Source organism: Anoplopoma fimbria, chromosome 6 (assembly GCF_027596085.1).
Source record: "Anoplopoma fimbria isolate UVic2021 breed Golden Eagle Sablefish chromosome 6, Afim_UVic_2022, whole genome shotgun sequence".
Classification (NCBI taxonomy): domain Eukaryota; kingdom Metazoa; phylum Chordata; class Actinopteri; order Perciformes; family Anoplopomatidae; genus Anoplopoma; species Anoplopoma fimbria.
In genome coordinates, this window is record NC_072454.1 from 20,945,022 (window position 1) to 21,017,110 (window position 72,089).

At 42.1% G+C, this 72,089-nt stretch overlaps 2 protein-coding genes across 3 annotated transcripts; one reads left to right on the forward strand and one right to left on the reverse strand.

Moving 5' to 3' along the window:
- The first annotated feature begins 8,381 nt into the window (after positions 1–8,381).
- Positions 8,382–33,001, forward strand: fancl (FA complementation group L). 2 transcript variants are annotated; one of them, XM_054600035.1, is made up of 14 exons: positions 8,382–8,650; positions 9,544–9,602; positions 9,689–9,749; positions 10,281–10,337; positions 10,650–10,747; positions 17,590–17,686; positions 20,167–20,235; positions 25,460–25,610; positions 25,761–25,844; positions 27,653–27,698; positions 29,156–29,237; positions 30,116–30,232; positions 32,516–32,587; positions 32,915–33,001. In XM_054600035.1, exons 1-14 carry the CDS (start codon positions 8,564–8,566, stop codon positions 32,948–32,950), a joined length of 1,116 nt encoding a protein of 371 aa, XP_054456010.1. In that variant the 5' UTR covers positions 8,382–8,563; the 3' UTR covers positions 32,951–33,001. The 2 variants fall into 2 exon arrangements, with proteins under 2 accessions (XP_054456010.1, XP_054456011.1); XM_054600036.1 differs by lacking the exon at positions 32,516–32,587 and having other exon boundaries at positions 32,915–32,974.
- On the reverse strand, positions 32,594–53,389 carry vrk2 (VRK serine/threonine kinase 2). Its single transcript, XM_054600033.1, is given in 15 exon segments — positions 32,594–33,360; positions 33,619–33,813; positions 35,262–35,426; positions 36,410–36,426; positions 36,429–36,587; positions 38,973–39,031; positions 39,627–39,747; positions 47,138–47,270; positions 47,995–48,087; positions 48,284–48,392; positions 48,498–48,585; positions 49,317–49,386; positions 51,497–51,552; positions 51,994–52,128; positions 53,238–53,389. Coding segments are annotated over 14 exon segments (1,578 nt in total). The 5' UTR covers positions 52,124–52,128; positions 53,238–53,389; the 3' UTR covers positions 32,594–33,177.
- Between the last annotated feature and the right edge of the window lie 18,700 nt (positions 53,390–72,089).

Sequence of the window (72,089 nt, forward strand, 5' to 3'; positions counted from 1 at the left end):
GTATGCCTAACAAGCACACTTCACACACTAATCAGCTCGAGTGGACTTTTGCGTCCGCGTCCCACAATCCTCGTGCTCGGTTTCCCTTCTGTACGAAGAGAAAAGACGAGCCCCCGGATTAGATTATGAAATTATCTGAGTAATCGATAGATAAGGCTATCGGCGACTTGCCACAGGTAATGAGCGTGTGGAAGTGTAGCGGGGAGAGGGTGGTTTGACGTGTTTTTCATGATAAAATGAAGTGCTGAATACAAAGTGTGGGGGGGTCAGAGGTAATCAGGGAGGAAGTACGCATTATGTGCTTTTTTCTCAGTAAACTCCAGTGTATTGATCTCCTCACGTAGGCCTCTAAAGGCTTTGAGTTGCCAAAAAGAACATTTTAAACACGATGATACTCACAAGTCAGGCCGAGACGGAGAAACTGTACAGAGCTATAAATAATCATTCTCACGAGCAGGGCTGCGGCTCACTATTACTCTCCTTATCCGTGAGTCTGCACCGTGAATATTTGACTGTAATTTTACAGTAAATTACCGGCTCCCAGATGCATTGCTTTCACAGAAAGTTACTGTGTCATTTCATTTTGCAGTGAATTAAAGTCAAATGACAGCTATACACCGTGACTTTCACAGTCAGTCATGGCATCAAATTACTGTGATATGAAGCAGTGTGTTTTGCTGTAGTTTTACTGCATGGAACTGTGATTTTACAGAAAAATACCCTATCAGACTATTACTATTAGAATTACGGTATGGTAATCCCACAATGCTTTGCAAAATTGTCAATGTGTAATAGCCCCCCCCTCCCACTCATTTCACAAAACAATTTTGTGCACAGTATTGTGAAACTTCACAGTTAGAGCCTGCAAAGAGATAAAAGTATAATTTATGATGACATGTTAGGTTTAAATCTTCTTCTGGAAATCATTTCTGGTGTGTTTTAGTTCAATTCATCGTAAAATCAATTAAATGTCAAAGAATTAAAGAATGCCCCTCACAAGATCCGAGAGCACCAGGCGATGTCTTTAAGTATGCGTAATGGTCCTGACAAACAGTCCAGAGCCTCAAAGTTTGCAATGTAACATAAGCCACTGGTGCAGTAAATTTCCATATCAAAGCAAATACTGCCATTTTTTTCGAAACAACTTTTCAATTAATCAAATTAAACAAATTTCTGTTGATCAACATAATCAATGAATTGAGTAATTGTTTCTACTTTAATCAAGTTTGGATTTTTGTGTCAAAATTCTGATGCAGAAGCTGCAAAAAAACTGTCAAATGTGCTAATTGTTGCACATAAAGTTGCATAAAATATCACTTATTTGCAGCCTAAATAACAAAAAATACAAGTGCAGGCCTGTAGCGGTCTTATGCTAAAATAAACACACACACACACACACACACAATGACCCCGAGTTCCACAGTTTCCCCTCCACTGGTGGAGGGATGGGGTGGTGGTGGCAGGACAGACAACAGACACCGCCTCCTGTAATCCCATCAACTCATGTCATGACAGCAGTCTGGATACAAGCCTATCTGTGAGGGCCTGTAATCCACGGCTAAGACTTCACACACCGCACGCTCCCACTTATCTGGAAACACACACACACACACACACACACACACACACACACACACACACACACACACACACACACACACACTCGTAAACACACAACTAACATACATTTTTACTGTAATGTATGTAAGGGACGAATCGGTGTGTGTGTGTATGTGTGTGCCAGGTTCAAGCATGCGTCATGGATTTCAGCTCAAGCCAAACATACCAACACGGATGCATAAATTAGTTATGCTTTAAAAAAAAAAAAAAAAAAAGTTGAAAAGGATCCTAAAAATAGACACTTCTAATGTGGATCATATGTACATCAAAGGGTGAAAAGGAAAGGGGATCTGATTTTTTTTTTCTTTGTTAATATATCAGTAAATGTTGAAAGAGATGAAGACGCATTACTATTTGTGTTCAGTATCAAAGACATTGATAGGAGAGAACACATAATCAAACGTGTATTAAACATATCAAACGTGTATTACATTACATTACAGTCATTTAGCAGACGCTTTTATCCAAAGCGACTTACAGGAAGTGTATTCAACATAGGTATTCAAGAGAACTACTAGTCACCAGAAGTCATAAGTGCATCTCCTTTCTTAAACAAGCATCTCAAAGCATAAGCCAGAGCAAAAGTATAGTGCAGAGGCAAATTACTACAAATTACTGTGTATCAAATATTACACATTACACCCTCATCAAAATTGATAGAAAAGACACTTCGTCTATGTGTCCACTTGTGGAAAATCAAAAAAATCGAGAATAAAACCCAGTGTGGTTTGGAAATCATGCAATACGTTATTCAGATAAACGTTTAAAAAAACACACACACACACACAAAACACACACACACACACACACACACACACACACACACACACACACACACACACATATAAAATATTTAAAATTGTGCTCCAAAAAAACCCACAAAACACATCAGATAATCTAAAAATGGGTAGCACAAATTCTTGCATGTTTTCCAACACATTTCCGCTGTCAAGCCATTCAATAAATCACCAGTCCAGAGGAACAATATGTCCCATTATCATTCAGATACATGCAAAACGCCACAAAGAGAGAGAGAGAGAGAGAGAGAGAGAGAGAGAGAGAGAGGGAGAGAGAGATAATCGGACAAGGCACCCCTGCTCATGTCTTGCTTCAAAGAGAGAGAGAGTGTGAGAGAGAGAGAGAGAGAGAGAGGGAGGGAGAGGCAGGGAGCAGGACCCACACGGTGTAGTTCCAGCCAATTGCATTCCAGAGAAGTGACCATGGGCCGGTGATAAACAAAGCGCCATAGATCACTCCTCTCCCAGACGGAGCCCGGCGCTGGAGGCGAGCGGAAGCCGCAGCGGTCAGAGGCAGAGAGGAGAAGAAGAAGAAGAAGAAGAAGAAGAATAGAAGAGGAAGAAGAGGCAGACAGAAGACGACAGAGAGCTCACCGCCTGTGTGCATCTGCCTCCCTCTCCGCTATCCTCCTCCGACGCTACATTCTGACGCCCTTTTTTTTTTTTAATATTTTGTTTTTGTTTTACAGCCCCGGAACGCCATTAGAGCCGGGGCTGTGTTGCCGCTGAGCCCCGCAGGTTTTTTTTTTTAAGCTCCCTCCGTGAAGAGATTTTTTTAGAAAGAGAGCGATAGAGCCGAAGAGAAAGAAGAGAGAGAGAGAGAGAGAAAGAGGGAGGGAGGGGGGGGGAGTGCTACTGCTGCTTCCTTTCTTTCTCTCACTGCCACTGTGCCGATATTCAAAAAGAATCTACTACAAAAAAAAAAGCCTCAAATTGTTCAACACTTACCCACTCCCAGACTCAGGCTCAGTGTTGGTGTTGAGCCCAGTGTTTTGCGTCACAATAGAAAGAAAAAAAAAACCTCAGATATTCCTCCAAAACAGATGTGCAAAAGAGAGAGCAACATTGTCGTCGTCCCCCCCCCCCTTTCTTTTGTTTGTGAGCCTGTCTGGCTAGGTTTCTCTATTTGCATCAGCCTGCTTTTATTTTTTTTTTACCGCTTTGAAGCAGGTTGGATGACAACAACAAAAAAAAAAAGCATCAATCTCTGCAGGCACATTTGTGTGACACTCACTCAACCTCCTCACCAGCCACCGTACAGTATAATCACCACATTCCTCATTCGCTCCTCGCAGCTTCAGCGAGTGAACACGGGCCTCAAAAGAAAGGAAGAAAAAAAAAAAAAAAACGAAGGACGAGCGTGTGTTGTCGGAGTGCGCTTTTGTCGCAATCGTGTTTTGACTGGATTAGAATGTGGAATTTTGTAGTTATCTCCGGAGTTCCGTTCGCCATATGGTCGAGGCGATTTTATGCCTCGTGGTTAAGGCAGGCATGATGGATGCGTGTTGGCGAGAGACAATGAGCACGAGCCAAGAGTCAGGTGTCCATTCGATTGCGTTTACTGGTTTAAATCACCTTATATCGTTCATTATGCCAAGGTTCTCTCGTGCAGTCTGAGACGTCCCGGAAGTCTAAATGGGGTCAAGACAGAGTCAAAACTGGTTCAAGATCAAAACGCAAAGGAGTTCACATTCAGTATTGTTCATACCATTATCTTAAAGCTGAACAAATCAATATTTTTTTGTCAACAATAAAAAAGGTGACTTTGTGTGATGTTAAGGTGTCACTCCTTGTGACGAACACTTTTCTTTCCAGGTCGTTTTGGGGTCTTTGAACTCATTTCAGCTTTAAATCCTGCAACCTCACTCTTTTAGGTCACTCCCACCTCCTTCATCTACCAGGTTTCTATATAGCGGGCAGCTGCTTTCAGCTAAAAAGGATCAGTTAAACCCACTGTTCACTACCTGCCCGGCACGAAACAGCAGATAAAATAAATGCTGTGAGTCAACTCGACCAAGAGAGGTCCTTGAGCATACAGTCATAAATGTGCAAAAAAAGTTTTAGGCTGATGGATCCAGTAGTATACAAGATCAGCTCTGGACAGACAAACAGATGCACCCGAACACACACGAACACATGATCTCCCCACAGGCTTATGCCCGGCAGAGATAAAATGACAGTGACTTACATTTATCAACCCGCCAGTAACAAGACTTTAAATGTATAGTGTTCTTCCCTGCTTCTACTGGATGTGTAACCATCATTGACTTTATATAAGAGTTGGTTGTGCAACCTGACAGCAGCGGGAAGGAAGGACCTGCGGTACCTCTCCTTCACACACCGGGGGTGAAGCAGCCGGTGGCTGAAGGAGCTGCACAGAGCTGCTAGGGTGTCCTGCATGGGGTGAGAGGTGTTGTCCATCAGGGATGATAGCTTGGCCATCATCTCCCACCACTTCCACCGTATCCAGTGGACACCCCAGCACACTGCTGGCCTTCCTGACAAGCTTGTTGAGTCTCTTCTTGTCGGCTGCTGAGATGCTGCTGCTCCAGCAGACCACTGCATAGAAAATGGCTGATGCCACCACAGAGTTGAAAAAGGTCCTCAGGAGTGCTCCCTGCACTCCAAAGGACCTCAGTCTCCTCAGCAGATACAGTCTGCTCTGACCCTTTTTGTATAGTGCGTTAGTGTGATCAGTCCAGTCCAGTTTATTGTTCAAGTGAACACCCAGGTACTTATAAGATTGCACAATCTCAATGTCCTGTCCCTGGATGTTCACTGGTTCCGGAGGACAGTGTTTACCCCGGCGGAAGTCCACCACCAGCTCTTTGGTTTTACCAGAGTTGATCTGGAGGCGGTTCCGCCGGCACCATCCTATGAAGTCCTGGTTCAGTTCTCTGTATTATCTGTTATGCTGTTCATTCTGTACACATGACATCTATTGCATTCTGTCCATCCTGGGAGAAGGATCCCTCCTCTGTCGTTCTCCCATAGGTTTCTTCCTTTTTTCTCCCTGTTAAAGGGTTTTTTTTTAGGGGAGTTTTTCCTGTGCCGATGTGAGGGAAGGACAGAGGATGTCGCATGTGCACAGATTGTAAAGCCCTCTGAGGCAAATTTGTAATTTGTGATTCTGGGCTATACAAAATAAACTGAATTGAATTGAATTGAATTGTATTCCCTCTCATCGCCGGCGGAGATGAGGCCGACGATTGCAGAGTCGTCATGAATCATGACGTCACCCATTGGTTTTTGGACTGGTGTTTTAAAGCCTCAAATTCGGCGATTTTGCCATCGCCAACTTGGATCACAGCCGTCGCCATGTTGTCTTTTTTGCAGTGACGTAAATACGCTTTATACGGCTCTGGTAGTGCCAGAGACCTGTCAATCACAGTAATCCCCGCCCTAAAGCATACCCTGCTTTTTGGTCTATGTGACTCTAAATGGACCATCATTTACTAAATGAACATCATGCTGTACTGAAGAAGACTTGAAACTAGATATTGAGACCATAAACTCATGTTCACGATGTTTACTTAGGGAATAAATCAAAAGAGAAGTAGAGTCATTTTCTCATAGACATCTATACAATCTGACTTGTTTTTGCAACCAGAGGAGTCGCCCCCTGCTGGTCAGTAGAGATAATGCAAGTTTTAAGACCTTTTGGCTTCACTCAGCAGAACAGGAGGTTGCTGACTGGTAACCACCACATCAGCTTTCAAGTTTAATAATCAGTTTGTGCCAAAAAACAATGTTTGTGATATTAGTTATATAGTCATATTCCCTTTTCTCTACTTTAAGCTACATCCCGCTCCATTACCATTATAAGATTACCATCTAGCTGCTCCCAATCAAAACACAGACGGGCACAGCGGTAGCGTCTTGCTCTCTGAAAGTAGTCAACAGTTGAATTAAGAAAACTCTGATATATGACAGAAACAAGAAAAAAGTAATTTTAAAGTCTATATTGACTGCTAACCTAAAGAGCTGTCAAAAGAGAAACTCTAGCATTTCATGTAAAAAGTATTGTGTCATTTTGGAAAACATGTTGTTGAAGTTTTAAATCAAAATCAACAAACTTTATCAGACTATATAATCCACCAGCGCAGTCCATTGCCCCTCAATCTCCTTAAGCAATTCATTTAATATCATATAAAGATACCTATATTAAAGCAAAGTAAAACTTTCCTCTGTGTCATGACCAGGTCATGTGATGAGACAGTCATACCAGTCAGGATAGCCTCAGTTTCTTTCATTATTTGTATTTATTTGTTTTATTTTATTTCCCTTCATTTATTTAATTCTATTTAACTTTATTTTTATTTTATTATGGCTTATATGTATTGTATATATTATTTAATTCCCCCCTTCTTATTAATATTATTTTATGTGTACATGTGTATATGTGTACATGTAGGGAGGTATATGTATGGGTATGCTGTACGCGTGTGTATGTATGTATGTATGTATATGCAAATATATATTTGTGTATGTATGTATGGGTGCATACATGTTTACATATGTACTCGCTACTAGCTAAAGCTTTTTTGAGGTTGTATGTCAGGGACTGTTTTGTTTAAAATGTAAAAAAATAAATAAAAAATACATATGTTTATCTTTAATGTAAATTCATGAAATGAAAAATTCTGAATTAATAAGGATGGGAATCATTCTCCATGTCTGCTACATAATAAATATGTGGGATGTCAACTTTATTACAACATCATTCAAAAGAGAAAAGTGAAAGTGAGACAAAAGCGAGAAGGGAATCTAATGAGAGACATTTATAAACTGAAGATGACACCTAAAACACCTTTAATTTGAGAATTTAGAACTTGCATAAATCTATACCCTATGTTATGAAAAATTTGAATTTTCTATAGCTTAAGGACACAAATTAGCTCGTTCTGCATTTATCTTATATCAACTTTATGGCATATTTTAGCTGAATAATTTGACTATGCTGTGGATATTCATCTTCCGGACAGCTTTCAGTCACAAAATCTCCTCTCATGAACATCCTGGGTATCGACCCTCGCAGTCAAAAACCTGAGCAGGGGACAGTGAAAGTCCAGTGGATCAAAAGTAAGCCTAGTAAAAGATGGAAGAGTAAAGGGATCTTTATTTTTTTGACGAGCTGTCTGTGTCATAGTTAATGCAACTTTAATGCTCCATTTCAGTATACAGTATTCTTCAGAAGTTTCAAATAAGAGACTGCATTTAAGTGCTTTTGGTTACTACAAATAATGACTAAATGGTCCCCTTGTAATCGTTGAAACTACCAGTAAACAGGTATTATACAACCATTTGTCACAACAAGTATTTACACATGTAAACATTTTTAAACAAACTTGTCAAGAAGGCCAGCAGTGTCCTGGGGTGTCCACTGGATACGGTGGAAGTAGTGGGAGACGGCTAAGCTGTCATCCCTGATGGACAACACCTCCCACCCCATGCAGGACACTCTGGCAGCTCTGTGGCTTCAGCCACCGGCTGCTTCACCCCCGGTGTGTGAAGGAGAGGTACCGCAGGTCCTTCCTTCCTGCTGCTGTCAGGTTGCACAACCAGTAGACCACATGACACATGACACTAAAAACCTGTGCAATACAAATACACTGTGCAATAATAGTTATAATAGTTATTCTGTCTGTATATATAATATTTAAGTTATTGTGGATTCTTTACTGTTTTTATTGCTTATTTGCTATTTATAATACTTATTTTTGATCTTTATATATATATTTTTTTACTATGTATCTTGTTTGCACTATACCCTATGCTGCTTTAATCCTGTACATTTCCCCGCTGCGGGACTAATAAAGGATTATCTTATCTTATCTTATCTTATCTTATTTTATGTATGGTCACATCAACAGGTGTTTGCTTCTGAATTCCGACATTTTTAAGAGTCACTGAAAGCAGCCACGTGACGTCACTGTTTTTGTTTTCATGGCGGGATGTATGGTTTTCAGCCCTCGACTTTATACTTTATACGTGTCGTGGCTAAAAGAGATTTAACAGAGAAACATTTGAAGTACATGAGTTCAAATGTTTGTTTCAGCCCGTGGAGTCATTTACACATCTTATAAGTCTTCGTAGCTAAGCTAGCTAGCTTAACGTTTGACCTAACGTCATCATTAGTTAGTGTAATGGAGAGTGCCTTGGTAAAAGACAACCCACTGCTGTTACCTCTCAACAAGGAGAAAACGCTCTACGACGGATTCATCACAGTCCAGGTAAGTTCAAACAAACATTCTCAAAACTACCTTTAAATGTAATGATTCCTCGCTATGGACCAATCTACATGATTGTTAGAACATATAACTTTAGACACTAAAATAATGTCTACGAACCGCAGATCAATTCGGCACATGTTCTATACATTACATTACATTTACATTACAGTCATTTAGCAGACGCTTTTATCCAAAGCGACTTACAGGAAGTGTATTCAACATAGGTATTCAAGAGAACTACTAGTCACCAGAAGTCATAAGTGCATCTCCTTTCTTAAACAAGCATCTTAAAGCATAAACCAGAGCAAAAGTATAGTGCAGAGGCAGATTACTAGGAAAACAATAATTGCAACAGACTAATACGAATATAATAAGTGCTACAAACTACTACGAATAGGATAAGTGCAGTAAACAAATACAAATTCAATAAGTGCAGCGAACTGATATGAATACAGTAAGTGCAACAACTAATACGAGTGCATTAAGTGCTACGAGGAAGGCTCAGGGTAGTACTTCTTGAAGAGGTGAGTTTTCAGCCTGCGCCTAAAGATGTACTATATACTATACTATAAACTTTTACTATACTATAAACTTTTTTTCAATAACGTCAGTGTTGTACAACCTTTTAAATCGAATACTTGTTACTTTCAATTATTAGTTAATGCTGAATTGAAGAGTTGATATTGTTGATTCGGATGGGGGTGCAACGGTTATGTCATACTCGATGTGCACTTTTGCATTTAAGCACATGGGATTTCATTTTGTACCATTTCTTAGTGGAGCTCGGCAGGCCACATGTTTGCTATTCTTCTGAATCATCGTCCATATACTTAATAATACAGTTGTACTTCCTGCCTGTCATGTTATTAACTGTCATGTTGTGTCTCTTACAGGAACGAGACTTCAGACTGAGAGTGCAGCTTCCACCAGATCGCCAATTGAAACGTGCCAGGTATGAATGCACGACTTCCTCTCTCTCTTTACGGGGCACCTGGCCCGGATACATTCATGTTCTAATCCATGACTCTGTTCTTGCAGGCTGCACTGCTGTTGGCAGCTGAAGCACCTGTTGCAGGGGTATGAACACATAGTGAAGCAGGTAAACTGCTCCGTGCATCCCCAAATACATACAGCTCAGTTGTATTCTGCTGCAAATTGTGTCTGTTTGCAAAGTTTGTTATGTTGTGTCTGCCAGCTGTTAGTTGTTTTTTTTTTTGTCACGTCATTCTGGCCCATTTGTGTTTCCTGTGTTGTGCCCGGCGCTCCGTTCTGGTTCTCCCCGTCACCCATCAGGCCATTGCCTTACTCAGAAACAGAGGAGAGAAAAAAAAAAAACATTTTCCACTGTTTAATTAACATCGCCTGGAAAATGTCCCTATTTGTTATGCTGCCCCTCAGGGTTATTTGGATGAGATTGATATTTCACCCCGGGCTGCAAAGTTCATTATTTTCACAGCCTTTAAGCTATCATTAATTATTAAAGCTGGTGGCAGCCCCCATTAATCACAAACACTGTGTTTGATTTGAATGGCTGGCTAGAGGAAAAAAAAAAAAATAGACACTGTCACTTCATTATCCCCCCCCTCCACCATTCAAGGATGTCTCTTCTCTCTTGTTTGATTCCTCACAGAGGCTGCAGCAGGCGGCTGATCTTGTCACTTTCATTCTGGAGCTGAAGACTGTCTTGGTAAGGAGCAGAATGACACAGTGGTTGGCACGGTCACTTTGACATTGTTGCTTTATGAATGGGAAGTAAATGGGAACCTTCAGGCGCCATCAATAGCCTTGATAATGAGGCACAAATGTATATTTTGTGAGATTAATGAAAGGTGTGACAACCTATGTGCTCGCCACCAAACAAAGGCATTGGCCCTGACTCAGTGTCGCTGTATTTATTTGCTTTTAGTTGAGAGATAATAGTGCACAGGGGGAAAGTATTGATATGATCGTGCATAGTGATCCGGGTGTATAATCAGAAGTGTTCTCTCTCTCGTTGCAGGAAGTGGGTCTGAAAAGCCATCCCCAGTGTCGCTCCATCCCACCTCCACAGTATTACTCCCAGCTCATCTCTGAGATGGAGACCCTCGGGTGGGGCAGGTTAGTGACTACATTACATTACATTACATTACAGTCATTTAGCAGACGCTTTTATCCAAAGCGACTTACAGGAAGTGTATTCAACATAGGTATTCAAGAGAACTACTAGTCACCAGAAGTCATAAGTGCATCTCCTTTCTTAAACAAGCATCTCAAAGCATAAGCCAGAGCAAAAGTATAGTGCAGAGGCAAATTACTACGAAAACAATAATTGCAACAGACTAATCCGAATATAGTAAGTGCTACAAACTACTACGAATAGGATAAGTGCAGTCTACTGCAGACTACTAGGAGCAACAACACTGTAGCTGAAACTAGGTTTTAAAGAAGCCATGAAGAAGTCCCTTTGACAGGTAGCTTAGCTGTGTTGTTTTAGGCTCAAGGCCTTTCCATGCCAGGGCTTTTATTGTGAAAAGAAGGAACGGAAGGAGTGGATCTGGTCTCAAGGTTGAAAGGATTCATAAAGTTTGCCGTCTTGGTTCGGATTACGGATCCTCCTTTTTGTTTTTATAAATGTCGGCGAAACTCAACCACACAACGTGATTGGTTGATGCTTTAATTCCCGTTGTTAAACTCAGAAAAATTGACCTAAAAGAAGCTTTTACGTGTCTTAGCTAAGGTGTTAACAAAGTAGCTAAATGAGACTACTAAACGTCATCACGCCAACAAGTCTGCTTTTACATCCTTGTTTTGTATACTCACGCTCATGTGACTGTGGTGGAGTTCGTTTATAGCCGTTTATATAACGTTAGCTTTTTACTTCTGCCGATTAAATTCATTCCTTTAAAAAAAAAAAAAAAAAAATAGAAGTGTTCATTTGTGAAGATTATCTTGTAAGTAACAAACGGGACATCCGGGACAGAGGATGTCGTATGTGTACAGATTGTAAAGCCCTCTGAGGCAAATTTGAGCTATACAAAATAAATTGTATTGGAAAAAGCTTGTATTTGCAGCAGATCTTGTTTTCTGCAATAATCTGCAGAACTATTTCAGTGCTGATGCTTAAACTCTTAGCGTCACTCACTTACTGCTACAGAGTGCATGGCCTGGCATCGAGGGCCTCCTTAAAGATGAGATGCAGATGTAACACGGATTGATGAAACGGCTGCCGCAATGCCACAGAAGAGACCGTCACTAAATGCAAATAGTTGTTTAACTTGGCTTACAGTGAGAATAAAGTGATAATCCAATACTTATCTTCTAACAATGAACAACATGGTAATGTTCCCATCCCCACTCACGTGTTCCCAGGACACTCTGAAAGTAATTGGCCTGTGGAGTTGCTTGCTGATGGAGCGATGCTCTAGATACCAACTCTGTGCTTTTTCTCCATAGAAGCCACATATGGACCTACTGTATACCTTTAGAGTTTGTGAGCCAAAAATAAGCAACTGTGAGCAACTCACAAGTCAGAGACAAATACAAATTATTATTGAAACCGTAAGTTATTGGTTTATATTCCTTTTAAATGTATGTGTATTTTTCCCCAGAGGTAAGATTAACATACTGAGTTTTACGGCTAGAAACCTTTGGTGCTTTAAACAGCTATATGGAGCAGTCCTTGTTTTGTCCCCCCACCGCCCCCACCCCCCAGCAGTCTAAACTGATTGGAGAGCCTGCAACAACACAGCTCCGCATTAACAAATGGCTCTTAATGACTTCCTTATTTTTAGTTATTGAGTTATCGTTAAATCCAGGTCACATTTAATAACTCAGCCCACGCGTGGCGACAGGCCCAGCTAATGCTGCCGCCGTCTCCACTCGTCAGGAGAGGAGGAGGAGGAGGAGGAGAAGGGGGGGGGGCTGCTGTGGTTAGTGTGAAGATATCTTTTCTCCCCCAGCTCGGATTAAGTCTTGACTACTACACTCATTTTCCACTTTCCTATTAATGACCGCGGCTACAATTATGATATTAGCAAAATGCAAATGGCTCTAATTGAAGACTCTCAGGTTTTAATAGGAGAAGCGGGGGGGTTGAGGTTGGGGGGAGAGTTGAAGGTATGCTTTATGCTGGAAATGGGAGCAACATCACTTTCGGTGTGGCGTTACGGTTAGGAGGCATTATACACAGTGGGCCTCAATCTCCAAAGCACTCGAGATTCGCTTAGCGTCTTAATTGGTATGGGCCTGTGCTAATAGCCACCAGGGGTTTTCAGCTGTAATTCTGTCTGCTGATTGGGCCAGGTAAGTGAGACTTCCTCTCTCTCTCTCTCTCTCTCTCTCTCTCTCTCTCTCTCTCTCTGTGCGCGTCTCTATTCCTTGCATGCGAGTGCCCGGTCATCTTAATTGGCGGGAGATGGCACGCCACGTGTTAATTAATGGAAAAAAACGAGGTCAAGTAGGTCACCCGCCATCACTCCGCGGCCCCCCTCCCCACGAAAAACGTGACCTGTGAGCTTCAGGGGTCTCATTACGGGCATGGCTGGCACTCCCGCGTTCACAGCCTCCATCGGTGTGCGTACCCGGTCTCCTCTTATCGCGGTGTTAGCACGCCGTTGCGCCGCGTTGCCGCTTTTTTTGAGGCCAGGTACGTCAGCTCTCTGACAAGCAGGACTCTGTGTTGGGCCCACCAGGCCCCGGGCTGAGGGATAAGACTGTCGTGGATTTTCTTCTTTTTTTTTTTTAGGCCAGCTAATAAATGACTCCTATTATCATGGGATGTTAATGCAATCACAAATAGGGTTTGGATTTAATGCATTTACATCCAGTAGGTAATGAGAATGTCCTTGTTAGCACAGTTAGACTGCAAACCAAGCTAATTAATTAGCATATAGGTGTATTAGGGCTTTTTTAAGATTAGTGTCTTGTGCACTTGATTCTCACATCAATTTTTGTTGCGTCCACGTGACTTGCGTCGTCTTGTGCACGCCTTCATTTTGCATGGGGATTTCTCACACACGAGCACTACGGCACATACGTTTTAGATCTCACCATTCATAAATCACTTTGTCGACCAAAAAAAATAATTCAGAGACATATGCGCACACACACACACACAAGCACCAATGTGGCGTGCACTGTCTGGAAGATGCTCACTTGGCTGCGGAGTTGCAAATGGGATGCTCTCATCAGTCTTCCCAGCAAGACGCCTCGACTGTCACGCTGTTTCCATCACGGCCAAGTAGGGGCGGCGGCTCGGCCTCGGTATCCCGGGTACGAGACCTCAGAAGAGATGAGATGGAAATGTGTTTGTTTGTTAGTGACGCACCGATTCGATTGCAGATGGTTGATAAGAAGTCGAGAGCCATCCAAGATTTTCCTTTTTTTCACCACTGTCCCAAAAAATAACTTCAACTGACCTGAAGTCAGAGTAAACTAGAGATATATATACCTCTACTAATATGGGCTATTGAGTCCGATACTGACTCAAAAAGCTGGATCTGGGTTTGGTGACAATAGTCCAGGCTGTTAATCGGATGCCCTTATTTAATAAAAAAAACATTCAGTTAAGTTGTACGGCAAGCAATGTTTTAAGTCAAGCCTGATGCCTTTCACATAAAAGAATGATCTCCGTCTCTTCCACACAGTGAGGCATACAGCTCGTTAATTAAACGCTGGTACGGATCGGTGCTCAAAGTCCAGGAAATCAGTATCAGGACTGAAAACCCCTTTGCTCTGTTATAGTCATCTATTGTGGTTATTTTCATAGAAACACAGAACTTAAAGGAAATAAAAGATCGTGTTTTTATTTAAATATTTGTTTTTGATTGGGAAAAAAATATATATTCGATAGCAGATTCAAAACTTTACAAGATTACATTTGAACATATCATAAAAACGTTGTAATCGACTCATCTTTAGTGAATAGAGCAGGCACGCATCAAGCTTCCATGGTTGTGGTGATTCACACATTTTGAAAAGCCCCTTTTACGGACCGTTTTTTTTATACCATATTTATTACAGTTAATTGCATGTGAATGCCAAAACCTTATTCAGTTCATATAAAGTAATTGAATCCAACAAGAAGATTTGTACTTGATTTGGATTGGATGATTTAATTGAATAAAATTGCTACTGAACTCAACTCAATAGAAACTGAATAGACATGGTCACTTTCATTTAACTTTTCATATCTGGATTTACTCCTAGCACCCTGCAGGTAGTAGCAGTGGGTGGTAAAGCATTCATTTAATCCCAGGTGGCGTTAAAATGGTGTCATAATGTCTAATATCTGCCTTTTTTTTTTTTTTTTTTTTTAAACCTGCAAAAAAAAACTTGGACCATGCGTCTGCACATTAGACCAACCAGACTGCAAAAGTACAAAGGAGCACTCTCAAGTGTCACGACTGAAATAGGATTAAAGAGAAACAGATTCTTCCCTCACAGAGAACCTGAATTCTTTATTCACGTCTTTTGCAAACCACCAGCACCTAATTTCAACGATTCAACTTCTTATTTATTGATTTGTTCATTTGGATGCTTGTCACTTCCTCCACTTGCATAGGTGTATTAAACCGTCATGCTTGACAGGCTTGTGTATTTATTGCTGTTAGCGGTAATGGGCTTTTTATGGGCCTGCACTCTTTGTGTACCAGTTTTTTTTTGTCTATTCAAGAAGTTCTAATCTGCAACTCAATTATTTCTGCCTGATAGTTGACACTATTGTTGGGGGGGGGTGTTACAAAGGCGGTGAAATTGAGTAAGTGTGAGAGCAAAAGACGTATCAGGTCAGCGTGCGTGAAAGGGACTCTGGAGTCTGATCGGGGCGATCACGATGTCGTCCGCAGACGTTGGCGTTGCCCTTCGCCAGCGTTTGATAGCGAGCGAGGCAGACGCTTAAATGAACCGGGCCCATCGGAGACCGTCTCCCATCATTCCATCACTTCCCCTAAGTGTGTGCGTGTCATCCCCGCTCACATCACTCCTCGCTAACACACTCCGTAAATCCTGGGCAGATATATATACGGCCCCGTCAGCCTCGGCACAGAGCGTCCATCCTCGTGTACTGTAAATCTGGAGAGGGAGCTAGTCCACATCCTTTGTCTCTGATCGGTCTTTTTGTCTTCGGGTCTCGGTAGGCCAGAGATGGACGCGAGCGGGGGGGAGGATCTGACTCCCAGCAGTAAATCTGACAGCGGTGTTGGTGCGGGGCTCAGGCCTGATGAGTGTTTTTGTCCTCGGCCTCAATAGGTTATAATTAGCTCAGGGAGGAGAGGCTCTGATTTACAGGTTGACTGAGCTGGGAAATGTGAACTTACCAAAAGGGAAATCCTGCCACCTTTAGGGGACTGTCCAATCAGTTCAGATGGTAACTGTAGAGCAATGAAGAAATAAATACCCGACTTTGTGCTTTATTCACCGATTAAAACAGGTCTTTACCGCTGCACACCCGTGTCCAATGTACCTGGATGCTTTGCACAAAAGCGTCAAGATTGCCACTTTGCACAGGCTCTCGTTTTGTTTTTTTCGTGAGATAAATAAACAAAAATAAACTCAAGAAATGTCAATAGAGTTAATATTCTTACTCGCACCTTATCAGAAAATTACAACCATATCCCTTCTAAGTTCAGGTTCCTTTCTTACACTGAACAAAGACATGCCTAATTGCCCTTTAACACACTCACAAATCCAACTTAGTCAGTCTTTCCACTGTTCCATCAATCAGCAACTCTGGTTTGGTCAAAATAAATCCTTAGTTCAACGACTAAGATGTGAAAATATGCCGGCTTTACTGAACATGTCTTCTGACTCTGCGGTCTCTCTTTGCTCCGCTGGCTGCCCGCTGCAGCGACTTGTTGGCAAATGGCAATATCTGCTTTCACGTTTTTTGTCGTTTCTCCTGACAGACAATCTTTTGTGATTTCATGTCTACAAATCCCAGCGTTTTCCTGTAGAAATGTGCTCTCTTGGCTCTGTGGAAAAGTTTATCCAACAGACTTTTAGTGAGTTCTGTTCAGTAGTTGGGAACAATGGGAGAGATTATGTGCAGTGCCTATTTGTAACAAAGTAATTCGGAGCTCCCGCCCGTTAGGAACAGGACGATTGCTTGCAGCGCTGTCGAGAAACGCTCAACGCTCCAGGGAAGTGAAAAAATTGTTTGGCTTCGGAGTTGGTACACCCAGGTTTCAGCAGCGGTCAGTGAGCCACATTCTGTTAAGGCAGGCCAGATACAGATGTGCCGGCCTGAGTCCGCAGAGCCACGAGGCCCCGCCCCCCCCGCTGCTTCACATTGACCTGTCACTTGATTATTCAAAGTTGATTAATATTGACCGCGTCCCAAATGCACCAACGCCATCGTCACTGCTTGTCCTAAGGCTCCCAGCAATACGCCCACAAAGTAAGAAGTAGATCGGATGAGCGGTTCTCAAGATGTGCAAAAGGCCACACAGACACACAAAAGTACAGACAGACAGTAAAGGATTCCTCGCTTTATCGTCAGATTTGAAAGGGTTTTGTGTTGGCACCAGTTTTACTAGGTCTCTTCAATTAACAGCGTTAACATACAGTACGTTTGCTCACAGCTTTATTAGAAAGCATAAAACCCGGGATTGTTCTGTGGTGACTCAGATGAAAATAAAGCCCCCAGCCTTCAGCATGATTGGTTTTGTTATGTTCCTCCATTAGAGCATTAAAAGGCCACTTGATGGAGAAGAATGCAAACGAGTATTTATCGAAGAAAAGCCTGTAGTGAAGTCTTGCCTGTTTTTTGGGGCGTGCGGAGCTGTAGCCTGATGTAATGTCAGCGCGTTGGAACCCGGAGTGATAAATCTAAAGGCAGAGTTGATGTCTCAATATTGCTCTCTGCAGCTGTGATTAATGGGCGATGATGGCCGCTGTCGGTTTACAGTGTACGGTATCATTCTGTGAGAATGCGTGTTGATTTATTGTGTATGTATCCGCAGGCTGCTCTTCATCGACACCGAGTTCCAAACGTTGAGACTGAAGGCGGAGGACTCCTCCGGAAGGCAGCACGTTCTCACTGTTAAACTCAAGTCTAAGGTAAGACACACACACACACACACACACACACACACACACACACACACACACACACACACACACACACACACACTCTCCTGCACGCACAGAAACACCCACACACAGTTTACTGTAAGGAGTGGATAATCTTCTCACAGAAAATGATTCACCATTAAATGGAATACTCCACAGCTCGATGTTGACCCTGCAGCCGATTCCAAATCCAAACAGGCCGACTTCACCGAACGCATATTGGGATGTTCAATTTGCTGATAGCACATCGGTGATTTACATCTGTGCCCCCCTAAATCTGGGTCAAACTGGAGAGGGTGCGGAGAGCCATGAGAACCCGCTGTGACTGAGATGTAGCACAGATAAAACATCTCCACATGATTGAAAACCTTCCTCTATGCAGAGAGGAAAAACCAGTACACCCACACTCATCTGCATAGCCACTGTCTCTGCTCGCTGCTGTCGAGAGAAGTACACAAAACCTCTACCTACTGTAGGCCGAGGGGAAACCGCAGCGTAATACAGAGCGTTTGAAACGTTTGCATGTCAGATAAGAGGTGACGGAGTGTGTTTGATGAAATTTGGCTCCGGGAACACGTAATGTTTCGCTAGAGTTTAGTATTGAATTGTCGATGCATGTAGACTAGACCGGAGTAGTCAAAGACTTGAGGGAAATTCAGCCAAAGGATTGCACGGCTTTGGCAGTCTCTCACTACACATTTGGACCCTTCAACTTCTTATCTAAAACCATCACAAAGAAAACAAAAAGAAACACGTTACTCACCACAAAGGGTCAAATGCTCTGCCTCTCCCAAATCCACACAGCTGCAAAACATTATGTGTGTGTTTGTGCTATGATATCATTGACGCAAAGTCCTTTGTAAATCGGACCTCGGGACGGGGCGGATAGCGGCTACACTCTCTTGTTTGTGAATTTGCCCCACAAGTGTTTTAGAATAGAATTCTAAGTTCTAAAATTCTGATAACTCAGCATGAATTCTGTTATTGTGGCACACAAGTGCTCCTTGTGTGGATTATAGAGCCTTTTCGAGGTGGTTACCAGCAACACGAGTCCCAGGGCCTCATTGTAAGAAGAACAACTGTAGTAGTGCCTAGTGTTGACCCTTAAAGAACGATTAAAGGTTATCACAACTTGGCACTAGTTTTTATCAGTTATATATATTGTACTGAGAATACAGGGACATTGCTGCAACAACGTGTGGGGCGAGAAACACAACCAGTCAGACAGAAATCCAAGTGTCAGTCATCATTTCACAGTTTGTTGTCAACAAAAGCATGGTAGGTCAAAGACGAACCCGGAAGTTACTGTGTGAATTTTTTTTAGATGTGTTTAGAGCTGTAGGCTCCAGTGGCCAACTGAAAAGAAAAGAAAATTGCCCTCAACGTCACAAGCCTTTGTCCTGAAGACTGCATGGGTGTGTCATATGGACAAAAAGATGGCTCCCACTTGACCCTTGAGGGGAAAATTGCTCACTCAGCCTATGAGCCAAAATAAGTTTTAGAGCTTCTCGTTTGCTTCCGGGTTGTGCAATTTTTTATGTTTGTGACATCATCCCAATGTAAGGTTAATGGTCCGAGCAGGAGGGACTGACCATTGTCTGGACGGGTCCATTATTCCGATACCCCCAATAGTCCGTATCTCGGAAAACAAATGCCCATTGTTCCGAAGGCCCATGCAAAAGTCTCCCCGCGTTAAACAGAAGCACATGACTAATTAGAATGCAGAAGTCTTTGGACCTTCCCAATGTTTCCCCCTAGTAGCTGGCAGGATTATTTGTATCTCACAGTGGGGCTGCGTATCCTCGGCATGGTAAGGTGGTGTTTACCTAAGCCCAGATGATATCCGCCAGGGGGACACAAGGGAGGGCGGGGAGACCCCACTCTGCGTCCACCTGCCCACCTGGCCCTCCTCACCCCTCTGGCACCGGGGGAAAAAAATAGCTCGGAGTCCTCCCTGCGCTCCAGCTGCCTCTACCAGTTCCAGCGCCAGGTCATCCCTCACCACGCACAGCTAGGGAGGAGGCAGCACTGGCATGGACACACAGAGGCTCGGATGGCAGGGGGGAGTGAGAGAGGAGGAGCAGAAGAGGGAAAAAAAGGACGGAAAGTTGCTTCACGCTGAAGGTGAACAGAGAGAGGAAGTCTGACTCGTGTCTGCTCACCAAAGCTTTTTAATGAGGGCTTTAAGGAAGTCATATTAAAGATGACCAGCACTACTTGAAAGGGTCTTCTGTAAGTTCTCAAATAAATGATGGTACTAAAGGCCGTTGGCTAACAAAGGCCAGGCGTAAAACAATATGGAGCAGTGGAATAACGTGTATTATAATGGCCCTCGATTTTAGACGGAGGTAAACGGAGGCAGCTTCTCATTTCAAGCCGTGTACAGATGATTTTTGGCGGCTGACATGGCACTTTTAACGTCGGTCTTAATTGAAGCTACATAAGCGTCTTGTCTTCTACACCCACAGCACCCTGCAGAGGCCCCTGAATGCTCAGCTGACCTTCCGGTCCCTCTGGCCGTAACCTGGACGCCACAGGTATGTACATGTTAGGCTTGAGTGATAGGATGCCTGTTATGAGTTTTGTGCCATATTCAGTCCCTCTCGCTCCGTTTTTCTCTTGCGTTCTCTATGCTCCACCGCAGATGTGGGTTGGACACAATGAAATGAAGGGGTCTCCAATTTCGAAAATGAGTGTATGAATAAATAAAAACACCCTAAATATATATGGGCGTACCAAACACTTGTAGGAGAAAATTCAAGCTGACTGATTTCACAGAACTGAAACTCTAGTACAGCCTGACTCTGGACGGTAAAACTGAGATTAAACACTGTGGTTAACCCCCCCCCCCCCCCCCCCCCAGTAGAGGCCGGTACAGCCTGACTCTTACTCTGGACAGTAAAACTAAGATCCCATCAGCACTATGGCTTCACAGCAGAGCGTTCAGGCCCAATCAAAACAATGCAACTGGCATATCCAGCAGCATGTATAAAATATAGCCTTTGTGGACGAGAGGGCAGTTGAATGCTGGAGATCAACAATGTCATATTTAAGTTAGTGTTCTGATCAATTTATATTTTATATTCTCAATTCATATCATTATTTTGCATTGATGATTTGGATGCGGCGTTGGCTAAAACCTCTTTGGGTGGCTTGCCAGAAACCCTGCAAGACAACTACACATCCACCTTTAGGCCTCAGAAAACACCACCAATAAGAAGGTGGTGCAGCCGAGTGGACCGAGGGGTTAAATGTAGGGCGACTATTAATTTGCATTGCTATAAAGCACATGGTAGGCTTACTCAGATGAGCAGATCAACACTTTTTTTTATCAGCTCCTCTTCTCTTTTGGCAGCTGAATAGTCAGAGGTCACTGTAATGTGTAGAGTGTCTTTAGCTCCTCCCCCCCCACAATCCCCAGTGTAAATGATGCCTTCCCACCAGTCCCATAACTGCAATCTGCTTCGTGGATTATTTTTTCAATACTCACACACTGACTTAATTACCAATTTATGTTATGTATGTTTCATGTCAGTAAATAACAAAGCCATTTTCAATCATCATTACATATTGTATTTGTGAAAGGTCATGGCGGATAGACATCTAATAGACATTTCAAGGCCACACATTCCAGGCTGCTACGTCATGAGATTATTATTATTATTATATTATCTGTCAAATATATTTAATATTTTTTGATGTTTCTTTTTCATTGAGCCGTAAATGTGGAGAGGGTTGATGTTCCCTATTTAATGTTTTTGTCTCGTGACGTTTTTGAGGCTCAAACTGCGATTTAAGTGGCTACATTACATTACATTACATTACAGTCATTTAGCAGACGCTTTTATCCAAAGCGACTTACAGGAAGTGTATTCAACATAGGTATTCAAGAGAACTACTAGTCACCAGAAGTCATAAGTGCATCTCCTTTCTTAAACAAGCATCTCAAAGCATAAACCAGAGCAAAAGTATAGTGCAGAGGCAAATTACTACGAAAACAATAATTGCAACAGACTAATCCGAATATAATAAGTGCTACAAACTACTACGAATAGGATAAGTGCAGTAAACAAATACAAATTCAATAAGTGCAGCGAACTGATACGAATACAGTAAGTGCAGCAACTAATACGAGTGCAATAAGTGCTACGAGGAAGGCTCAGGGTAGTACTTCATGAAGAGGTGAGTTTTCAGCCTGCGCCTAAAGATGGGCAGCGACTCTGCTGTCCTGACGTCAGTGGGGAGTTCATTCCACCACTGAGGGGCCAGGACAGAAAAAGCTGTGACCGGGTGGATCGGCCGCAGGGACCTCTGAGCGACGGGGCAACCAGTCGCCCCGAGGCAGCAGAGCGAAGTGGTCGGGCGGGGGTGTAGGGCTTGACCAAGGCCTGGAGATAGGAAGGAGCTGTTCCTTTCACTGCCCTGTAGGCTAGCACCAATACGCTCGACTCATCCCGTGCTAACCCGTCGCTTAATTCGACAAAACACTCCTCCACCTGCCGTATTAAGACATTTCCCTTCAGCCCCTCAAATTGAGTCCACTGTAATTGGCATAAAAACTGTTTTGATGTAAAACCAGCTGTGGACTCTTTGTATCCCTTTGCTTCCTCGTTATTGTTGTTTGCCGTCGTGCTTCTTTCACTCCGGCTCCGCTTTTCATCTCTGTCACAGCCTCGGAGTCTGCGTGTCACTTATTCACTGCGCGCACACACACACACACACACACACACACACACACACACACACACACACACACACACACACACACACACACACACACACACACACACACACACACACACAGACACATGGAGAGATATCTTTTTTTTTTTTTTTTTTTTTTTTTTGCCACACCAACAGTCACTTTGTCCATCATAAAAAGTGCTGCTACGTATCTGAGCATTGCACTGGACCGCTCTATATAACAGAAGGGTGCTGTCAGTCAGTGCGTGTGTGTGTGTGTGTGTGTGTGTTTGTGTATCAGTGTGTTGAATGATGGTGTAGGCAAAAATCGAGGGAGGAGAGAAAAGAGAATTTGAGCAGAGATGCTTGCGTGTGTGTGTGTGTGTGTGTGTGTGTGTGTGTGTGTGTGTGTGTGTGTGTGTGCGTGTGCGCGTGCGCGTGTCGTTGAGCTGATACATGGCAGGCTTACAGTGAGGACCAGCTTAGAACAGCGCTACCGTATGGAGCCTGTCTGCATGCTGGGCCGTTGATGGATCTCTCCCACACTGCAACATGAAGTGTGTGCGTGTGTGTGTGTGTGTGTGTGCCAAGTGTGTGTTTTTGTCTCGTGTGTGTGGCGGGGGAAGGGCCTGTCTGTCGGTGGACCTGACATGTTCATTTGAATGAGTAATTATTGCCTGCTCTGTTGCAGGGCCAAGACATGCCACTCTGTGCATTTGTGTGGAACTAGAATGGGAAGAGAGATAAACCTCTGTGTGTGCGTGTGTGTCCTTTGTGGTAGCAGACTGCACAAAGGTGATTTTTAACAACAAAAAACTGCATGATTAAGAAATCGAGGAGGTTCCAGTGTGAACAGAAAAAGTGAGTGAGGACCACCCATCATAGCTTGGCACAAAATCCTGCTTGTCCATGTATGTGTGTCTATATATATATATATATATATATATATATATATATATATATATATATATATATATATATATATATATATATATATATATCTCTTACATTGCTATCATTAATTTTTCATTCTTAAGAATTTTTTTCCCTTACATTATCAATAGAGACTATCATGGCCATCTCACAAGAAGATTAATAAGTCATACATAACTTTACATTTAATAATGCACATAATGAGAAAACCTTCAAAGTTCTTTTTTGTGTCTACATGACAAACTGAGAGTGAGATAATAAGATAACAGGGGTGCAACGGACCATAAAACCCATCAGAGTCACTCATCCGATCAGCACAATGGGGAGAAAAAGGTAGCAAATATAAACTTAGAGATCCCTGATCACCTTTTTTTTTGCCGCTGATACTAATTGATGATCATTGATGATCCATATTAGCAGATTCAGAAAACTTTTCTTGTTTGACTACAGCAGCTGGTCTCCGAGGCTCCAGCCAATTATTTTTTTTATTTTTTTTTGCCACTGTCCCAAAAATCGTTTCAACTGCTCTGAAGTCAGTATACCATCAAACGTTCTAAATGTTGTCGTCCCAATTCAAATGATAAGGAATAAAAAGATTGTTTCACCCTGTGATGGGTGACGTTAAACGGTTTAATTAATAACAAAAATAGCAAATATTGGTTTGCTGCTATATTAATGCTCTAAATATTCAAATCCAGCACCTTTCTTAAATGGCATCAGTGTAAAGAAAGGGAATGCTTTCAGCCTGCCTGCTTTTTCAGAGCTAAATTGAGGTCAGTCAGAGATAGCATAAATAGATGACGCCAAAGAGCCATCTCAGCTCAGATTCAGTGCCTTTCATTCTTTCTTACAGCCTTCCGCTCTGCTCTCACTCATGTTCTTCTCACAGATACAGCAGGAATTCAATTACCAGCTCTTCTTCTTTCTTTTTTTCTTCCTCATGAACTGGGCTTAGCGTAGTTATCCTGAGCGCTTACCGTAATCATGCCACTGGCATTAATTGGGCTGTAATTGCCGGGGCTCTCAGCACCTGGACGATGCTTAATTGTGTGCACTGTGCTGGCACAATGACCCATAATTTTTGGTTCATTTTTTTTCACCTAATTTTTTCCCTCTCATTCCATCTGTATTGGTCTCCGACACCTCCATCAGCCTCCCTTTTTTCGTGTGTGTGTGTGTGTGTGTGTGTGTGTGTGTGTGTGTGTGTGTGTGTGTGTGTGTGTGTGTGTGTGTGTGTGTGTGTGTGTGTGTGTGTGTGTGTGTGTGTGTGTGTGTGTGTGTGTGTGTGTGTGTGTGTGTGTCTTAAGTTGTTATAGTTTTTTAACAACTGGGCCAGTGATATCTGCACTTTTAGTTCACTCCAGTTGCCTTATCAAAAACAAAAATGTACAGCTTGTAATGTGGTATTTTGTTGTAATCATAAACTAATGAAATTGAAACATTCTTCGCCCTTCTGTCAACCATCACAATTCACTGTGTTCATGCTTGGGAGGAATGTGTTTAGCTCGCAAAATGAAGTCTGGTTGTATAGAAGTCTATGATAAAATGACTCTACTTCTCTCTTGATTTATTCCCTCAGTAAACATTGTAAACATGAGTTTATGGTCTCAATCTCTAGTCTCAAGTCTTCTTCAATACAGCATGATGTTCATTTAGTAAATTATGGTCCATTTAGAGTCAAATAGACCATAAAGCAGGGTATGCTTTAGGGCGGCTGCTACCATAGACTTACACAACGTCTCTACATCACTCCTCCGCATTCCAAATATGGTAACTTCCATTCGCTCGTTGCGAAAAAGCAAGATGCTGAACTCAAGGCTTCAGTCTTCGTTTAAAAGAGAGTTTTTCTTAATTTGAAGAAGAGCAAATAATGGCATTGAAGGTTATTTCTCGATTGGGGAAAAAAGGTTTCCAATTTCTTTAAACTTTAATACACACCTTTTATATTTAACTGTATTTTAAAATGAATCAAAGTTATAACCTTGACTGCTACTAGCTTGCGATAACCGAAATAACATTTGCCTTTGCATTTTTGTACAATAAAGTGAAGAGGAGGTTGTTTATAACAGACTGCTGTTGGAGCACTTCGGGCATTCTCGAGTATTCTAAGTGACCACTGTGCTTGTTCTGGTCTGGTTTGTTAAGAGTACTCTGGACCAGCTCCACAGCCAGTTCCTGCTGGTTCTGGAGTCCCTGACCGAGTTCTGGGACGTCCTGGACGAGATTGACAGCAGCACCTGGATTCTGGAGCCGGAGAAACCCAGCCGGTCCGACACCATGAGGCGGATCGCCATAGGTATGAAGAGAGAGAGCTCAGATTTATACGTATAAGCCGGTATCGCATGCTGCACAGAGGAATTCACAGGTTGATATTTAAATATCACACATACTGAAATACTAATCAATCCAAGTTGCAAAGAAATGTCCGTAAACCTTTTGTTTGCAGGAACCAACGTATCCATCAAAGTGGAGGTGGATCCCAAACACCCCAAGATGCTGCCAGAGTGCTGCCTGCTGGGAGCCGAGCACGGTGGGTAGGAACCCCAGAGACATGGCAGCACATGAAAGTGTGTTTTTCAGGCAGCGTGAGAGCAGAAGAAGTGTATCAGCACTATTACACACCCAAAGCTGACACACTGTATTACTGCATGTGAAATCCTCTCCTCATTATGATACAGTTATCAGGTGCCCACGAGGTTTGTGGATAAATGCTTTCTTAAGGGTTCTTCTAGGAATTACAGGCGACACGCTGATATGACGGCGATCAAAGTTGCCAATGGAACGTTGACTAACTGACAAAACGGTACGTCGGTGAATGGTGACATCACAAGGTGCTTCATCCAATAGCTGGAAGCACAGTGACGGCTCGGGTAGTGGGTCACATCTAATACGACTAAAACATTTATATTTACAAAGCACTTTAGAATGAGCTAAGCCTCTGTTTAACAAATGAAATGTGGCTGACATTTCCATCATATTTACACTGAAAATGATATGGCGAATTGGGACTGAGATGAAGCTGTATTAACATATTTCAGCTCCAAAAAATGTCAAAAGTAAAATAAACAAACCAAACATCTGTTTGACCCTTTTTGCTGCTTTAGATTTGATTAATGAATCCGACATATACATAAATAACCACAGCTACAGTCTTGGATGCATGTATTTAACAAACCAATCGATAAACTAAGATATTATGTGAACATGATATATACTTTTAATGCTGTTAAACTAAAGTGTTCACCTATTTATTTTTTGTTACAAGAACTGCAAGCTGCATTCTGAAAACATAAATCCATAGACTGCAGATGAAGTATTTATATGAACTAGAAAGTCAAAGCTGTTTATCAGTTAAGACTTTGTTTTTCTTCCCATCCATTTTAAAATACAGAAAAATTTCCCAGTGACATCTTCAAAATCCTTCTGAAATCCAACAAAATCCCAACCCGAAATATTCAATTTACATTTGGTCCAAAAGAAAAGCCGGAAGGAGCATCATATCCTCCAGTTATCAAACACTTCATTAAGATAATGGAAGAATTGCTTCGTCACTAACTGTGTCCTGACCCTCTTCATGAGTCCAAATCACTTTTCACAGAATAATCTGAGGATCAACCCAGGCAATAAACAACAAATTCAGCCTGCGACCGCCATTATTCAGATTGAGCCTGAATGGAAAAAGGAGTAGTGCTGCTTTTCCAGTGATCTCCACATGTCTCGACTTCACTCAGGCTGGTTGTTTCGCCATTGTCTGTTGTCATGTCACAAGTTGCTTTCCGGAATGGCAAGTTTTCATTCTCACCACGCCGACGCCACAGCCAGCCAGCCTTCGAGCTTCGGCTCCAGCTTTCTATTTAAGTCCCCGTCAATTGTCGGCCATTGTTTCTGTAAACCCAAGGTCATGCGACTCCCTAGCCTGTTGCCTAGCAATGCGACTCAAAAGATATTAAACACATGCACACCTCAGCCACCCAGACGGGAGGCAGGCAGCGACCCTCAAATACGGGGGGTCGCGCAGAAATATTGCTTTTTGCATGTAGGAATAACAAATAGTGAAAGTGATGAGCGCTGCACGGAGACAAAGCTCCCCTGTGGAACAGAGGAAGCAATGAGGGTTCATATCTGACGGAGGCGACACCGCCCGCTGCTGTTGTCAAATAAGAGAGGGCGTCTGAGGCTATGCAGAGTAGGTTTTTTTTAAAGACAGTCTAATTTTCTGAGGCCTTGTATATTATAATAATGTATCTGCAGATGCTTGAAATCAAATTCAAGGCTTTTATTGGTAGCACCGTTTACATCCAACACCAAATAATAACTCCCTTTCTTGTGTCGTTGCAGCGGTGACTCCGCTGAGGAACAAGCTGAACGCCAACATGCACCTGTGGTAACGATCTCTGCATCACCAAGCTTCCACCTGGGTTTAACCTTAGACACAATGCAATATTATACTTAATTGACTTTTAGAAGAGTCATATCATCATGGCAATGATCAAATTAGAATGTTTCCATTTATAAAAATAACATTTTCTGTTTTGGTGAGCTGTATTTAAAAAAAAAAAAAAAGAAAATTATTACAAAATGTTTTATTTATTCAAGATTGTGTTTCACACATATGGAGAGTTTAGTGGATTTCATGTATAATATTTATCATGTATGATTTTTTAGGGGCAGCAGTAGCTCAGTCTGTAGGGACTTGGCTTTGGGACCAGACAACAAAAAAGTCATAGTAAAGCATGACAAAAAAAAAAAAATCATAGAAAATATCGTAGTATAGCAGGCCATATAAATGTCAGCATTATAGTATGTTACCGAAAAAACCTCCTAGTATGGAATAAAAAACAACACAGTCGTATGCCATAATATAGCATGCCATATAAAAAAAAAATCATAGAAAATGTTTAAATAAATTATGCCATAAAATAATGTCACAGTATACCATGAATGAAATCTGAAAAATTGCTTCCTCACCGTAAAAATAAATCATAGAAAATGTCATAGTACAGTATGCCGTAAAATAATTTATGGTATAGTATGCCATATAAATCCAGAAAAATATCAATAGTAGAGTGTACCATATAAAATGACCATAAAGGTTATATTAAAGTATTTCATGAAAAATGGCAAAACATTTTATAGCATGCCATAAATAAAATCATAAAACGTGTCTTGGTATAGTATGCCATTTAAAAAAAAAAGAAAAAAAATGTCATAGTATAGTATGCTATACAAAATGTCACAGTATAGCTTAAACATGTCTTAGTATAGTATACCTTAAAAAATGTCAGTGTAGTCCAAAAATAATGCTATTGTAGTATGTCACCCATGTTGAAAGAAGTCTAGCTCATTGATGTGTTTTTGATCAACAATGGAGCTCTGTGGCCCAGAGGAAGAACATATACCAGGCTGGACACACACACACACACACACACACACACACACACACACACACACACACACACACAGCATTGTCAGTAGATATGTTTATTGTTGCTATTGGTCTTTTCGAGGGGATTCATTGACACGATGAGCAAATCTTCCAGTTCAGTTTCACCATTACATACAAACCATGCATACCAGTTCCACTACTGTGATTATCACTAGGTGGAAAAGACAACACAAGAACATGTTTAAAATTTCACCACGGGGGCTTTAACATTTGCCTCCCTGCATGATACATCTGAGGAAACTCTCCCTCCACCACTCTCCAGTCTGAAGCAGCAGAGATGCTCTTTTTTTTTTATACCAATGGTGATGTCTCCTAATCATCCCCCAGTGTCTTTGCAGGCTCATTTGCATGCGGTTAATTAGTGTGTGAAGGAGCTGTCTGTGGTCTTCTGGCAGGAACCCGGACTCCGGCGTCTTGCACAACCTCCGGGATGTTTTGGAGATCGAATTCCCGTCACCTGCCACCCACGAAAAATCTGTATGTGACACGGTTGCCCCCCTTTCCATTTCAAACATGTCCGTTCTCATCACGATTACCTCAAGGAGCTGTTTGTGTGTGTTTTCGTCTATGCATGCATACTCCTGTTTGTGTGTCTGTTTGAGCTTGGAGTTATAAGGGGGCGGACGTACGCTTTTGCCTATTTTTCCGTCTATTTCCATATTTTACTTTCTCTCTCTGTGTTTTGTTTTTTTCCACGAGGTGGGCACAAATTCTCCTTTAATTGGGTTGTTTACAGACAAGATCATTAGAATAACAAAGATGGCAGAATTCTATGCACTATCAAATCGCTTTAATCACGCAAAGCCATTTATCTCTCTTTTTTTTATTTAAACACTCGTTCTTTCCCCCTCCCATCCCCGTGGAGGGGTTAAAAGGTCGTCGTGTTTATCCGCTGTCGCCGCGGTGATTAATGCCTCAGCTTCATTAACATTCAGAGGAGTGCAAAAAAAGTTAAGTTGACCAGATGTTGATTTATTTTTTTATTTTTTTTTACCTGCCATCCTCTCTCTTAATGGATAACTCTAGAAAAAAAAAAAAAAACAGGAGCTTCTCATTATGCCCAAAATGCAAACGAGAGCAGAGAGAAAAGCGAGTGTGACGGCGGGAAAGTTGTGGTGTGTGTTACGGGGTGATGTTAACGCTCCGCACTGGAGTCTTAACTAGGAGGTTGTTTAACACTAAGTGGTTACAGGGGACCTGCCCAAATCTTAAGCGCCTGTGCTGAATATTTATTTCTCTGTGTGTGTGTGTGTGTGTGTGTGTGTGTGTGTGTGTGTGTGTGTGTGTGTGTGTGTGTGTGTGTGTGTGTGTGTGTGTGTGTGTGTGTGTGTGTGTGTGTGTGTGTGTGTGTATAGAGCTTCAGCGTTGAGTGTGGGATCTGCTACTCCTATCGCCTTGAAGCTGCCATCCCAGATCAGGTGTGCAATGACCCCCGCTGTGGCCAGCCCTTCCACCAGGCCTGTCTGTATGAGGTATGGACACACACACACACACACACACACACACACACACACACACACACACACACACACACACACATTTATGTATATACATGGCTGTGAGGAGCATCTACAGATTTCCTTTTCTCTCGAGCAGGCTTCTGTAGTTCTGAAAACCTGGAAGTTATGGAGCTGAATAGACAGGAGGCTTCCTGTGTGCTTCAGTTCAGAGTGATAAAATAAAGTGCACATGATGGTGATTTAAAAAAAAGAGTAATTTAAAGGGTTAAGTATTGCGCTTTCATAAAGCTGGGGCACTACCAAGAAAAAAAAAGAATAAATCAAAGCAACATACCTGAGATATTCTGACTCAAGCTTCAAAACCCCTTGACCCTACATTTCCCATAATGCAACCAATAGCATATTTTTGTTAGACCCTCATTGAAGTACAACACGTGCACAGTAAAATCTAGTGTGCACTAGACGATGGGCTCAGTAGCTGGTGCAGGATCAGAGTACATGAGGATGATTGATTAGTTTCACTGAGGCGCCAAACAGCTTTATGGGTGAGAATTAAAATCCTACAAATATTAAAGAGAGCTTTTTAATAAAAGACCATAAACAAATGTTTTGTGTTAGAAAACTCTCTTCTGTATATTGGTCCCTATTGTCAGTAACCAGCTGCTCGATTCCTTCTGCACATGTGCGGGAGCCCCTTAGCCCTCCTCTGATTGTCTTCAGGTTGCTCAACGCTAACGTTAGCCTAGCTGTGATGCTAACCGGCTATTTGAACTAGACAGGCCTGGGAGGAGGTACTTGGCCACAGCAGTTACCCGGTCCTAACAGCGATATGTTCTTTAAAGGTTTACTCTTTCATCATTGAATTTACTTCTGGATCATTTTTTGAGATGAGAAATCCACTGCGTTGATTTAGAATATTGGCAGACTGATCCGGTATTGACAGTAAATAAGATCATCAGTTTGTCCATCTTTAATATGAATCGTTGTGGTACCTGGACCGTAGTCGTGCCTCCTGCTGTGAGCCGACTGACACCCACTGCTACTTCCATTATTATTATTAATCACATTACTATCCCTATTTTCATAATTATAATTCTACTGTAATAATTGCTGCTGTTATTATAAGTAGTCTTATTATATGAATCATTTATGTCATATACAGTGGGTACGGAAAGTATTCAGACCCCTTTAAATTTTTCACCCTTTGTTTCATTGCAGCCATTTGCTAAAATCGAAAAAGTTCATTTTTTTCCACATGAATGTACACTCAGCAACCCATCTTGACAGAAAAAAACAGAAATGTAGAAATTTTTGCAAATTTATTAAAAAAGAAAAACTGAAATATCACATATATCGAGTGTACAATATCGTTCTCCCATAGGTTTCTTCCTTTTTTCTCCCTGTTAAAGGGTTTTTTTAGGGGAGTTTTTCCTGTGCCGATGTGAGGGAAGGACAGAGGATGTCGCATGTGCACAGATTGTAAAGCCCTCTGAGGCAAATTTGTAATTTGTGATTCTGGGCTATACAAAATAAACTGAACTGAATTGAATTTAATATGAATATGATGTTATTTGATAGTCCTTTTTTTTAGGCGAGGTTTGCATGAGGTACTTGTAGTCGGTGTATAACCTGCAGTAGATTATGGTTGCCCATAGTAATTTGTGTAATTGTGTGACTTTGGTGTTTGAAAGTAAGTTGACACAAACACAAACACACCGACAAAGGCAGCGGTAGACCTGCAACTCCCGGGTTCTTGGAGATAAACGTTTTTTGTCAATGGAGTCTGGTGACTTTGAAGAGAGCTCTGATAACAGCTTCAGGTCCCTGTCGTAAAGGGGAAAGCTGTAACTATTGTAAGTATAGTGTACAGGGGAACTGAAACCTTGCTGCAGTTCTTCAAACCGGGAGCATGCCGATCCCCATCTACTGTAGTGTAGCCACTGAGTACGGATGACTTCATCAGTGCTGGCTCTGGCTCATGATAAAGAGGAAATTAGGTTTATCTGGCCGAGCAATCGACTCTACTTTATATCCTCTGTACTCAGCGAGACAGAGCGTATCAAAGTCTATTTTCAAAGCTGAAAAAAAAAAGGCAGTAAGACGTTCTAAAGTTCCACATCAAAGCCATTTAAATCTTAAATACACTTTTATAAAGTTTGCAGTAATAAGTGTACATTGAAACAAGCGTTGCTATCACTTGACACCGCCGCACATCAGATCCAAAGTAACGATTTCATGAAGTGGTGTCTTATTCTTTCTTCTTCTTCTTCTTCTTCTTCCCTTCTTTCCCTCCAGTGGCTGAGAGCGCTCCCCTCCAGCCGGCAGAGCTTCAACATTTTCTTCGGAGAGTGTCCTTACTGCAGCAAGGTGTGTGTGTGCGTGTGTGTGCGTGTGTGTGTGTGTGTGTGTGTGTGTGTGTGTGTAAAAGGCCTTCACTCACAGAGTCACTAGACATTCAGTGTAGTTTAATCAGCGGGGCTCTATACATCCAGTAACCTTCTCTCTGCTGAGAGCGTTCATGAATAGGGAGCAGCATTGATAAAAGAGTAAGTACAGTATTTGTTCCAGGACATCTGTGAATACACAACGCCATTGATTCAAGTCCAGTCACAAAAAGCATGAGAAATCTTTTCATTTAACCTTATTTAAATACATCGAATCATCAGAATACTTAAGATTCTCTTTCCATTTCAGCCCATTACGGTGAAGATGGCCGCCCAGCAGTCCTGAGACGTTCCTTTGAAAATATTATTTTCAACGGGATTTAAAAGCACTTTGGGAAACGCCGAGAGCAGCCAGCCCCAGGAGAAAGAAGACGCCCACGAAGACAAGCCAGGAGGACAGTCCGCTCCTCCGTGAGGGACCGGGTTCCTGTTGCGGACCCCTGCAGCAACGCTCTCGATGGGCCGAAGGGGTCGAGAGGTGATCCCGAGGAGGATCCCAGTCCTCCTGCAGCTTTAACCCCCGGTAGTCCTCATTGTAAGGGGCAGCCTTTCATCCCGTCTCTCCCTGTAGTACATTTGGTTCTTGGCGTTGCAGTTTGTCAGCGTGCGTATTGCGCTTGGCGAGTGGAGGAGTCGTTCCCGTCTCTCCGAGGTCACGGCGAGGTCGTCTGTTTTCCTGCCGGTCCGTTTGGTTTTCTGTCAAAGAGTGTAATTCAGACGTTTGCTCGTTTGAACAAGTCTACTCTTATATAAACTGATTATTCTGTCATTCTTTGTAATCTTCTTGAGAACTTCTTGAGGTTTTTGAACATCTTCAGAAATGCTTATTGACAAAAACAGGAGCTGGTTTGTGTCGTTTTTGTCTTCTAAAACTAAACTAATGAATTCAGTGTTACACAGTAAATGAAAAGCAGTCAGACAGGAGCCCGGCTGCTCGGGGTCTGGGCCTCACACCTGTTTGGGTTGAGCTCTGGGGCCAATCGGAGGGCCTCTCAGATAGCATGCAGGGATGGGTTTGGGTCTGGCCTCCTCCTCCTCTTCTTCCTCCTCCTCCTCTTCCTCCTCTTCTTCACTGTCGTCTTCTGCATAAGCCACCACAGGTCTTGGCCTCAATGATCTGCTGACAGCAGGCAACTCTCCATCTTCCTTCTGTGAGCAATCAGCAAAACAATAAAAAAAAGTGACATTATTGATTCCTGAATATGTTTGACTGGATTATTTGGTCCTATTGAGTACAATGTGTGTGTTTACACCCTAAATGTGCCCTGATGTAGTAGGTGGTTTTATTTACGACTGTTTTTGACTTAATATACTATGACTTTGTTGTTTGACATGCTATACTATCAATATGTTTATAACTTTCCGACATGCTTAACTATGTCTTTTTGACATCCTTTACTGACTTTTTTTAACGACATTTTTTGATATATTATGCGTTTTTAAGTATGCCATACTATGACTTTTTTTCAACATACTATACTTTTTTTTAATACAGCTATACTATGACTTTAAGTCTGATTATTTGCAGCCTGTTGGTCGTAGTGTGAACGCAGCATTAGGCCTCATTCACATTGTGGAAACCCCTGAGATTACACTAAACTACGCTGGCACTCATCTTAACTCTCACTCAGGTTTTCATCGTCGTCTTCCGGGAACTATTTATTTTCCTTTCGGGTTCGTTCCATAATGTTGTCAGACACATACAATAACAATCAGAACTGTAGTGGACCTACACCGGTGGTGCAGGATTGTCCCAAACGATTAGAGCCTGTTTTGCGGCTGCACTGCTCTCTCTCTCTCTCTCTCAATATTGGCCAATTTAAAAAAAAGAATTGTTGTCCTCCATTTGTCACTAAGGGCTCTTTCACAAGGCAACATTTAGTTTGTTTTAATCCCAACACGGGTGTGGTTGATTTAGGCAGCTGGGAGCCTGGTAAATGTACTCTGATGGGACCAAAACAACCGGTCCGAGCCTGCTCTAAGAGGCGGTCTAGAACCCTTTCCAAGGGAGTCCTGCTGCAGTTCATAATCCGACCCAGTTGCAGGAAGTCGACTAACGTGCAGACTGCCGGTGTGGGTATTTGATGAGATGGATACGGGTAAAGGGCAGGATAATTGATATGGAGAGGACTTCTGCTTTACATCTGGGCCCAAGAAAACGTACAGAATACGCTAAATAAAGTTTTAGAAAGTCATAAACTCCAGGAGAAAGGATGTGTGTGCAGAGTAGATTAGTGTCAAAGGGGGGGGGGGGGGGTTGAAGTACAGAAGTTGAAGTACACGCCTCACAGCATTTTTTTTATCTGGTCTGCTTTAGTTCTTGCCCCGTAAACCGAACTAGAACAAATAGATGTGGATTTTACTGATGCAGACTACAGCTTGTGAAAGCGCCCAGAGACACAAAAACATAGAAAATAGAATAATAACAATATTACCCTTCAAGTAAGAATCATTGTTTAAAAACATTACTTTTGGGGAAGAGGCTAAGAGTGATCCAACATTGGAGGTCGTTTTACAAACCTGCTCCCACAAATATTCAACGGGGGCCATTCCTTCATCACTCTTCTCTCGTGGTGAAGTGAAGGAACGGTCCTTACCTGTTGGGACTGAGGTTTGGTGAGGGACGGTCCTCTTATGTAGCGAGCTGGCACAGGTTTAGACTTCACCTTCTCCTCCGCCTCTTCATCTTCATCATCATCATCATCATCCAGCTGTCTGGCCACAGCCTTGGCTTTGGAGGGCCCTCTGGCTCGTCTTGATGTCTGTGGAGACAATGGTTGGATGATTTCATCTGCATATTTCAACATCCTTCCTGCTCTCCTTAACAACACTCGTGACCTGTTTACCACTGAACTCTCCCTTGCATTATGAAATTGTACAGATTAAATAAGATTTTCTTTGACTATTTCCTCTTAAATAAAACTTTGCCTCACTACATTACTACCATCAGCCATAAAATACTAATATATTTATCCAACAGTAGTGGCAGATGATTCAGTGAGCGTGCCCGCTGAATGGCCTTTATCTCCGCTGACATTTACTCTCCGCAGTAAACGGCCACTTCTGTTTAACTAGGGATCAAACTGGCCGGCACTTTAGCATGGAAATTAAATGACACAAGGAGCGGAGAGGAAATCAGGAGCATAATTGGAGACACCCTGCGCCGCGGGGAAAGTGTGTGTCATCAACTTCCTCAAATTGGGCCATTGAGAGGGCGCTCGCTGGGGCCCGAGGGGGTCAAGAAGTGATTCTGGTGAATTTGAGGGGAATCACAGTCCTCCTCCAGCCTCAGACCTGGTTGACATACTCATTGGGGGTGGGGGGGTGGGGGGGGGGCAGGTGCAGGTTAACCCTCCCCTCTACTGCTGTCACGTCTCTCCACTCTGGAGGTTAAGAGACTGAACAGAGGAAACGGGCATCTTTGTGACCAACACTGAGGCTGCTGAGTGTTTCACTGAACGCAGGAATATTCCATCAGATATCCCCCCTCTGAATGACTGGATTTATGTCTTAAATAAAAACCTGCAATCAAACGCCTCAAAACACTTAAGAAGTGTTCACACTTTCTGTAGCAAGATGAGATTTCAGAGCTCCTTCCTACTTAGGATGCAGGCTGGACTCCGGCACAGACTTCGGGGTGAAGTTGCACTTCCATACGTTGTATTACATCCAGGGTGAACAAGAATAAAAGATAAAGCTACACATTAGACACAAGGCCCCTGACCTTGTCCTGTCCTGTCCTCACCTTCTCCCTGGTGGGGGGTCTTGTACCTTGGTGCTGGACTCCCCTGCGAGCTCTCGTGGCACGGAGAAGTCAAGTCTCCCTGTGACAACGCTGGCCAACAGCTGTTTGAGTTGCTGGTAGTTTGGCTTTTCTTTGTAGTCCAGAGTCTTCACGGAGTTGAGGAATGCAGCCACCTCATCTGAAGACGGGAACAGAGGGACCGTTAACCTTCCAGGAAACAATGGACCAAGACCAATCAGGCCATTTGTTATCTGTTGACAAGCTGTTATCAGACTGATTTTTACTAACAGAGACAGACTTTTTAGCTTCAATAATGCAGAATCCTCTGTATGAAATCATTAAAGATGTCCTGATGTCACAGGGACACAAAGATACAAAGATACAGTGTGTGGGACAATTCTAGGACAGCAGAGAAACATGTCAATACGAATCAAACTGTTGTCAATGAAGTGATGGGAATTAACTTGCATTGTTTATGATGAATAGTTTTGAATAAAACTACATTTTTTTTTTTTACGTGGAATTTAAAAAGAAACAAATTCATTCTGGGACAATGGTTGTTAAGTCTTAACCTAAGACAATTAAAAGTAGAATTCTGGACAATTATGGGACAAAAAAGGTGACTGTGGAGCCTTGGTACCCCGGACACTTGAGTCATGCAGCAGCAGAGCAGGGTGAACCTGAAGGTCTCACAGTCCAGATAATACACCGCCAGGGCAATGTATCTCCCCACGGAGGAGATTAGCCCCGCGCACAGCTATGGATATGTGTGTGTGTGTGTGTGTGTGTGTGTGTGTGTGTGTGTGTGTGTGTGTGTGTGTGTGTGTACGTGTCATACACAGCCTTGATGCATCACACACTGGCCAGACGACGTGTATGACACATACTGCACACACACACACACACACACACACACACACACACACACACACACACACACACACACACACACACACACAGTTGATGCATACCCCGGCTCTTATCTGTGGCGGGCAGCCGGGCCTCGTCAGCGGAGCAGCAGCCGGTACCAAACATACATCACACACACTGAGCCCTCACACAGGTGTGACCTCTCCTTATAAAAGACGCGAGATAAAAACACACGACCCAACTTTGAAAGGCGTGTCGACGGGACGCCTGTTCAATTTGGTGCAAAGTTATTCAGGAGCTGTGAGGTAACTGGGGGGGGGGGGTTATTCTGGATGGAACGCCTTGTCGGGAGCTCCCTCATTCATTTCAGTCATCAACACCACCGGACAAAGTCATCCGCCCAACGTTGTGTTGTGCCAATTAAAAACATAAACACGCCATCCTGGATTACTTCGATATATGAAACAAACTAATTCTCGCGCTCGTCAAGATGGAGGGTAAAGTGATTGTTGCTGCAATAACTGCAGAGTTGGAGAATCCTTCAGCACACGCCCTCCAACACAACCTCTGTTTGGGCGGCTGTGGCGTAGTGGAGAGCAAGGTAGTTCTCCAATCAGAGGGTCGGTGGTTCGATACCCGGCTTCGGCAGTCGATGTGTCCTTGGGCAAGACACTTAACCCCAAGTTGCTCCTGAAGGCTTGCCATCGGTGTGGACTGGATGTTGCATGAATGTTAGTTAGAGTCTGATGGTGGCACCTTGCATGGTAGCCTGTCATCAGTGTGTGAATGGGTGAATGATATGTAATATACTACTGATTGTAAGTCGCTTTGGATAAAAGCGTCTGCTAAATGACTGTAATGTAATGTAATGTAACTAGGAACTGAAATCCTGGTACGGGACTAGGAATTCTCACCAAAATCTGATCCCCTTTCATTAAGGCCTGACTGTCATGAATCCCTTTCACATGTTCAGTCTGTCCGTGAAATGTTCATGAACATTTCCTGCATGTGTTCATGTGTGAATGGGAGCAGGGGTCCATGTTCAGGCAAATCTATCCCACCTCAAGACCTCGTAGTGTTTCAGGGTAAATGCATTAAAGCTGTGTTGGAGGCGGGGACGATCATCAGTCTGAGGAAAGACTCATTCGCGTGGAGCGACGGACCAATCACAGGACTCCTCTGATGATGAAATCATCCCTGCTCAAAGATGTTTTAAATCCAAGTCAAGAGTTGAGTTTCATCAACAAAAAACGAAGGGTGTTTACCTTCTACAAACGTTATGACTCAGTTTGAATGTAACGGTTCTCTTCACTCTGGGGCAATGACACAGTTAGAGGGCAGTCTGTATGATTTGAATTGTAGCCTGTCTGAATTTTATGATGATAGCCCGACAGTTAAGCTGATAGAAAATCAGAGAAATCAAAAATCATTCTAAGAACATCTGACATCTCATTTTTACACGCTTTTCCCATACAGGAATAATGTAAAAGAACAGTTATTACCCATATGCCCTGTGCATGTCAGCCCACTAACTGAATTAGTCTTGGCTCTGCCCTTTACTCCGGATCTCACTTAAAGGGAGCAGAAGATTAGACTCAGAGATTCTCCTCTGCTCCGCGGAGCTCTCCGTCTCATTTACAAATTCACAGTTTAGCTTCAGAAGTGTAAATGATGTCCCGGGGCCCTGGCTTACCTGTGCTGGCTCCTCTCACTGACAGCTGCTGGACCGAGTTTGGCAGATTATCCATCAGTCTGAGGGGAGAGGTGGAGGAGACAGAAAAAGCCTTATGAGAGGTGGAGGAGACAGAAAAAGCCTTATGAGAGGTGGAGGTCAGGGGGAGATAGTCGGGAGGGAAGAACGCGGCGGGAGAACAAGCTGAATCTGAGTCAAAGCAAAAACTGTCCTACAGGGTGCTCATCAACAAACAATGGCAGCCAGTATATTTAGATGTTGTCATTATTAGCATTAGAGTATTGAGTAGAGTATTAACAATACAAACTCTAGATTCAAAATTATTGTGGAGTTAAATGAAAATATCAGTCTCTAAAAATCTAAGTTTTTTACTGCATGATTAGCAGTGGATTGTGTAAATCCTGAACACAGAGTTCACCCAGCTTTTAGAGTATTGTTACATTTATTTCGATTTCATTTTAATTATCAACAGACAAGCAGGTGGTGTTTCTTATAGTAGACTAGAAATCATGAATTCCGATGTCCTGATGGCAACATTTTCTATGAATATTGGAGGATAACCATTGTCAGAAAAACTTTATTTCACACCACGCTGTGGTAGCGGATCAACAATGGTTCATCAGACCCTCAGAAACAGCACAAGGGACCACCTACCTGTCCTTGGCCTCCTGGACCCGAGTTGGGTACTTGAGAATTTTATCCCAAGGCAGAGATCCACATAACCAGTGAAGAAGACAAAAACCCAGAATTTGGAGGTCACCACGTCTGGATGGAGCTAGAAAGAAACAAAGAGGATAAAATATGGTCGGAAAAAAAAATAATATCTAGTCTGCTATTCTCCATAAATCACCCCTGACTCCATCAAAGGTGTCTGCTTGCGGAAGATTTAACATTTGTTGGTCAAAGCTTAGCATTTTGTTCTTCTCCTTTCATTTAGATCAATAGAGTAGTTCCACAAAGACTAGAAGGAAATAAAACACCAGCAGTAGAAAAGTCTGTGGTAGATTCACTCGTATCAGAAAGAGTCACTGTCATTTTCATACAACAGATGTCTCTCCATAGGAGTCAGGGTTGGACTAAAGGGAAGTTTGCAGAACTGGTGAGGTAGAGCAGGTTTGTGATTCACAAATAAATGATGAACCGTGCGGTCAAGAATTCATCTCTTGTTTGGCCTGACAACATGGAGCCTGATAAGCTAAGAGAAGAGCCCTGCTTCTGAACTACAGTGTGTTTGTGTGGATTCAGCTGAGACACAATGACAGTGAGATTGGAGACTGTATGATGATTATGATGATCACGACCGCTAAGACAGACAGCCCCCCCGGAGCACTCTAGCTGACTATGCCAGCTATTTCTTCTAACAGTGGATTATTTTTATGAAACCAGATGGCCTTGCATGATCCAGACCACAAAATAAATATTTCTCTTTTACCATTATAGACACTGACTGGTCGTAAAACATAGTAATGTCTGAGGCCAAATCACTACCACAGTACAGAAATCCACAACAGTGTACTTTCGACCCCGTCCTTTCTTGTGATACTCTTCTGACAGTCTGCTCTAATGGTCAGAACCAGAAACCAAATGTATGTTTAAACTTTAAAGATAGAGATTGATTTCTGTATCAATAAGCAGGACTCCAGCCATGTTATATACGCTCTGTGAACACAGCTTACTTTTGATTGTTAATCCCCAAAATCCATCTAATGGTTGCGAGACATTTCACTCTGAACCAAAAAGTAACTAAAAAAACTATGGTGGAGCTTGAAGAAACACAACAGGATCACCAAAGTCAGTATGATTCATCCTCTGGGGAACATGAGCGTCAACATTCTATAAAATATCTATTGAGACATTTCAGTCTGGACCATGGACTTCGACCCATTGACTGTCAGACCAACAGCTGACATTGCCATTCCTCGAGCCATTCCCCACACTTTACTGAGATAAAGGGGAACTCCACAATCCGTTTCCAGATGTCGGGGAGTACTACTATATATGTGAATAAAGTCGTCTTTTGTGTCTCCAGAAGGCTGGAGTCTGATGAATGGACGAGGGGCGGCAGTAGCTCAGTCCCTGGGGACTTGGCTGGGGACCAGAGGGTCGTCCTTCATGTCCCTGCACAGATCCAAGTACAAAGTGTGGACGGGTAGCTGGAGAGGTGCCAGTTCTCAACCTTGACACTGCCATTGACGCCTTGAGCAAGACAACCGAACCCCAGTAGAGGCTGCCCTACCCATCCTAATACTAGGAGGGGTTCAATGCAGAGGCACACTTGTACTGTGCACTATGCTGTACAATGTCGGACAACAAAAGTTGACTGTGACATCTGACGTGAATTATTTGACTTGAGTCAGCGTTGGTTGGGAATGGAGTAACCAGACCTCTTTGGCTACTCAATGCGGCTTGAGGCTACATTAGCGGCTACTAGCATAACACACCTGAATGTCCGACCGAACTGTCGATAGTCAGGATGAGTTGCGCGTGATGTCGAAGGCAAGCTTTGTCGAGGGTGGAGGAATTCATTGAATAAAAAAAAAAAGACAATATATCTGGCTCTGCTGCGTTGATTTTGATCCTTCTTTCTTTTTCCAAACTCTCCATCGTGAGTCTAACAAGGTTACAGAAGTGCAATGTTCTTTTGACGTTTCTTTATCTGCAATTTGTTTCATGTACCGTTTCTGCTGTTTTTCCTTGCTATGTGCACTGACTGAGTAATGTAATGACAAATTCTTCATTCATCTAAAATCCATTTAAGAGCTTTGAAGAAGCAGAAATATGCTTTACAACTAGGTGTTTCATTATTAAGAGCACTGTAATCAGCTGTGTATGTGCAGATGTCTCCTGAGGGTACAAAGGCTTTCCACAAATCATAACTTAAAAACAGTTTAAGGGATTTGATCAGGAGGGCAGGTATAACAGAATTTAATATTAGGGGAATTAATGAAGACATGAAGTTGTGTGTATGATACCGCCGTGATTCCCCCTGTACTGAGACTTCTTTAGGAACAGCCCTAGAGTGTGCTGCCGTCTTATTGTGAGCTTGTGATTGCAGGGGTCTACATTAATGCGTGAGGTCTATCAATACTTGTCGACCAAGTCCATCCAGAGGGGTCGAGCCCGGGGAGTTTTGGCAGCTCAATACTGTAACGGCCGCCACACGTCTCCGGAGAAATTACCTATCGACTGGCTCCATCAGAGGGGAGAAATCTCCTCCCTGAGCCACGGCCGGCATTGATCCTCCGCAGCCAATAGGCCGGTCTAGAGAAGAAGCGTGGTCACTGCCACACAGAGCCAGATTACATGGAATGGGTGGGTAGTAATCTGATTACACTGAAAGAAATTAGTATGATAAGTATTTTCAATTTATTTTATTTTCATTTATCTTGGTCATCATAGCTGTGGTCTTCAGCATTGGGACGTAAATATCAAGACGTAGGGATGAGCTGACGAGGAGAGTGCGTGAGGAAAGAAATCACTTCAAGGAAAGAAATGTTGAGAGGTGTGCCTGAATAAAAGGGAACACAAACTGCTGGGACCCAGCAGGGGGGCTCCATGATCAATGAGGATGATCAGAACAGGAGAGTTCTGCCATCAGAAACCTCCCAATGACTCAACTATGAGGGTATAAAACCAGGAGGGGGGGTTCCAAAGAGATTTATTTTTAATGAATATGGGTTTGTAATGTGTCATTTCTACTTTTGAAGGTAGAGTACAAAACAAGTCACTGTGTCACACAAAGGCTTTTATCAACCGTTGCCATGTTAGTGTGAATTCCATCATAAACCAGTGTGCTGCTCTTCAGAAAACACTGATAAAGACCAGGAGTTTATCTTAACATAAACATCACTGTCCAAAATTAATATTATACGCAAAAAAATGTTTGGTTTTATACCGTGTAGTATCTCTTTCCTAGTTTGACAACTTCAACCATGATTCATGAATTGACCAATAAGTCAAGTGTAGATGTGACAGCGCAAAAAAAGTAAAAAAGAAGGAATATTTTGTATGTACTTCACTGAACCTGTAACCATTTGACCTTCATCTTCAGGCCAGGTGCATCATACCAAAATGAACTACAGCTGTGGGTGCAATGCCAACATCTGTACACATGATCAGTATTCAATCACGTATTGGTGTGAAACTGAATCGCACAGTGACGCTTTATATGCAACTGTTTTACATTCGATCATGCCAGGATGTATCACCTGTCAAGTCTGAACGCTCTAAGATCGGACCTTTCTCGCATTTGGATCCGATCAGCCAGACCACATTCTGAAGTGGCCTGGCTCGCATTGAGTTTGGATCTCCGTGAATGGTGAACCGCATGTTGGCACCGAACGATTTATCAAACGTAGGTCTCCACGATATGTTTGAGTAGTACGTTCCATTTCCTCCTTTGTACGTACACAAACATCGAGTGGGGTTGCACAGTTTTACAAATGAGAACCCAGGTCAGTGATCATTTCAAATGCCCGTTTACGACATTAGTATGGAGGTTATTGTATGTCGCAATTAAACTAGTAGAATGAAGTATTGGACAGATAATGTCAGCGGTAAAACTAGAGTTGACTTTCATTTTTCTAACTCACAAACATGCGTTTGTCAACTATCTGTTAGGCCCAAATGTGACTCTTCCCGTTTTCTGTTGCACCACACCTCAACAGCTCTGATAATAAGTTAGCTCTGTTTGCCCTTGTGGGTGTAAAGTATGCATTAAGTCAGCGTTACACTGCGGCTTCCTATTGTGGTAAATAATTGCTCAGCAATCCATCGCTGCTCAGAGCCCGTTAAAGGAGAATATAGATGAAAAATACATGTGATACTGACACGGGGGGGGGGGAGTGTTGCAACTCCCAGAGCGCCGTAATAGATTAACAATTAAAAAGATCAACGGCTACATTAAGCGGCGCTGCCCTCTGTGCGTGCTCTGGGCCCGTTATCAAAGCTCATAATAGTGTTTTGTGCGTCTGCTCTTCTGTATTTAGTGCCCTCGCGTGAGGAATGACACAGGACAGTGCGGAGAGATGTGCATGTGCATTCGCACGCACACTGAATCTGCTCTCGGAGGATGCTTGAAAAAAGCAGACATGCACATAAGATAAATACAGAGGAACCGCGTAAGTACACAAGGACGCACGCACCGGTCACATGCTCTGCTCGCGCTTTAGACAGGGAGGTGAGGCGGCGCTGTGTTGCTGTTAATTATCTCCTATTGTTATTCACATTCCCCAAAGCATGCCGCAGTGTCACACTCTTAACCCCTTCTGCCTCGCAGTCTTGTCGTTTGGAGACGGTCTTCTGTCCGCCGGACGCCCACCGAATGGTGGTAATTACACCGTTTAGCTGGAGGTTCAAAGGCCTGCCATTCACCAGCTGCGTTTGGCAAAACCTCACCATGGCAACCTGTCAACATCTTTGCGGGGATCTGTGGCATCAGGTCGAAGAAGGGCAGACGATGGGTCTGGTCTCCATGTCATAATCTCCATGAGTGGTGGAAAATACTTTCTTAAAGATGACAGTATGCAGAAAGATTCATATTTTACCGTCGTCTCCTCATAGCTGGAGGTCTCTGCTGTAATACAGCATCTGTGTTTAAAACAACGGTTCACTGTCAGGCCTGGAGCTCTCGCGTAGCTCAAATAAGAGCCCTTGATGGAAAGATGGAGGGGTCACACATTGTATTATGCCTGGGTCTGTAATGCATGATAAATATACTTATGATGCGTTATTACTTGCTTATCATACTGCAAAATTCTGGCTAATAGAATTTGCTTTATAACAATTGTCACACACTAATCATTTAAGAATGACTTTGAAGGTCTTATTTATAATATAATTATAATTGCTGGTCATTCAGTGACATTTCTTTTTTTTGCAAGTATCATAGTGTATAATAATTTATAATAAATAATTGACTCTTTAAAATAATAAATAATGTATTATTTATTATAGTGTATAATTATTTATTATAATTATAATAAATGTATTATAATTATAATTAATGATTAAACTGTTTTCGTAATGCATTACAATGTGATTGTAAGCTAAGTAGTCTTTGCTTTAAGTAAAAAAAAAAAGCGCTTAAAAGTATTTTTTACTTAAAGCAACTTATAATCACATTGTAATGCATTCTTAAAAATATTATAATGTATTACATCTACGGGAATTATGAAACCCTATGATGCAGTCAGTGATTGACAGCAATTATTAAGCATTATGATACTTGAGCTTTTAAGTATTAAGTATAAAATGCTTTATAATGACATGATTGTTTTTAAATCATTATGAATATGTATACGTGCTTATAACTATAATAATAGAGTCCCAAAAGCAGAGTAAAGTGCATACTAACTATGTTTATATTGTATTACAGATATGGGCGTCATACACAATGTTACTGATGGATCCTTACTTATACAACGTGTTCTTTCATGTACAGTCACCATTTTTACAGCTCACCTCTCTCTCACTCTTTTCAAAATCACATTAAAATTGAGATGACTTCCATTTGATAGTTTCTGCTGACAGGACATTTTCTGCCCCTCTTTTACTCATTGATCCGCGCTGATAGAAACACCACCGCGGCGATTAGGCAGTCTGAGCCGGAGCTAACTCACAGTATCGAACCGGAGGGTGCAGCGGAGCCGGTCGGCGTGGAGCTCGTGGAGGTTATCGGTGGCTCGGGCCTCCCTTCCCACCGAACATCAGAGCCCTTAATTAATGGGCGGATGAATACACGATGCAGGTTATGACTTCGGCTAATTAGGGAATTGTTAAACAGAGACGGTGCCGGGTAAATTCAGCAGGGGGGGCCGCGGACGGAGAATCGATCGGTCAATGAAGAGAGGGAGCATGTAGGCAATTTGCCAGTTAATGTGTTCCCAATATCAGCCGAGGGAGGCGGGGAGGGCGGCGGGGGCGGAGGGACCCGACTGCTTTACATGTATTGACAAACAAAGACTGCAAAGGACAGAGCTTATGGTCGGGTTAATATAAATACTGTTAGAATACCTAAATACTGCCAGTGGTGAGTACCTGTCACTCTTTCTACACTTACTAAAAATCACTTTTAAATCACTGTCCTGGTGGTTGTGTTTAGGTTTATTGCAGGACATTTCCACAACGACTCAGCAAGGAAACACCATGCAGGCCAAGGAAGGAATTTGGAGATAAAAAACAATGGAACTTTAGAAGTCACCTTCTTGCTTTGGCTAACACAGACTGCTGAAGTTTCATATTAACTTTGGCTGAACTTTAGAATGTATTTTTGCACCAAAGAGGGATTTTTATCCCCATTGTTTAACAGTGTAGTTGTCCTGTGAAGTAAACTCTTATGGAGAGGAGGAACGATAATGCTAACCAATAACTCTTTCAATAAAAATATGATATATTTATGTTTATTTTTTATATATGAGCTGTTCCGATACCGATACCAGTATCAGAGGTGCCTCCAATACAGCCTAAATTGATGAATGGGGTATCGGCGAGTATGTGAGTCCATACAGGTTAAGTAGAATACAGCTGTTTAAGAAAAAAAATAAAAATCGGTATCAGCCCATGCATAAGTTCCGGTTTTGGAATCGTTATCAGGAAGTAAAAAAAAAAGGTATGGGAACATCTATAGTTTTAAGTTTTCTAATTAAGCGGCGCTGCCCTCTGTTTTTACTAATCTGCTACTTTTGTAATGTATTCATGTATTTTATTGTAATGTATAGTATTGTGTTGTATTGTTCTGTACAGTGTTGTACTAAAGTGTTTGCTGTTGAATTGTACTGATATATTAGGACACTAAATTGTATTAACCTGCACAGAGACTACAGAAGAAAATGAGCTCTCTAGTTAACTCTGGCTCATTTACATAGAGGTGGAAACTGAAGTGTTGATAAATATGCAATGTCCGGGGTAACTAAATAAATAAAAGATGGGCTTGAAAAAAATAAAAACCTACACTCTCGACATGACAGTGACAAAGAAAGTGGCACATTAGCATTAACTTAAAAGGCACAGAGGGTCATCATCTTCTGTAACGTGACATTTTTCTGTGTAGAAACAATGTGTATGTGCAGTATTTTACCAGACAGAAGGGGGTCGTATACGGCTAACAGATTCCCTGAGTGTTCTGTACGTTAGCAGTATCTCTGCTTATGAATCGGAGAGCTTACCAACTCCTCTGTGGGCATCCAGGCTGGTGTATTCGATGGTTCCATTGTGACCCTTCTTGGGGTTCTCCTTGTATTCTTTGTGGACTCCTTCAGGACAGTATCTGTAGGACAGCCCGTAGTCTGCTAGATAGACCTACAGGACACACACACACACACACACACACACACACACACACACACACACACACACACACACACACACACACACACACATTACTAAGTTATTCAACAAATAAAGGGATTTGCACACAGAGGCCTAGCCCTTGATTGTGTTTTATACGTAAAGTTTGTATTATGTAGAATGAAGCAGAACTCACAACACCAAGAAGTTCCTGGTTATTTTAGTCTTGTGACTACTTTTCAAGGAGCTAAACGTTTCTTCAGCCCATTCTTGTCTTTCCATAGGGACCTAAAGACCTGGAGACTGACGAGGGCTGCTGGGGGTCAAACGGGTGAACAAACTCTGCAGCCTGCAGTCCAGTGTGCTTGTTCGTTACATCTAAAAAACTATAACTATAACCAAACCTCGGATATGCTACAACACTTACTGCTGGGTAGTATTTACTGATGCACATTGGATGTCATGAATGAAATGCAGCGGAGAAAGTCTGTCTCCCCAGTTAATCATCTGTTTAGTGTTTGATGCTTATATATTTGTGCTCTAGAGTATATACGTCGTGTAACAATCAGAAAATATCTTATTTTTCTCTCATTCACAGCAGTCTCCCCCTCTCCTGTTCTAACGGTCGCCCTCACAGCTAGCTCGCACAATCGTTTTCTCTCTGTCCTTTGTAAAATGAAAAGGGGCTTTTTTATGCACATGCAAGATGATAAGAGGAGATCTACAGTGGACTGACCTGTTCAGGGTCTCTGCAACCCAGCATGAGGTTAGCAGCTTTAATGTCCGCGTGGACATACTCCTTCTCATGAATGTACTCCAGTACATCCACCTGGCAAAAGCAGAAAACAGAGAATACACACAAAAACAAGAATGAGAATTCTGATGAGCAGATTGAAATGTCAAAGGTGAATGTCAGAGGTTTTTTCTTTTCACCTCATTGTTAAAAGGTGAACAGAACAAGATCTGACAAGATCCAGCTCCTTCATACAACAGTCACTGAACATTAAACATGAAGATGATCTCACCAGTCCTTGCCCGAGCTGGAGAACAGTGGCCTTCTTCAGTCGACCACCGCTGCGCTCACAGATTTTCTGAAGGTCACTGCCCAGTCGGTCCATGGCCATGAAACGGTACCTGAGAGGGAGAGGAAGACATCAGAGGTTCAAATCTTTTTCTTTTTCTTTTCTGAATGACATCCCAGCTCCTTATTCCTGTGTATATATGGTCAACATGTAATACCTGAGTTCATTATATTCAGCGAGTCCTGATCCCCAGTACGTTGGGATTCCCAGGAAGTCCAGTTTCTTGCTTTGCTTCCATTTTTGCACTGGAACAAGATCAGAAGAGTGATAATTATGTTAATGTGTGTTTCACATTTCATTTTCAACACTCTGGTGGAGTCTGAAAGGACTAAATAACAGGAGTCAAACCAACAGCTACATTAAACACAAAACAACGGGTGTATTGAGAAAGAAGGGACGCCCTGGTGCCTTGGACTTCAGAGTCTTATCATTCCCTAAACTCGACCCCCCCGTCTAACACTCTCCTTTTCTCTGAAGAAAAACGCCCCCTAAACTTTATGAAAAGTAGGCAAAAGTTTTGTCCAGAAACCCGATTCGTCCTTGTAAGTGTAATAATGCATGCATGCAAATATCAATCGTACAGTACTGAAGTACACACAACTGCAAAAACACACACACACACACACAGAAGCCCCCAGACAAAGCAGTGGGCCTGGCTCAGGGCTCGATGGCGGCTGGCCTGACTGGCTCTCCACCAGACTGGCAGGTGGTCAGGGGCTCAGCGGAGGCCCGGGCATCATTACGTGTGAGTGGCTCCCCCTCTCCAAACGAAGGCGCTGGAGAGCTCAGACAAGCGGTGGAGAGAGGGGGGGGGGGCGGGGGGCTGACTGCCACTGAGGTGCATGTTTGCTTTGGCTTATTATTAATTACTGTGCTGCGGGCAGCAAAGCCTCTGCGTCCGCGGCCACTTCATCAGTCAAACGCACACTCGTGCTCCAGCGAGCTGCCGGGACGCTGGACGGGCGCTGCTACTCACTGTTCTCTAGTTTGGCTGCCCTCTGGTAGAACTTGAGCTCCGAGAACAGGGGGCCGTTCTCCTGGGACTCCTGCACATGAAAGCGCACGTTATTAACAGTTTCATTAGCGCGGGTTAAAGAAGCACGAGTCTAAGTGATAATGTCAAAAAAAACAGGACTTAAGACACATCAAAAATTGGTGTTGTGGCAGACATTGGTGTCCTCAATAATAACTATCAACCCACATGAGTGAATAAAACTGGCTGTGGATTGTATGGTATTTCACCTTAGAGGAGCAGCTGAGAGGGGAGGACAGGAGAAGAGAAAGGAGAAGGGGGGAGAGGAGAAGAGAGGAGAGGAGTGGAGCAGAAAGGAGAAGGAAGAATAAGGGAGGAGAAAAAGGGATGAGGAGAGGAGAGGAGATCTATCTTTATACATTGATGGTAGATACTACACATGCACAGATTGTTTTCTTCTTACTGGAGGCGGGCCTTAACTATGTTTGATAATACAACAGTGGGGTCACGCAAGTCAATTTTTTATGTTGGATAAATTTGAATTTTCCTAAATCTTCACATTGCATTTGTAGGCTGGACCTCGGCTTAGGGATGCATATATCGGAATGATACTGACTCAAATAGCTGGATTGGATATTGATGACAGTGGGTTTGATTTCTTCAATTAAATTCTCTGTTTGTATACTATTTACATTATATACTGGTATTTCTATTTCTGTTTGACAAATTTATTGATGCACTAAAATGGTTTGAATGAGCACACGTGAATTCTAATTCCTGTTCACTTTTAAGATTATTTTTTTTACCAAGTTGACGGTTTACGAGTTATTATTTTAATATTAAATAATAATTCTGTAAATGTACAGTTATAGCTTTATTCTTGTTGTCTCTTTTTATTCAAAAAAGGATTCTCCAAAATATCTGGACGATACATGGCATCCCAACAAAGGGCATTTCAGTTTAACTCAATATGGTGAAAGGTGAATCTTTCTTTGTATGTTAATGTGAATATGGATTTTGCAAAACTCTCCTCAGCAGTTATTAAAACTGCCTCATCTGTTTGAATGGAGACAGCTTAAGAGAAAAAAATGCAGTGTCACCCAGCAAAAAAGTTGATCAGGCTCAACTTTTACCTCAACACCAATGTGACATCATCAGGCAAAGCACTATGATGTCCAATCAAATACGTTTAAGGTCACATCCCTGGTAGCTTGCTTTGTAACGGCATAATTCCACTGTTGACCTGCCGACCGTTGCTATGAATCAGAAAACAATGGCTGCCGTGATAACTTTCCAGAGTTGTAAAATCCTGTCTCAGCGTTTTATAAACTGCTGTGCAGCGTTTTTTGGCATCTGATGCTACAAGTGGACTTCCTGTATTGTATTTGTCTGACTAGTACCTGAAGCATCGAAGGCCCCTGCATTGTTTTAACATGGATACTAGTCTGCTTGCTTAGCAAAAGCCAGCGGTTATTTTTTAGTCATTTTTAGAACAAAACTCCTTCTCTTCATTGGCTTGGGATCTGTTACCTCGCTGAGATGCGGCGGAGGTGTCGTAACACAAAGAGGGAGAGAGGGAAACTGCTGTAACTGTTGAAGCCTCGTATTAGCATCAACTGAAATATATAATATATAATTTGCACAAAAAGACTGATGTCAAAGGACAACAACTTGCTAATCTGATTCTTTATATTCTCCAAGGCCTGAAATAAAGCTGCCACTCCAGTCTCACTCTATTAAGCATGAAGGGTTCAACCATTAAAGGCTACACCATTCCACTTAATTGGAAGTGGAATACAATCCAGCAACAAGTGACCGTGCAATGCATCCATGCCAGTTTAGGATTCTCTACTTCCCCTAAACAGAAGAGCATGTGCCAAAGGCTGGAGGAGCCATTGCACTCATTTACATTCTGTTTTTGCTGTGTTGTCCAAAGTTAAATTTGATCATCATCTGTTGAAGTTTTCTCACGTGCTTTCTCACAGTGACTTTTTACTAAATCATGTGATGTTTGATGAAGTTGAGAGTTAAAAAACAGAGGAATAGTCACGTTTACCATAAACAGCTAATTTTCTTCTTCCATGAAAAGAGTGCAGTAAGAGCATCTTGCAGCATGTACTCGTATTCCAAAATAAGCATTATCTTTTGGTTGGGTTGTCTGTGTGCAGCCCAGATGTACTCACCACTTTTATGACAAAGTCACTGTCTGCTGCAACAGGTCTGTCCACATCATGGGAGGCTTTGGGACAACAGGAGACAGGGAGGAAAGATCAGACTAAGTGTAAATTAAGTACAAAGTTCTGATACAGTATGTTAAATTGTAACTCTTGGACTACATCAGGCTCTTTGGATTGTTTTTTTCAACTGCAATCAAAAACAGGAAGAAAATGAACAACCCACTGTATTCAGCACTAATGGATTTATAAATGTTGATTTATTGCTAATTGGAAAGGTCTTAGATTAGAGGGGTAGGGAGCGTTACAAAACAGTCGAAATTCTTGTAGCAATCTGATCTGTGAGCAGCTTTCACAACCAAGAGAAAAACAGATCAATCAGAGAAGTGTCTTGCAGAAACCGTGTGTGTGTGTGTGTGTGTGTGTGTGTGTGTGTGTGTGTGTGTGTGTGTGTGTGTGTGTGTGTGTGTCTGACAGAGAAAGAGAGGGAGTTCTGTACTCATTACCTTGATAGATCAGTCCGCAGCCACCTTGACCGATCATTTTCCCCAGCCTCCACTTCTTCTTCTCACTGTCGGTCAGTATGAAGCCCTCTGGGAGTGGTTTGGGTAACGCACTCTTTTTTGGCGGTGCCATGACAACTGAGAATGTTTCAGAAAGTATGTGTCAGAAAATAGGGGAAAAAATGCATATACTAGGTGGGGGAGATGCAAATCAGATTAACATTACATTTTCAGATGAGGGTGAGCCCAAACCACTGAAACAAAGTTATTTTACTTGGTCTAATAGGAAAACAAAAATGAAAAAGTTACATTACCCTGTGTCATTATGGACATATTATCAGAAACAGAAGTAAAGCCTATATTACGTCAATGTACGGCGCTAACAGTGCAAAAACAGCTATAACAGCGGTATGAGCGCAGTGCAGAGTGAAGGCCATCGTTTATGACATCAAAGTACTCTGATTACTATTAGAACATCTCTGGAACACTGCAATGTAGCAACACACTTTAAAATGCTTCTAATCTGTCACAAAAAGCGAAAAAGCTTCATGTCCTCAAGCCCTGCATTGTTAAAGATCCATTTTTAAATCTTGACCTGTAGGGTTAAATGAAAGTAAGACAGTATTCTTGATGGAAAAAAAAAAAGTTATATATTGCATTTTACACATTTTGCTTACTGATTTTGTACAAAGCTGTGTGCGATGGCCTGAACTGATGGCCTGAATGATCTAAAGTGAGAGTAACTTACTAATAAAATGTTGTGGGAAAGTTCTGCCTATGACATTTTAAAAGCCTCTAGGCTTTGGTTTTCGAATAAATACAAATGTTCATGTTCAACTTGCTTTGGTTTGGCAGGACAGAAATCAGGCCACTAATGGTTTTTGACTTAATCCATGAAATAGGTATAAACCAAAACCCTCTCCAGTAGGGCTTTATTCTGCACTTTTTCATCACAGTCGTGTTTTGCTGTATACAGTATTTTTGTAAAGACCATCATCTTCAAAATTGTTGAAAAAATTGGTGTTGTGTTGTTCTACCTGGAGTAACCTTTGGTAACTAAAGACTAAAGCCCATTTGTGTCTGTTTAAATGATTACACTTTTTTTTTTTTTTTACGTCTTTGGACTCAGAAGTCCAGCCCTGTAAGATTAGAACCCAACATTTGGACAGCTAAAGCAATGCTAGCTACCCTAGGAAGTAAGGTTCTTCTAACGTTATGTGATATAAACTGTAAGATAACATACGTACCGACCTCCGAAGGGAATCCAGCCGTACCGTAACGTAACGTCGTCAGTTGAGCCTTTTTGTAAAGAAATGTATCGATACAGTGTCGTAATTATTAATACTTTATAGCGAATGTCTCCCTGAAATATTAGCCATCTCCAGTTAACTAACTGAATCTCAACTGCCCCGGTCGAAACAGAAACAAAACATCATCACTTCCTGGAAGTTGTCCCTCCCGCTACGCCACACAGCCAATGGGTTGCAAGGAAAAGTTTCTCAACAACTCACTAGCCAATAGGGAAACAGTAGAGGCGGAAATATGCAGTATTATGCATTATGACTAGTCAATTGAGGGATTAAACTCTAACCCTGGATTACTTATGTCGAATCGGGGGCTTTAATCAAAATATGATGCCTTCATCAATTGTTTGTTTATTTATAATCGAAGGCTCAGAATTTCTTAGAATATTTATATTATACTTATAGTAAACACTGAGCCCATAAATAGATATAAACTACTTTTTATCATCCAGCAATTAAAAAAAACTACACTTCATCAAGATGCATTTAAAGACAGCGTAAAATGCAGCTGGTTAAAGCAGCTCCGACAGAAGGTATTCATGTAATGGCTTTGAAAATCAATGAAATCAGTTTCTGAAAAAAATTAATAGTTTTCAGTCGTTTGAGTTGGGACACCCTTATTGAATCACAAAATAAATAAGAGGTACATATATATATATATATATATATCGTACACAAAATTATGTTATTTTTGCATTTTTCTTGTGAAATACTGTGACAGAAAAGCCTTTAATTGAAACTATCACAGTGGGAAAAACTATACTTTGGTCGGACTGTACACATTGCAGGTCCATATCCATTTGTGATTTGGCATCACAGGTGAACATTGATTTAGTTAAGGAGTGAAAAAAGATGGAAAACTGGGAATCCAGTGTAGGTAAATGTAAAATAAAACCCTTTTGCTGACTAAATATAAATATAACTTGCATTAGGTTGCCTTAGATAATGTCACTTCCTTGTTGCATTTTAATTCATCTGTAGGAATTTGTGTGTGAGTATATTTAGCTTGGCTTTTCAGAATCAGAAACAGCTCTTTGATGTTTTTATGTTTGTACATTCAAGGAATTTGACTTAGTGATTGGTGCATAACAAAAAACTAATTTATTATATATAAGACATAATTGAAAATAAAAAAGAGAAAATTCACAATAGAATATGAAAAAACTGAGAAACAAATATACAACAACGCATTAAAATATGTATTTATTATAGCGTCTGTATATAAAGTGCAGGGATGTGTAAATGATTTGCCCGGTGCTGTAAGAGTCCGAGTCACTTGGGGTCCTGGGCTTTGTTGATGAGCTCAACTGCAGTTGGGGAGGAACTGTTTTAGTGGCGTGAGGTTTTAATCCTAATGAACCGAAGCCTTCTGCCAGAGGGAAGGGACTCACACAGTTTGTGTTCAGGGTGGGTGGGGTGACCCTCCATGACCTGGAGGCGTAAAGATCATGGAGGGACGGCTGATTGCAGCCAATCACCTTCTCACCAGAGCGAATGATTTGCTGTTGTCTGCCCTTGTCTTCGGCTGCAGTTTACCAGATAGTGACGGAGGTGGAGAGGATGGACTCAATGATGGCAGTGTAGAAGTGCACCGTCATTGTCTTTTGCAGGTTGAACTTCTCCAGTTGTGCTTTCTTGGTGATGGAGCTGATGTTCATCTCCCCACTTGAGGTCCTTATCAATGATGGAGCCCAGGAAGCTGAAGGTCTATACAGTGTTGACTGGGGAGTCACACAGGATGACAGCGCCGGGGGGGGGGGGGGGGTGTCATCCGTGAGCTTGAGGAGCTGGATGGACTGGTGACTGGAGGTGCAGATGTTGTGGAAGGGGAGAAGTGCATAGGGGAAGGACCGTGTTTCCGACAGGAAGTCTGTGATCCACCTGCAGGTGTAAATGGTAAATGGTAAATGGACTGTACTTGTATAGCGCTTTTCTAGTCTTCCGACCACTCAAAGCGCTTTTACATTACTAATCATTCACCCAATCACACCCATTCATACACTGATGACAGGAGCTACCATGCAAGGTGCCACCTGACCATCAGGACCCTAACTAACATTCATACACATACATACACCGCAGGAACAGCCTGCGGGAGCAATTTGGGGTTAAGTGTCTTGCCCAAGGACACATCGACATGGACTGCCGGAGCCAGGGATCGAACCGCCGATCCTCTGATTGGGGGACGACCCTGCTCCCCCACTGAGCCACAGCCGCCCTAGGTGTAGTGGGGCATGTGCAGCTGGGAGAGTTTGTCTCGTTGAGGCAGAGCTAAGAGTCCACAAACAGGATCCTGGTGTAGGTTCCTGAGGAGTCCAAGTGCTGGAGGATGAAATGGAGGGCCATGTTGACTGCGTCGTCTACAGACCTGTTGGCTCTGTAGGCGAACTGCAGGGGGTCCAGGAGTGGGTCGGTGAGGGTTTTGAGGTGGGACAGGACAAGGTGCTCAAAATCAGGCTTGGGGGCTACAGGGCATCAGTCTGCACTGAGGTTCTGAAAAAAGACAGTTCAGCCAGTGTAGATGATGGCAGTAGCATTTGGTGTATTTTCTTGGATTCAGACTTTAAAACTGTGTATTAGATATTTTTCTTCATAAAGCATTCATTTGATCATTATTATAAGTAATTTAACTGCAATCAACTGTACTTACGAGTTTTTTTACATTCGTCATGTGCTCTTTCTTAGTCCTTGAATGCGTTTTTTTTTTTACAGTTTATTTGATTACTGATCATTGGCTGCATGAGTCACAGGAAGCTTTTAAAAGTACACACCTTTTGCTGTTCACATGAAGAGTAATACTGAAGAAGCTAGAATGCTGATTGTGTTTTTTCACTCACAGATTTGTGATTACAAACGACTGAACTAAAGAAATTAAGATGATCTAGACATTTCTGGTGTGCACTGGAATTTCTACGGGCATTTACATCTGTATCTTCATCTCGAACAACCATGATATTTTGGTCATATTTTGGTGCAAATTTTTCGAAGCATCCAAAGGTGCTTACTGTCTTACATCAAATTCCATTCAGTGACTGGTGTAAAGTCATCACGATCACTTATATAATCCATTCTCAGCATAATAGGTTTTCTCAGTGTCATGATCACTAAATGCAGTCATGTTGTCACAGTTGTGTGAAGTGCTGGCACTGGGTTCTGCTCTACACTAGTTTGGAGAGCATAAAGGCAGCTCTGAAAAGGCACCATTTAACCTGTTACAATGGAATTATTTTCATTAAAGAATATATCAACCAAACATCAATAAACCCCTCAAAGAAAATCTCACATAAACCATTTGAATATCAACTAAGCTGCAGAGACTGTGCTTTTTTATTGATCAGTGTCATTTTATACTCCGGGCACAATAAATACTGTTTACAGCCAGGCTGTGTCCTTCACTCACAATATGAAGTCTGCCCCTGCATAGAAATGTATTCATTCGTTTCATTATTCAGTAATATTACAAATTAATTTTTCATTTAAAGGCCTCATTATTGCTGAGATTTCCCCGCCGTCAATGATGGCGGGTCACCCTGTTTCACAGAGCGGATCATTCCCATGAAACAAACTCATTAGTAGGTTGTAACATCTTAAAATGGTCTAAGTGCTTCTTCTTTTTTCAAAGGACTTTACAATCTGCCACGAGTGAAATTCTGGGTGTTTTTGAATGTTTTGTCTTGATGTAATAGGCAACTTCAAATTTAAAAAGATACCCTCCTGTGTATCAGTAGTGAAGTGGACTCCACCTATTCATAAATACTCCAAATAGTCAATAAGGGCAGCTGGTGTCAGCAGCAGTGTGCAGTAAAATGGAAGCAGAGGCGGTGCCAGATTCTGACGCGGGACTGGGCCCTCAAAGCAGCCTCTTGTATACTACTTACTCACACAAATCGATAGCAGTTTGTTTTCGGGGATTGAGTCGTCCCCGTTGTAACCCAGCTTGATCTCCGTTTTGCCGTACAACACGGTCAATACCGCGCCTGGCTAATGAGCACGGGCTGCAGGAACAAAAAAAATGCAGCGCTGGAACCGGCGGTGGACACCAACTCGCACATTTTTCTCTCGACTCACTCGCTCCCAATCAAGCTTGTTTTATTCCGATGAAAGCAGAGAGGGAAAATGCCCTTCTCTTGTTGTTCCTGTTCGGCGTGCACCTGCAGTGAGCCAATCGATCTCCAGGCACCCTCAGGGCCTAATTTAAGACTCAAGGATTCTGCGATGAAGGGAAGAAAAATAAAAACATCACTGGTTGGACATCAGACAGTCATAAGGAAAACTGCTGGGAGAGTAGGTCTGCTTTGGATTTGAAGATGAGCTCTAAGTCATGTTTGTCTGAAGATCAATGGCAACAACACTTACAATGAATGTGGCCTAATTATCGCACTACAGAGCCTATGGGGTCTGAATACCTGCTTTTAACTGAGCTTATTTCTAATTGGCAAACACTTAAAGGTGCCCACCAGTGATTTTAACACTTATGTCCTTAGGTTTTTTTCAGCTGGGGCTCTGACACTACAGATTTGTAACATAAAGCCTGCGTTACAAACTGGTCTAGCAGGGAGGATCTAATGCAAAGATGTAATTTGTTGGAGTAGGTATTGGATCCCGGCCTGGATCGGCTGAGCAGCGTGGTGAAGCTCCGCCCCCAATGCTGGAGCAAGACCATGTTGCAGGCAGGTGCAGAGCTCTCCATCTCCAGCCAGAACTCCAACTTGCAGGTTGAAGCTGGCAGCGAAGCCAGGTCTGGGGTCTATCCACGGAGGGCTGGTTACTGCCAGAGGCCCCAGTGGACTCTGAGCTGAAGGAGTTTCTGGTGAAACCATCATTATTTCATCTGATTTTGCACAGAATCGATCTGGTGGCACTGATGAGAAGCTACATAACTAAATAGAAATTGCAGAAGTTCTGGCTGATGGTCTCATATACTTTAACTGTCATAAAGAAGCACCAGTATTAAATGAAGACTGTTTCAAAACCATTTAAAAGTTACTTGTAGTAACTTTAAGAAGCAACCACCCCAAGTATTAAGCCTTTTTGTTTTGTTCTGTTTTCTCCGAGGTTGCAGGTTCAAATAATCTCAATCATGTGGATAATAAATATTTCCACCAAAGTTTCTGGCAGTCTTTTATTCTAATTATTAATACAGGTATGTACGGTAATTGTTTTGTGCATGCACGTATCCTGGGCAGCCCTCTCTTCTAGAAATAATGAGATATGTGTTCATTGGTGAGCTTTAGAGTTGTTGGTAGGTGTTTTCTTTTAGTTTTTTGTTGTAGATAACCAGTCTAGCTGTCTAGCTCTGCAGCGTAATTGTCATAAATGTTGAACTATTCCGTTAAACAGTTCTTCACTGAAATAGACTCATAATGTCCTTGTCCAGTAGGGAACCTCTGTACAGCCTCACACCCAATCAATCCAAAGTCACCGATGTTAACTTCACTGATACTGTAACCTCTGCCTGTGGTCCGGGTTTTAACCCTCGCCTCCCTCCATCTATCTACCATTTTCTCCCTGTTGTCTTCTCTCTTTTCACTTGCCCTCTACCTCTCTCTCCTTCTCTCCCCCAGCCCCCCCCCCCCAGACTCTGCCACCTCTCACCCAGGGTAATTGCCCACGGCCGTGCGCCTGCAGAGCGACACTGCGGTTTCCCCTCTCTCGCCGCCTCTCGTCGTCTGGGCTCGATGACACCAATCTCGGCGAGGGCGTGACACCATTTTGTGTAACCGGCCCTCGTGATGGAGATGGCATAATTGTCCTAATTAGGGGGGGCGCGGATCGGGGCGGCCGCGGCCCTGACCCACACCGGACGGAGTCCATATGGTGGGAGGCTGATAATGAGCCAGTTAATGTGCTGTGTCCATCAGCGAGAGACACTTGTGCCGGATAGATGGAGGGGGGTTTTACTCTCTTTGCCCTCTTTTTTTCCATTTCCACCATCTCACTCGCTCTTATACGCATACATTTACATTTTGTAATAAAAAAAAACACAAAATTCACTCAAAATGTATGTGCTTCATCATTCACAGTAGTTATACATGTCATCACATTATTGGGAGTTACATTTTGTCAGTAATTACAGACATCCTGCCCCCCCCCATCAACCACATTTTCAAACGGTTTCATTTTATGAATCATTTGTTCCCGGCCTTGTCTCTGTGCAGCTGTGTCACCATTTCATGTTGTGACTTTGTTCCGTTTATGAATACGAGACGTATCGCCAGTTCAAATGAAAGTAATATACATCTAATGGCCAGTAATGAGATGCTGTTTCGCCATTATTGGACGTGGGCTGGGTCCGTGCCAATGTGTGGGCGTGTGTGTGTGTTTGAGTGTGTGCAATCTCAATGCTGTGTATGATTTGATGCTAATAAAACCATACTTTCTGCTCCAGGGAGCAAGCACTGACCAGGATTCAGATTAGGCCTTAATGGCTTCCAGGCCTGAGGCTAAATTGAAATGTAAAACCACAAACCAAACATCATTTGGTCTTTACGTTTCTTGAGTGGAAATTGGAGACATGTTTAGCTGTAATTTGCTTTGTTTCATCCAAACATTGCATTTAGGAGGCTGCTCTACATGAACAAAGATGCCCATGCTGCTTTGCTATGCAATGCTACGACTGCTCACTTCTGTTAATCTGAGTCCACTCTGCAGCCTCCTCCCGATGAATTCAACAGTTTAAGCACTTATGAGTTGTTCCTCTCGTGTGTATAACCCAAGACAAAACACATTAAGCAGGACTGAGTGTATAGAAGGTTGGAAAATACTGGATTTTTCAATACTACTTGAACTGAACCCTAAATCTAAATGAGATATTTTTGACTGTTTCATGTTTTATTGGTAGTAGTAGCAATATGTGAAAAATCAATTAAAATGTTGCATTGGAGTCAATTCAGCTTAGAGCCATGTCATAAACAACCAGTAAGAATCGATTCTGCAATAAAATCATAATGCACCACATCCATCACATCAGAGGGGGACAACTCAGACTGGACTACACACCAGACCAATGTTGTTGGCTCGACGGATCGGCCAATCAATATGCTGGTCAACAGACCACAGTTGAGTCTGGCGAGGGCCACCTAGTCACACTTTAAAGGAATACTTCAACACAAAGTCACCATGTGTTACAATTTGCCTGGATGCCCATGTTACCTTGACTTCTTGAAGAAAACTCTGGTTATCCTGCTACCTTATCGCTGTACAATGTTTCTTTGCTTTAATTTATAATTATGAAGTAAATGTTGATTGACAAAAAAGTAATGGCTCTAAAATAATCACACCATAGGCGTTCCCTATAACCCTTGCTTTCATTATGCAATTCTGTCTGCCATACTGACTGGATACAATCCCCACGGGAAATTTAGGGCTCCGTTTATGGTACTAAGAAGTGTGTCAACTATTGCCCAACCGAAACACAAAGAAGATAGCGCTTTTTGTTTTCCCCAGTTGTATCAATGTCAGTTCTTTGAGTTACTATCCCCAGTAGTGGAAGCTCGAAGCTTGAACAACTTTCGTGACTGTGGAAAACAAAATGCAGTGTGTCCTGTGTTGTTGGTAGTTGTTATAGGTGATCCAGTTGTCTTTTGCAAATGTGGCGACAACAACAATTCAACTTGGAAACACTAGTTTCCACTTCAACACCACCCTGTTTACATCATAATTGGTGAGAACGAGAGCGTGCCCACGTTAGCATTTAGCTCAAAACACCACTGTGCCTAAATACAGCTACAAAGAGCTGCATGGCTAGCCTCCACCAAGAACCTTTAACTTCAATGTGCAGGATTTAGGGTGACCTGTGGGCAGAAGTGGGATTTGTTTTTTTCGCTAATTAGAATAAACCCTTCATATCTACACAGTGAAGCAATGTTAAACTGCCATTTTCCTACAGTCACCCAGAACGGACAAACCAAACACTGGCTCTAGAGTGAGCTTCCTGCGATTTAATAATTCATGAAGGCCACCATAGCTAGATGCCATTAAATCCTACACACATGTACTTTGAAAGGAAAGATCCACACTTCATGAAGTTGAAATAGGAAACAAAACTCTTCTGGAATCTCCACTTCAGAATCGAGTTGCATGTTTGTTCAAGCTCTCCCGACAACAGCCATAGCCTCCAACAGCTAAACACTGAATATCAATTATGTTCTTCATACGATGATCGATACAAAGCACTGTGAGCTCCTCTGTTTCTCATCAATCCACATCTCCCTGCACACACGAGGAAAAAGTGAAAGTTGATGATAATCAATTGTCTTATCAGAAAGGGTGTCTAATGGAAGGGTTTAGAGCACTGGCCTCGCTGCCTTTGTTGTGCGTCATAAAACACACACATTCACAGCTTGACTCATTCAGTGGGATGACCTTGGCAACACCGAGTCCAGCGTTAATCAGAGGAATAAGAGAGACAAAGAGAAGGAAAGGAGGTAAATAATACGCATGGAACTCGACCCTGTCTCACGCTGATTGGATGAGGTTTAAAACTATGGATTGACCATGCCCTCCCTCACTCTTCTTTGTGGCTTTGTAGCCACACACATCCTCTTTGTACTCTCAGAGTTGGCAAAAGTAATCAGTCTGAAAAGGAAATTCCAGTGTTCTATGACTTCTATGCAGCACTTTGTGTTGTAATGCTTAATTACTAAATTCTCTTGGAATTTCAAAAGTAAATCAAGCATTTTTTGGCCGTAAAAGGTTGTTGCACAATTTCTACCCTTAATATCTGTGTTATTAGAATATATATTAATATATTTTGCACTGAGGAGATACTATGTTTATAGTGTCTCTGATGATTCACTTTTGCAGGATTTAATAGACATAATTAGTATGATGATGTTTACCTTCTGCTGACTTGTTTATAATAAACAGACAGCCTCAATATCCCGTTAATAGACAGAACTCTTGACGCGGTATTTGTTCATTTTGAAGAATCATATCTGTTGTTTGAACATAAAACTTCATATGTTTTCTTGTGTTTGAAAGTCTCTTCAAGCAGCCTATTAACATGATCCTTCATTGGTCTCTAGGGATCTTAAGAGCCCATAAATCAAGCCGTAAACAACACACAGCAAGGCTAATTTTGTCTGAAAGTGATTTTCACCACGCGTCATAGCTCGTGTTCTAATTGCTCCCGAGGGGGTCTTGAAGGACAAGATTCAGATATTATTCAGCACAAAGCAGGTTGGGTCAAAGAAAAGGTGAAGAGATTTAAGTCCTCAACCCAGTACCACAAGCAACCTGGTTAACTTGATAGACAGAGACAGATGTTTCAGTAGATAATCCTGTACAATTCATGGGTTTGATATGTTTTCATTACATTATCCAGGTTAAATTAACAGACATGTCAATTTTGCCAATGCCTAGGGATGTGGCCTAAGACTTGGGGCCTCAGTGCTCCCAGCTCAAGCTGACCACTAAGGCTCCTCGGGCTTAAATGCGTGATATGACCACTGGGGCCCCCTTGGCATCTACAGTGTGAGGCTCTCTTGCCTTTAAGAATAAGCTGACCCCTATGGCCCCCACAGCGCTTGCAATGTAAGGGGCCCCTTGCTGCTTAAATTGTGAGCTGACCACTAGAACCCCTGGGGCCTAAAGGTGCTTAAAGTGTAAGTTGACCACTTTGGCATCTAGGCACTCAATGGTTACATCAACGTAACATCTGGGGCCAGGTGCAGTTCGCCTGTGGCCATTGGCCGCAAACGAACCAAAAAAGGCCAAACTCCCCCTCAGCCAGGCTGTGTTCAACTCGAGCCAAGATGATGGAGAGACTTTGTTCAAAAGTAAGAATCCTGTTTAAAATTGAAGAGAATCTCCAGTTAGAAAAAGTGTTTTAAAAGACCTTGATTGGTTGACCTTTTTTTAAAAAATGCTTTAAGATAAATGAGTTTTCTAGGACAGATTGTCAAATAACAGAGAACCATAGTGGCCATAATATAATGTTGGGCCAATGTATGCAATAGCCTTATAGAGTATGTAATATGCACATGACCAACAGGTTATAAGCACATATGTCCACATATGGCAGTGATGTGAATATACACACTTGTTTAAAAGTTTGGGGTCATCTGTTAAATGGATGTTTTTTCTTGAATATTAACAATTTCAACAGAAATAAAAACATTGCAGTTGAGACACCAAATGTATAATTTACATTCAGAATAAGTTTGGCCCCAAAAGAAGGTGAATGAAAAGATCCAAGCACCCAATCAAGCTTTTGCGCCAGTAGTGTAAGTGTATAATAACCTTAATGTATCATATATGGGAATACATGACTTGGCATTCTTACCATGTATATTGTAATGAATTATATTCCCATATGTACGCATTTCTAATACTTGCTAGTCACGACTTGAGAGAGTTTCAAGTGAGACGTAACTTCTGAAATAACGGTTCTTTTCTTGCAGATGAAAAAGGTAACTTAATAAGCAATCAGCCATGCTCATTTCTGGAGGAATGTTTTCTGCTACAGCCTTACAGTACTTGGTATTTTATGACCAGTAGCATATGGCGGCTAACGTTGGCTCTGTATGCAAAATATGCAGGAACGTAATGCAAGACACACAAGATATATGAGTTCAGTGAGTCAAGGACGACATGGCATCAAAGTCTTATCTCTCTCTCCAGAGTGTCTGCGCATTCAATAAAACGTTTTCCTTTTATCCACAAATATGTGAAGTGTGAATGTGTGAATGAGTTTGAATGGCATGGAGAAATTCAGTATATGGATTAAGACTAAAATGGTACACAGTTAGAATGTGAAAAACTGTGCTGGATTCACTTTTGCATGTGTTTCTACACTGTTTCTGAGAAAACACTTGAAGCTACACTGCACACCTCGCAAACAGTAGGGAGGCTGCTGGCCTGCAAGCCATTCAAACTAACAAGACTCACCTATTTTTTTTTTACCTCCTCACAGCAACACTTAGCATCCAACATAAAAGCTGTCTTTGGGAGAAAAAAAAAAGGGAAAGAAACAACAACAAAGGAACATCGCTGCCAGAGACAAATTCATTGATTTATTCTTTATGCTAACTAGAGTTTGCAGTTGAAACAAACACTACTTCGCTTTTCTTTTGTTTCATCCCAAGTCCCACCCCTAAATCACTCTGACCCCAATAAACAATATACTTTTGAAAATACAAAAGCATCTCTGATGTTGATCCCAAAGTTTCCATCCAATTTATGCAGGTGTGTGTGTGTGCAGACTACCGGGGGATGCAGAGATCCAGCCCTACTGTTCTCTCACCTGGGGGCTCCTAACTAGCTCGGAGAGTACGGTCATATGGCTCGCAGGTACCGCGGGGCAATTACACAACTATCATTTGCTGCAGACTGCTTTCTTCTTTGATGATGCTCCTCAAACAACAATGCCTTCCTTCTCTTCATCCCCCACTGGTACTCGCAGAGTGTTAATTACCAAGGCGATTACCATCTGCATCCAAAAACTCTGTTTCCCCCAACGGTGGGCTAGAATCCTGATGGGGGTCGCACACAGTTCTGAAGAGAATTACTCAGAAAGTTGATATTATGTCAGATGATGAACTGGGTTTTACTTGAGGTGATATTTGGTTTTGACTATAAAAAAGTCAAGAAAAAGAAGTGAAATAAGCAGGAATATTATGTTGACAGTAAATATGTCAAGATTACTGTAGAAATCAGACTATTGTTTATGCTACAGAAGCTATATGCTATAAGTTCAAATGACACTTTAGCCAAAATGTCTGGCTGTTAGCTGCTAAATGCTCCACTATGTTCAGCTCCTAGTCACTGACTTTAAGTCTGTCTGTAGAGTACAGTTAGATGTCATTAAACAAAGCTTTTTTCCCTGCCTCCTGCGGCTTGAATCCAGGTTGACGAGATCTGCAAAACAGTATAGTAGCGGGCGTTAATACCAAAACAGTGAGCTAAGAGGCATTCAAATGTACAAAGAGCTGAGACACTGCAGTTGCCAACTGAAGTTGGTGATTTTCTTTGATTTGTGTGACTATAGGTGTCTTTTTTCACATTATCCATTATCATTATCCACATTATCCATCCAGACAAAATATTAAAACCTTCATTAGTTCAGGTTTAACGTGAAGGACCTGTTTGGATCATGGTTAAAAAGCATGAATATTTTATTTAAAATAACAAACAAATTTGTCATGAATTGTATCCAGGTTGCTAAAGAGTTTAATGTAAATTTATACAGTAGTAACTTGACAGAGAAATGTCTGCCTCAGCTGTAAGTAAAGAGACCCAAAAGTAGCTCTGTCGAAGAAAAAGCCGGCATCAAAGAGCTGCAAAGCAACCTGTGAGAAAAGTTGAGCTGACTCAAGAAAAAAGCAAAGAAGACAGAAGTAAAGAAAAGAGAAGTTTGCCGAGGACCCATACATATGGGTATAGAAGACCCTTCTTGGTCAACACAAATCAGGCTCCCCGACCAGCCCAAGGAGGCTGTAGAGGACTTCTTGGAGGAAACGCACAGCAACCCTTGCAGGAAGCATGCATTCAGAAGATAACCTTGTAATCTGCAGACCAGAATATTTTGATCTCAATGTGAAAGAGCCAACAAGGCAGGAAATAAAAGATTCTGTTAGGAGAGCAAGATCATCTGCTCCTCCAGGCCACAACAGTATACCTTATGAAGTATACAAAACAAAATGATCCTTGGGCAACTGTAGAAGCTGGACGTGTTGTTTTAAACATAAGAAGGGGGATTCCTCCAGAACCAGAACCGAATGATCTCCCTCTTCAATGTAGAGTGCAAGATAGTTTTCTCAGTACTCGCAGGCAGCCTGACATCATACTTGATGTGTTTCGTTGACACATCCAAAAAGGAGGAAACACAAGTTTTTCAAGATTCTAGAATGCACTGACCCATGAGGCTAAACAGATGAAATGGAGCTTGATGTGTTGTCTGCTTAGGCTTCCCAAATACCCACAGGTCTAAAGCTCATTTAGGCTGATCTAGACCACCATCATTCCTGCTACCAACTCAAGTTATAGATTCCATACCTGGGAGGTTACAAGGTACGCTTCTCAACTGAACAGTTTCTCACGCTTTGGCAAGATCTCCAAAACAGAATTCCAACTGGTGGCACCATCTCCAACATCTTGTCTCTTATAGCCTAACAATCTCTGCAGCAGCAGACTGACGTTTGGCAGCCTGTCATCTGGGGATTAATGGATGATATCGTAGTAACAACAGGGACTCACATTAAGGCCAGGAAGCCTAAGGTCCATTGTGGTCAGGAGGAGCAAAATCACCAGCAAGGTCACCCTGCAAGTGAAGTGAGACAAACTGAGGACGGACTGAAAGTAATCAATGATACTGGCCTCCCAGGGAAATTCCAGACCTGGCTGGACCAACACGGTGTATAGCTGGAAGTCAGGGGCACATGGGCAGTGATTTGGCCACCACTGCCGAGCCAACTGGATGAAAAACACCCTGTGAAGGTTGTGTACCCTCTGAGGGGTTCTGCACCCGGACACTGGTAATAAGTAAGGAGCGAGCACAAAATTGGTGTATACTTCTATTGTACGTGCCATGTTCACTCTCTTTTAGCTCTGTTTTTAGTCTCTTCTTACTCCTGAAGGGAAATATCAGGCTGTTTATCTTCTACATGCTCCACTATGTTCACCAGCTAGCTGCTAACTTGTATAACTGCAGATTGGGGCCAAGAAGGTAGTGTACGGTGGCTATTTAGAACTCCATAAATGAAGATAGCAGCTTGCTGCTACAACGCTTAATTATATTTTTTATAGTAATCTTGAATTAAGACACAATGCCTGAACTGGTTACATTGAGTTTGGAAGAAATAGCATCATGTAAAGGTCAGGATATTTCTGCCTCGGCTGCTTTGATTTTTACAATTCTTTGTGGACTTTTAAAGAAAATGACATTAATGAAGTTACAATGAATAAAATGGTGATCACTGTGAGGCCAACAGACCATAGTTATGAACATAGAACTGATAATATTTCTATAAAATGGCAGTTTCAGTCAGAAAAAAGAGGTTGTAATGCTTCCAATAAAACGCTGGGTAAACAGAGATATGCTTGGTTTACCTTCCATTATAAAACACACACACAGACACACATCAACACACATCACTTTGTCACCTCGATGCCAAGAACAGATATGCCCAAGTTTTTTTTTCTCGTTTTTTTTCAGACTGAGCACATCATCGCCAGCACACTGGGAATGCATTATTCAAATAGATCTTTGTTACTCCTCCAAGATGATTGTGGCACAATCAGCCATGAAATAAGTTTTGCTGTTTTTAAAAGTGTTATTCTCCCTCCAGGTCTCTCAGGTGTAGCTTTGTATTCAGGTCGGCTTGCCAGCGCCGAAAATCAATCTCAATCAAAGGTGGCGAGGAGTTTATCATAAATTATCATGAAAAGGGTTCCCACTCAGTAGATGCTTAATTACAATCTCATTTGAATAAGTTTGCATATTAATGAGCTTGGAATGAAAATGGTTTGTGGGGTTTGTGATGGGGGGCCGCGGGGGTAACCCACGGCGATAATGACGGCCCTTTAAAATGTATGCGATATTATTGCTGGTGGAGAGCCGCGCACTTGTCTCCCTCCACCCTCCCCCCTCTGCATACACATGCGCGTGCACACACGCAAGCGCCCAAAGAAACACGCAGGCATATGCTTAAACACATTCACACACACGCAGGCCAAGCACACGCGAGCACACGCACACTCAGGGGCGTTATAATATGATTAATGGGGGAGTGTCTCTGACATTAATAAACTATAACCAAATTAAAGACTTCATTAGTCTCAACTTGGTCTCAGTGTTTGGTCACACAGTGAATCAGCGCTGTGTGATATTTGCCTTACATTACTTCATCCTCTTTTTGTTTTTCCACACCTCAAAAAGTTTACTTTGAAATAACGCTCTCGTCGCCAGATTCCATCCGTCCAACCGTTTCATGAAGTTTGTGCAACAGAGTGGTGCGACGCTGATGTCTGTGAAGAGCTGATTTATAAGTTCCTGAATTGTCAAATTGGTCAAAGTCTGAATGAGGTATGAATGTGTGTGAAAAGTATGTTTGGAGACACTGGTATTCAGTTCAAGGACAAACTCACTTACAGGAAGGCCAGGGAAGTAAAGAAATGGTCATTTTAAAAGCCAACAGCAATGTCTGTGGCTCTGTTCCTTTGCTTTTATTATGCAATAGGGTTCAAATTTCAATTGACGCACTTTCAGACTTGTTAAATGATTCTGAGAATTCCATTTGGCCAACTGGCAACTTTTCAGCAAATAGCAGAGATAATGGTCAATAATAGCACATACAGGATGTTTCCAAACGTGTGCTTGCACTTCACTTATTGTCACTGTCCAATGAAATGTAGTGTTGCATAGTGTGTCTTTTTCAACCAGTAAAACCACATTCAATCATTTTATTTATCTGAAAAAACATCAAATATGATGATTTAGATTTTTTTCATTTTTTGTTATTATTAGGTACAGGTGAACTAAACTTCCTTTCCTCCTCTCTGATGTGAGTTCTTAATATTAATCAGGGTGAACTGGATGGCATCATGTGTCTGTGACATCCAAATGCTGTTGATCCACCAAGAGGAGGATGCCATCTGCATGACAAACTCCTGCTTCACAAAAACAAGATGAATTTAATGATCCCTAAAACCAGATCGCCCTGTCCGAGCGCTACCTCTGGCAGCATCACTGAAGACTGTGTGTAATTCTTTCAAAAAATATATATTTCTGAATATCCACCCCTGTCAGCACCCATATATGGAGAGTTAAAGAGTTTATCCCCGCTGCTAATCTGTGATGACCCATTTATCTTCTACTCTGTGGGGAAATAACCCAACACAATGGAAAGAAAGCTGAGTCTCAGAGCACCCATCAGCACCGTCTGAGAAAAACAATTCATATTTGAGGATATAAAAAAACACGTGCATCAATCTAACAGAATTGGTGATTCACCTTAAGAAACACAAAAGATACAACATATTTTCCTGATTGTTTTTTCGTGAAGCAGCATCTGGTTCTTGTGGGCATTTAGCTTGTATTTGTTTTTCCAGACCGATACTACAATTAGCTATAGAAACAGGAAGGATTAAAGTTCCTCCTAAAGCCTTTCTAAAGCTTTTATTGACATTTTTTATCACTTTTGGAACTGGATTTTCTTTTGTGTATTAAAATCATATGAGGGCTGAATGGTAACACTTTACTATATGGCAGGTTCCAAACTGTAAAGTGTCCAAAACTCACAAGGACATGCTGTGCTTAAGGGGTTCGAGAAAAACTAAAAAAATCAAAGTCAACTTACTTGATTTCTCATGTCATGGGCTTTATCAGCTGATAGAGTTTGCCTAGAAAACAAGGAGAGTGAAGAAATGTTCAGGAATAAAAAAAAATTTGATTAACACATATAGCAATATAATTCATAAATAAAACACACAAATACTTCATATCAAAGACATTTTTATTAAGTTAAGAACATTTTAATTTATATTATTACAGTTGTTCTTTCATTTGTTTTCTACTACAGATGCTTCACAGTTAGAGTTGTTGACAATTACTTTGACAATAAAATTGTCCTTATTTCTGCTTCCAACTGCATTTTAAAATGTGTTGTAACCCATTCATTAAGTGTATATTTTGCTTATAAGTGCTAAATGGTTGGATTACTGCAAAAGTCATTTTTGACGTCATTTTTGGGGCCCAAACAGCTGGCATGACTATTTTATCATGATATTTGAAATATACCATTCTCACTTGATGCAGGAAATGAATTGTGAGGTCATGATGGCAATGCAATGTTTAGCTTGTAAAATTTAATAACAGTCAATAGAGAATGATTTATAGAAATAAAATAAAAACTTTCATCTTATCAAGTCTAAAAAAATGTGAGTAAAAGGAGTCAAAGGTCCCTCCATCCTGCACTCCATCCGTGTGTATTTAGGCCCACTATGGGAACGTAATGAGTGCACCGTAAACATTATGCAACGCATAAAGCTCCGCGTAACGCTTTAAGTGGAGTGTCACCTTTTGTTCTCCGTAGGAGGCGCGGTTAGTGGAGCTCAACTGTTGTGAACAATTGTACTGTTTCCCCCTGCAACGGAACAATGCGAGCTGTCAGTGCGGGGCCGTAACAGCACTGGTTGTGTAGTTTGGACAGGAATTCAACGCCGCCTGGGAGACCTTGGGCTTTCAGGAAGAGAGAGAAATAAAAGGCAGGGGAGGGAGCAAAGTGTGCGAGGATCACTCATCCTTGATGCAACAGCAGAGACTAGTGGCGAGAGACGGCGACGTAGAGATGACTTCCCTTCCTCTTGTTTCCATTTCCATTTCTCGTCATCTTTGTTTACCTCTCATCTGGTTCTAAATCACTCTCCCGTTGTTTCTCCTCTTTTCTTTCCTCTCCCTTCTCATTCCTCCTATATTCACCTCCCAGACTTGACCTTTTCCTCTGTTTGCAAGATTATTACGGCTACAATTATTACAGATTACGCCAAGGGAAGAGGAGAGTGTGTGTGTGTGTGTGTGTGTGTGTGTGTGTGTGAGTCTGTTTGCATGTGCACACACACACACACACACACACATAAAGCAGCTTTTTATTAGATCTGTACAATAGCACGTATTGACTTCTCATATCACCTAAAGGGCAACACCCATGAAATAGGGGATTTATATTTCTATTGTGTTTTTTTTTATTCAGTATACATGTGGGAATTGCTCCCCTCTACTTCTGCTTTTTACCTGCTAATTTTACACAATATTTTCTATGAGCTTTTAGGGAAAATAACTTACATTTCTTTCACTTTTCCCTACTCACAGGGACAATTGTAAGAACATTATCTTTAATTTCTCTTAAAAAAAATACGTGTGTTTTTGAAAAAAATCAAACATGCTCCCTGTGTTTTTCTTTGTCAGTCCTTTGTATTTCCTGACACGCAGAAACATAAATCATCATATTTGACTGTGAATTTCGCAGCACGTTGACGAGCAGAAGCCAAAAAAAAGACGGGAGGTGGAGAGTGTTCAGCTGTGTGGAAGAATCTGAGCTTAATCAGAGCTGAGGGCAAGCAGATTAATTACACCACGACTTATACACACAACACGTAAAAGTACACGCTTTGCACATGCATGCCCACACGGACACACACACACACACACGCACGTGAGGTGAAGCTCACACACCGGTGGCCTTGGCTAATAAAGACAGCGTGCTAATGAGCAATTGTAGTTAAAAAAAAGAAAAAAAAGAAAAAGGAAATAAACCGCAGAGCAAATAATTCATAAAGTCATATTGATCTGTGAGTAGAGACGTCGAGGCTCCATTAAGGGCGACAAAAGGAAAGCATCACGCTCCATCAACAGGAGAAGCTAAAGGGAGAAATGTGAGATCACAGACAGATTGTCATTAAGGGCATCATGCGACATTGTCGTGCACGCTCGTCATGTTTGCACTGCAACGCACGCACTGGAGCATAGACTCGTGCCGCCCTCGCGCTGTAACACAGAAGGAGAGGAGGGGAGAGAGAGAGAGAGTGAGAGAGAGAGAGAATGAGAGAGAGGAAAAGACAATAATGAAAGATTAAGAGGAGAAGGGAGAACAAGAAGGGAGGGCTCCTGTAATAAATCAGAAAAACACGGCGCTCCCGTTTGTTTGGTGATGGACTCAGGCTGAGCTTTTATGAGTGCGCTGGCAATCCAGCAGCATGCCACGTGAATACTAAATCTTTACCGTTAAATAGCCGCGTCGGCATGGCCCCCATGATGGGACTGAAGTAGGGTACTACACACAGGGGAAACTAACTGTG

Excerpts from the sequence above, each read along its gene's own strand:
- fancl (XM_054600035.1), top strand. The coding sequence starts at position 8,564 with ATGGAGAGTGCCTTGGTAAAAGACAACCCACTGCTGTTACCTCTCAAC. Across the intron at positions 25,611-25,760 it reads CATGAGGCGGATCGCCATAG|GAACCAACGTATCCATCAAA; the intron begins GTATGAAGAGAG and ends TTTTGTTTGCAG. Across the intron at positions 29,238-30,115 it reads CTGCCACCCACGAAAAATCT|AGCTTCAGCGTTGAGTGTGG; the intron begins GTATGTGACACG and ends GTGTGTGTATAG.